At 45.5% G+C, this 67500-nt stretch overlaps 3 protein-coding genes across 6 annotated transcripts; all 3 read right to left on the bottom strand.

The window, feature by feature from the left end:
- Positions 1–23295: 23295 nt before the first annotated feature.
- Positions 23296–32304, bottom strand: eef1a2 (eukaryotic translation elongation factor 1 alpha 2). Of its 2 annotated transcripts, none has more exons than XM_042098645.1 (8): positions 32178–32304; positions 31189–31375; positions 29874–30053; positions 29202–29498; positions 28602–28752; positions 28059–28315; positions 27667–27901; positions 23296–25015 (listed from the first exon to the last, which is right to left on the bottom strand). In XM_042098645.1, exons 2-8 carry the CDS (start codon positions 31330–31332, stop codon positions 24888–24890), a joined length of 1392 nt encoding a protein of 463 aa, XP_041954579.1. In that variant the 5' UTR covers positions 31333–31375; positions 32178–32304; the 3' UTR covers positions 23296–24887. The 2 variants fall into 2 exon arrangements, with proteins under 2 accessions (XP_041954579.1, XP_041954580.1); XM_042098646.1 differs by having other exon boundaries at positions 31189–31372.
- Positions 32305–33112: 808 nt separating this feature from the next.
- On the bottom strand, positions 33113–37606 carry LOC121713816 (MRG/MORF4L binding protein). Of its 3 annotated transcripts, none has more exons than XM_042098779.1 (6): positions 37375–37593; positions 36626–36747; positions 36452–36533; positions 36242–36316; positions 35998–36034; positions 33113–34549 (listed from the first exon to the last, which is right to left on the bottom strand). In XM_042098779.1, the coding sequence occupies exons 1-6, from the start codon at positions 37508–37510 to the stop codon at positions 34453–34455; spliced, it is 549 nt and encodes a 182-aa protein (XP_041954713.1). In that variant the 5' UTR covers positions 37511–37593; the 3' UTR covers positions 33113–34452. The 3 variants fall into 3 exon arrangements, with proteins under 3 accessions (XP_041954713.1, XP_041954712.1, XP_041954711.1); XM_042098777.1 differs by lacking the exon at positions 33113–34549 and adding an exon at positions 34577–35354 and having other exon boundaries at positions 37375–37606; XM_042098778.1 differs by lacking the exon at positions 35998–36034 and having other exon boundaries at positions 37375–37586.
- A 3590-nt stretch (positions 37607–41196) lies between these two features.
- LOC121714031 (DNA-binding protein inhibitor ID-1-like) lies at positions 41197–42443 on the bottom strand. The gene is made up of 2 exons (XM_042099163.1): positions 41929–42443; positions 41197–41775 (listed from the first exon to the last, which is right to left on the bottom strand). Exons 1-2 carry the CDS (start codon positions 42286–42288, stop codon positions 41740–41742), a joined length of 396 nt encoding a protein of 131 aa, XP_041955097.1. The 5' UTR covers positions 42289–42443; the 3' UTR covers positions 41197–41739.
- Positions 42444–67500: the final 25057 nt, after the last annotated feature.

Below are 67500 nucleotides of genomic sequence, written 5' to 3'. Positions count from 1 at the left end.
AATGTTATCCCTACGGAGGGAGTCCCCACCCTGGCTAGCCCAGAGCAATCCCCTGCTGAGCCCAGTACCACTGAGCTAACGCCCTCACAGCTAACAGGCAAGTCTTTAAGTCTGTTAGCAGATTCTCAACATAGTTAGAGAATCTACAACTTTATGGATATTGACGTGATGATTAGTGATCATGTAATCTAATCTGATCTAATCCGAATAACATATGGACTCATAAAAACATATGATACCAGGAGACATGGATAAACACATGCAACGCAACCAGAGGTGTCCAGCTTCAGAAAGTAAAAGTCCTGCCACATTTTTTTCCCAACCATTCACTTAATCAGCTGATTCTAATTAGCACAACTCTTAAGCCAGGTAGATCAGCTAATTAGTGAAATCACCTGTGTCAAGTGCCCAGGTAGAACCAATACATGGCAGGACTTTTACCTTCTGAAGCCGGACTTTTACATCTCTGAACGCAACTACTGTGGAACTTTCTCAATGGAATGAATGAGATACATACACATGAATAAACCTACAAAAAATAACATACACAAACACACAGTTTGAGTGACCTAAACAGGATCTTTGTTGAAACAAAAAATATATATGTTCAACTGGAGTTGAACTCAAGTAAAAAAAAACTTTGAATCCAGTCTTGTAAATACATTATTGAGTTTTTCCTGTCAGTGCTTAACAGAGGCAAAGCTTTTCTTTCTGGGCACACTTTCTGAAGGAGATCACTGTTGGCTGACAGCCACACAGTCTCTCTTAATTATCCTGAAGCTAATTAGTTTTTTTTTTTGTATCTTCCCTTTTCGCTTTTTGTTCGTGGGCCACACAGCACACATTTTCTCTGTCTGTCATTTGGCTGATAGGCCTACCAGAACAGTGTGTAGCAGCCAAGCAATGAGCAGAACACACAAACACACATACACAAACACACACATACACATACACAAACAAACAAAGAGAGAGAGAGAGAGAGAGAGAGAGAGAGAGAGGGAAATAAGAGTGAGTAACATGTATGTTTTAGCCTGGAGGCATGAACGGAGCACCCATCAAGGATCGCCCAATTCTGTAATACATGCACTCAAAGATCACCCTATGTTAACCAGATGCATCCTATGTTAACTAGTACACCCTATATTAACCAGTGCACCCTATGTCAACCAGACGCATCCTATATTAACCAGTGAACCCCATGTTAATCAGATGCACCCTATGTTAACCAGTGCAGCTCTACCTGCTGTGTTGGACGCAGACAGAACAGGAACTATGGGAGAAATCTACCTGTTAAAGCTCACAAACTGACCTAGGCTATAATTATCAAGCCATAACAACTCTGCATTCCCAACCATTTATTTTCATCAGATGTGTTTTTGCTCAGGTGGACAGTGAGTGTTACTTTTTTAAATGTCCGTAATGATTTTTCACAGCCGTCCAGCACAGGGCTGCCACGTGAAGTGTGACGGACGGTGCGGCTATTTTGAGATGTAAACATGACTTCACTCGGCTGGAATCGTCTGCTCTGAGAGTGAACGAGTGCTGAAATAGTGTTCTCTCTCTTGCTCCAACACAGATGACCATTCTGCGTAGGATGAAAGAACACAGAAGGAGGGAGGGAAAGACGCAGAAAAAGACGAGGAGAGAAGAGGAGAAGAGAAGGGGAAAAAGAAAAAAGAAAAAACACATCACTCAACCCGGCAACCCGGCAACTGGGGTGTTGGTGGGAGATCATTTTCCATAAACCTGTCATGTCTGCACAAAGTAAATGGGAGTAAAGAGCCTTCTGGTGTTGTCAGACAGACCTAGGCCGAGTCCCGACAGCCCTTCATATCTCCTATTGGTGCACAGACAAAAGAGAGCAGGGACACGTTAATGATGGACATCTCTGCATATCTTCTCCATTCTCTCTTAACAACAAACCCTTCAGTAAGACCTGCCAAACACTGAGCAACGCATTGTGGTGCACATTTCCTTTTTAAAATAAATTCTTCCCCACCTGCTCTAGAAGACCACAGCATCGCTGTGAGACTGACGAGTGCTCTGTGCACCATGGTAACACATTGTCACTTTAATGAGGTGCCATCTTGTTGACAAAACTAAAGAGGTGCTCAAATGAGCAGCAGAGCCACTCAAAAGAAAAACACTTCACTTTGCTGCAGCGTATATTTAAAACGACAAATGAGCAGTATGAAAAAAAGAGTGCACTTCTATTTCTGAATGGACTGTTAATAAGCTTGGAAAAACAATGTCACCCAATTCAAGTTCATGCTAGGTCTGAAACCAATTTAAAAGCTGCCAACACAATCTTTTTTTGTAACGTGAACTATTGATACAGAAACTGGAAATTGTCCTTTTGCTCAGACCTTTGTGTTAAACAAGTAATTTTCCATCTCCATTACACCACTTTAAAACAGTCAAGTAGGAATCTTAATGTGGACTGGAGGGTGTGTCAGAGTTTTCTTGTACTTTCAAGATGCTTAATGCTATAAGTGTTGTTACAGCTACCAATAGCAGGGGCCGGTCACCCTGGAGCAACTCAGGGTTGAGTGCTCAAGGGCACGGTGGCAGCTGGGAATCGAACCCACGACTTTTGTCTGCACTGCATTTCGAACCCACTACTGTCTACTGCATGCTAGCCAAGCTCCTTAGCCACTACACTACACCCCCCCTTTTTTGTATTGTGTTGTGTGTTTTGACACTATGGTGATGTACTGCATGGTATACTTTGACAGTATGGTGATGAACAGGACAAGTACATTAATGAAGTTCTTTCTCTATATTCATTAATTCATTAATGACCAGGGTGACCACTCGTCAGTGTCACAGCGATGCTGTGGTATTCTAGGGTAGGTGGGGAAGAATTTAGTTTAAAAAGGAAACGCGCATCACAATGCATTGCTCAGTGTTTGGCAGGTCTTACTGAAGGGTTTGTTGTACCAGTGTGAGCTGTTGCAGGTTGGTGCCAAATGGACGATGAAGTCCGTTGAGGTCAGACAGTCCTTCATTTCTCTCATCAAAAGTGTTCCTTCACGTGGCCCAATCTTCATCTTTTTCCCCTTGTTTTTAAACACAAAGAAGTTCTAAAGAAGCACGTCCCTGCACCGGGGAAAAGAGATGGACACATATAGAAGGACAGCGCAGAGAGCAAATCATCCCACATCAAAGCTATGGTCACCATCAATATTCCCCTCCATATCTGCCTGCCAGAGAGAGGAGAGAGAGGGAGAATGTGTAATAATAGATAGATGTGAGTAATTCACCGCTGAGGAGGCAATTAGGGTGCTCAACTGTCTACTTCTATCACTCTCTCTCTTTCCTTCTCCACCCATTTTCCTTCTTTCCTTCTATCTCACATTTTTTACTCTCTCCTTCTCTCTCTCTTTTACTCACTTCACTACTCTCACGCTACTCTTTAGCACCACAGCCTCTGCTAATAGTGGCCCTCAAGACTTCACCATCAAGTATGGATAGTAGATAGGTGTAGCTTATGTGTGTGTGTGTGTGTGTGTGTCAGTGTTGTAGTACTCAAGTCCAGGACTCGGACTCAAGTCCAAGTCTCGTGACTTGACTTGGACTTGAGCACTGAATGACTCGAACTTGGACTCGGACTCGTACATTCAGACCATGCAGACTCGGAAATTGAGACGAGGACTTTTTTTTGTAATGTCATTAGGTTATAATTGTAATATGTCATTAGAATATTATTTGGTATAGGATTTTAATATCTAAATTATTTTTAGTATTAATATTAGTGCAATGGAGTGTTACTGCTTCATGTCATACACATGGTCATACATCACAAATAACAATTTAACAATTTAATGGTGCCAAATGCCTTGCCGAAGGTTGTCAGTTTTGCATTTAACGGTGACTCGACTCGGACTTGCCTTGGATGAGTAGTGGACTCGACTCGGACTTGACTTGAAATTTTTTGACCTGGACTTGACTCGGACTTGAACACTGGAGACTTGAACCTGGACTCGGACTCGAGGCATAGTGACTTAACTACAGCACTGGTGTGTGTGTGTGTGTGTGTGTGATCATCTCATAAGCTCCTTCTCCTCGCCTCACCATGCCAGCCTCCTCCTCCAGTAGATTTCCCACCTCGGCCGAGCCCCAGCACAACCTCTGCCTTTATGAGCTGCACCCCACTTATGAGGGGGCTAACCAGCAGCTGGCCGCAGACCTGGCTGCAGTACCCTGCTAGCTTGGCCGCTAACCCTCAGCCCCCACTTTCAAAATAAGGCTTTTTCCACCACTTTCATGAAATTAAATTTCAGAAAGTAAACACATCAGGAGTTGGCGAGAAGTTGGGCTGTGGCGCCTGTGTTTGGGTTGGCTGTGACGGGCGTCTTCGAGCGGCGTGGCGGGCCTGAGAGTCGCCACTGTTTTGACGTGTCAATAGCAATTAGTGTGTTTATCTCTCACCGAGAGGCAGATAAACATATGGGCACTGCAGAAAAGTCCCTCAGAAAGTAAGTGTGTGTGTGTGTGTGTGTCTGCTGCGGGGACACTGGTGTAACAATAAGCCCCTGCAACAGTTCTTTTTATCTCTGGAGTTGAATTCAGCAACATGTTTCTGGTGTTCACTGACTGTTGTGTCTAGACATTCACACACACACACACACACACACACACACACACACACACACACACACACACACACACACACACACACACACACACACACACACACACACACACACACACACACACACACACACACACACCTGTTTTCACAGAGGCGTGCAAATGTGACAGCATTGACTGGGATAAGCAACTAGTTCTGGCAATGTTGCCACTTAATGATAGCCCTGTGTTACATAACATGAAATAAAAGTTATGCATCCGTGTGTGTATGTGTTCATGTTTGTACGCGTATGTGTGTTTGATTCCCCAGTGTGTATGTGTCTCACTCCATGCGTCGCTGAAGGCTATAATGAATCGTGGCGTGATGGCTTTGGCCACCGGCATGGGTCAGGAGAGTGTCTGTGTGTCTGATGTGTTGTCTTAGCAGGCGCGCTCCTCATGCAGGCCTCATTACTTTTTTATACGGCCGCCATGCCTGACAGCTGGAGGAGCTCATAGACAAAGCCCAGACCTCGCCTTCCTTCCATTTTTTTTTTTATCGGATCAGCTCAGCTTTCAGCAGCCGGTCTGGGCTCCTCTCCCACTGCAACACACTCATTAAAATACTTCACCCTGAGCCATACCACCTACAGCACACGCAAGACATCTACAGTATACCACACTCACTGATAACACATTCACTCAAACACACACTCTCTCTCTCTCTCTCTCTCTCTCTTACACACACACACACTCACATGTACAGCACACATACACACGTACATACACACAGACATATACACACACACATATAATTCAGATGTACCACCAGTGTCTTTTTGGAGTGCGATGGAGAGCGCACTAGAAGATGGATTTCTTTGATTATCCTCCCCCTATATAGGCTGAGGCGTGAAAATGGACATTGGCTAAGACTCATGAATTCCTAATGTTACAGTAGGAGTGGAGGGAATGTAAATGAAGGCTGCAGTCCTTGCCGCGTCCTCCACCGAAAGCTGCACTTGCTTCAGCACATCAGCAGCCCAAACACCAACCAACAGGGATCAACATGCAAGTCTCCCAGGACTACCGGAGATCCTGTGAGATAGAGGAGAGCCAAACATGGCTGAATCATAGTGATTATGATTCCTTTATATCTCCTGCAAAATAGTTTAACAAATTCAATATATCTGTTACATGAAGATATAGATCAGGATAGAACGTAACTTTATATATAAACAAAAACACAAGTTCTCACTAAGATTATGGTGAGAGATCTATGTTTCTGTAACATTTAATCTAAATATACTTCACAGTAACATCACCCAGTATTGAAAGACTGTTGTTCCCTTTCGGTCGATTCACTCGATACAACAAATTGTATGGGATATCACGTTCTTGCTCGACAAACAATCTGTGTTGTACCTCTGTGTTACTCCTCTCCCTCAGGGAGCAGTGGTGGTTATATGCATAACCTTACATTTTTGAAGCCTGACAAACCTACCTAACTGTTTAAAACTCTAACCACTGACATCCAGTGTTCCTAGTTCACTCTAATCAAACTGATTAAAGCCATCTAAATTTTGTTCCGTTGAGGAAATGGAAAAACAATCCATAAACACTCACAATAAACACCACATAAACAAATCTTCACTGGGTAACATGGAAGGTTTTCTGGTACTGTAAAGGGGTGGAAAGGGACTCCTCTAACATGGCTCACCCACCAGATGTCAATAAACAAATGCATACTGAGAACCATACTCTTCCTTTCATCTTGGCCTAATAAACCAATCCTAATCTATAGTCTCCTTCCCCTTGGATCAATGTTAATGTAGCATGGATGCTAACGTCAGGCTCTGCTCCAAGGAGACTTGACCCTAAACTCTGGGATCGGGCCATCTGCTGTGGGGACAGGCGCTCCGCTTCACTGGAGAACCTTGTGGCAGACCGTACCAGCCAAAGGAACAGAGGAGAGACAAGAAGCACCTCACACACACACACACACACACACACACACACACACCTAGGCATACAGAGACAAAATCGTCACACACACTTACACACACACACATTACTGAGTAATACACAGACACACAAACACAAACTCATCACACATACACTCATCACACACATGCACATTATAGAGTAATACACATACAATAGACATACAGTACACACACACACACACACACACACACACACACACACACACTCTTCCTCTCCATTTATGAGCAAGTTGTGTTAAATTGATTTACTCAGTGAGGTAAGGTGAGCACTTTTTTCTGGAATGGAAAGTTTGTATTTGTCTATTTGTGTATTTCTAATGCTGTGTTTAGATAGAAGGTCAGAGAGGTCAAAAGAGAGAGAGAGAGAAGAGAGAAGAAAGCACGAACAGAAGGGCTTGCTCTGTCAGCAAACATGTGCTGCTGTTTGATTAAGGACAAGCCTGTCATGTCCTCCCATCTGGCCCACCCCGTCTGTCCTCGCAAAAATGCATACAGGAACACACACACACACACGCTGTACATGTTTAGCAATTCACTTCAGCAGATGCAGCATTACATTAGCATAAAAATTACACAGACTAAAATGGAGCCTTGTGGTTGTGTTGGATTAACATGAATGTCTATCTGACGGACCCCCACGTCGGAAAACAATGCAGAAGGTACACCTTTCTCGTTGGAATTTGACGCCAAGGACCCTTGACCATGCGTCAGACCTTTGACGAGTAGGGAGTGAGACTGGGTTGTGTAATTCCCTTTACTCCTTCACACATTCATTCACATGTACTGTACACATGAACACACACACACACATAAACCATCACATAAAGACCATTTAGCACCACCACGGAGGAGACACATTAATATCACAATAACGTGGCACATTAACACACATCCCAGAACTAATAGGCTTATTATACGGCTACGCTCATCGACTTCAAGGCACTGCTGTAGATCGTCGCGGCGGGCCCATTACCCAATCACATTTCTCTCCCAAAAACAATGCGGGGCTTTTACCCCATTTAAGATGCGGGTTTCTGGCCTGCAGTTAGAGCGTCGTTAGTCGCCGGGTGCATGTGTGAACACGCCTCAGCTCGCCTGGCTGCTTTACATAATCCCTTAATGAATAAACATTTCTTGGGCAACCACTCCGAACATGTCTTATTCAGGTGCTGATATAAATATTCATTTGTACCTACAGCAGCCTCTTTCTCTGTCGTTCTTTTTTAGTTAACTCATTCTTTCTTTCTCTCTCTCTCTCTCTCTCTCTCTTTCTCTGTCTGCCATGTTCTCTGAAGAGGGCCCATGGTGAAGCTGAAACTGATGAATGTGGGATGTGTTTGTGCCATTAGTGGGATGTAAACAGTCCTCGTTGTCTGGGGGCTGTTACGTAAATGACTGGAGATCATGTAAATCTGTCCCAATGCAGACTGACTGGAGGGAGAGAAGCGATCTCTTTGAAGACTGTGGCCAAAGGGTCGATAGATGTGGTGTTTGGGAAGGGATGCTTTATAACCAAGATCATAATTTAAAGAGCAAGTTGTGTTAAATTGATTTACTCAGTGAGGTAAGGTGAGTCCACTTTTTTCTGGAATGGAAAGTTTGTATTTGTCTATTTGTGTATTTCTAATGCTGTGTTTATTGTGTGTGGGTGGGTGTGTTTGTGAATGAGAACAACAGAGACAAAAGAGTTGGCCGACCTGAGCTGTTGCTATTTGCATAAGTTGTATAAAGCCTATTTTACTTGACACAAACAGATCTCAACGTGTCCTTGAGTTAAACATCCAATAATAAGATAACAAGAGTTTGAAAAACATATTCAGTAAAGTCAAGACAGACATATATGTAGTTGGAAAAAAACACTTCCATTGACACCTGCATTTCACAGACACATACATACATACATACATACATACATACATACAAACAAACATACAAACAAACAAACAAACAAACAGTGGCTACAATGAATGTGTGCTGCATTGCAGAGCGGCTTCCTCGACTGCATGAGGGCAGTGGAGCGGAGGGAGTGCTGGACCAAGGACAGGTGTGGCGGTAATTAACGCTTCACTAATTAATGTGCAAGCCTGTCTCGGAAAGAGTAGGGAGGCTTGAGGATTGTATGTGTGTGTGTGTGTGTGTGTGTGTGTGTGTGTGCTGTAATGGAAGGAGGGCCACAGATGGGGAGTAGGACATAACTTATTGCTGATGCCACCCCCACGCCCCCCCCCCCCCCCCCCCCCCCACACACACACACACACACACACACACACCACCACCACCATCCTCGCTGCTTTCTTTATCAGCCAACTGCAGTGTATTCATAGGTAGACATGCATTTACACATGCATGTCTTATGAAATGCATATAGACGCACACACTTACGTGTGTACATACACACAGGCAAGCTACAAGGAGATATGGGGTGTTGGTGGATGCTGTATGTATGTGTGTGCATGCATCTTATGTTCATGAGAATCTCTTGCATCTCTTGTCCTGTAAAGAAAATAGCTGCCTGAAATAACTGTCTAAAGCACATTAGCAAGATGTCCGCCGAGTGGGGGGACTTGCCTACTCTGCCTGGCCAAAAAAAAAGGTTACCACCTGGATTTAAGCACATAGGTAAGAGCCTCCCTGTGGGGGCAATGCTATGGTCTAGGGTTGCTTCAGTTGGTCAGGTCTAGGTTCAGCAACATTATGTGCCCGGTTCAACAAAATATTAGAGTGTTTGACCTTTTTTTGGCCGGGCAGTGAATAAGGACTTTGCTAACATGCCCTTGTCGCACTAGGCTACCTGGGTGGTTAGTATCAGCTCAATGACTAATGTATGTCAACCCACCCCATTCCCACATTCAGGCCATGCTTGCATAGTTACATGACTTGGCTAGCCTAGCTTAGCATTGCCAGAGTTCCTCTTATTAGACATTCACTGGCATTGCTTTGCTAAGCCCTATCACTACTCCACGTCCGGTGCTTTATTTTGATGTCATTCAAGGTTAATGTATTTCCGTGTGTCAGTATTTAAAGGAGGGCAACAGAGGCTAAAGTATTAAAGTGATTCGAAAGCCTTTTTGTATTGTATTTTTTGCTTCGTCAAGTAGAAAACACGTTAAGAGCTCTTTTCCCCCTCCCTTCTCTCTTAACTGTCTTCTTCTGTGGGTTCTGTTTTCCCTTGCCGGGGAGAAACTGGCAGTGCGGCAATGTAAACTTGACATTAAAGGGCGAGTTCACCAGATAATAAGTGAACGATCTTCATCTGTACATTGTGCACACTGAACCAAGACAGCCACGGTTAACGGCGCTGTCAGTAGATACAGCATGGAGGCTCCAGACTCCGTCTCCAGCGCTGTCCCTGCTGTGTGTGTGTGTGTGTCCTGGAGGATGCCCTCATACCCTGTGCAGCAGAAGTGGAGTGATTAGGAGGCACGGTCCTCAGAGCTGGGGAACTGGGGCTGTTATTTCGGATAGGGGTTGTCTCGTGTGATAGAAGGGTTTCTGGTTCACCGAGCAGCAAATGATTGGAGTGAACCAAGGCAAACAGAGATCCAAGGCCGCGGGATTGATTTCAGAGGAATACAGTTCTAAAACGGTCCACTGAGAATGTGCCGTATTTGTAGTTTAGTCTGTGTGCATTATTCCCCCGGGATGGGTATGGGTGAGATTAGCATATGGCTTCCCTTATAGACCATATAGAATTCCCGCTGTTTCTTTTCATCTTCCACAAAGTCGAACCACAACATACTGGAGTACATACTAAATTTAGCTAGCCAGCATTGGTACCAGTTCTCTCAGATGTACAAGCAAGCCCACTAAACTTGCAACGGTGAGATGGTCTGCCATTACCTACGTATTTAGCCCTACCTTGAGTGGAAATCAATCCATTATCTGCTTGAATCGTTCATGGTTAGGAAACTATAACCTAGGAATAAAGTCTGGGTAGGACTGGACTGAGATCAGTTATTATCACTTCTATTATTACTTCAAAGATACCCCTTTGTCATAGCTGTGGTTGGCTGAATATATCTCTATTGTGTTCATGCGAAAGACAAACAAACAAATACAGTACTTTTGATTGGATCTGGGTTGTATAAACAACCATGAAATACTATCACGACATACTAAGGCCTACGCTTAGCCACACAAATGACCACAAAACACAGTGGACCTGAAAATGACAATACCGACATTCATACGTGTGGTTATAAAATTGCTCTGGCACCATGACAGCTATATGTACTCAAACTGGGTTGGCCTCAGGACTCTGTGAGCTGGCATGGGGTTCAATGCCAAGTGCCTCTCAGGTAAACAAAGGCACACCACACGACTGCGCCATAATCACCCATCCTATTATTTGAAATAAAATATGCGGTAACTGCAGCTCTGAATGTGGCCATGTCTTGTCCCGGGAGATGGTGTATTCCTTGAGACGGCGTCTCAAATGGCCATTAACCTGTCAAAGAACAGCAGCATCAGCTCTATGGGTAATTGTACGATTCAATGCCCTGGCACGCACACACACATGCACACACAGACAGGTTCTGTTAATGTCTCAGAAGCCTTACAAGCCCAGCACCAAGTGCAAGAACTTTAGTCAGGGCATCAGACATTTGAGAGATGAGACATTTAGGGGGGGGGGGGGGTCTGGGTTGTTTGTGCAGTTTGAAGTAGAGGCGGAAAGAAGTGGGTGAATTAGATTGATGTCGTGAAGGGTATATGGGCGATTTAAATGGCTGGATTGTCACTGCTTTGACAGACACATCGCACTAGAGCTGACTGTCTGGCTCTGTGGTTAACATACTCTCACTCAATCCCCCTCCCACCTCCAACAAGCCGCTAACACACACACACACCTCCACTTACCTCATCAGTCATATCATTTTTCCAGAACGTCTCTGTTTTATCTTGTTATTCTTGTCATAAAAATTATCCTACCAGGAGCAAACATCCAAGCCAGAACTTGTGTGCCAACATTCCAACTGAGATAAACACTGCAGAAAAACAACTACTCCGTGTGAGTCTTTAAAAAAAAGGAAAAGAAAGCTGTGTTAATAAACCAGCTAATGTGGTACAGTCAGAGGCAAAGAGCCAGTATCACAAAGTGCAGCCTAATTTCTTTTCTTTTTTCTGTAATAGAGCCTATTTTCTGCTCGGGAGATAGAGATCATAATAGAATAGAAGTAAAATGGCGCTCAGCGTGGTTGAATGGGTTGGCGGGGTCAAAGCCATTTTCAAGGGGCGATGGAAGGCTATGTTTGAGGGGGGCATCAAGACACGTCGTGCCAAGCCGCGGCGCTTCATGCTTTTTCCAATTTGCCGATACAACGGCCAGTTCCACTGTTAAGACTTCGCTTAGACGCACCAGTCAGCCAGCCGGCAGGGTAATCTCTTTCATGTGCCAAGGAGAGACGTGAGGAGCAAAGTTATGAAGCAAAGGCAGCGACGGCAGCATCTGCTGAGCAGAACAGCAGGGGTGACAGAGGTCGGGGAGAGCAGTGGACTGCATCCCACACGGTTAATAGCTTTCCCCCACGATGGGCCTTCTTTTTTTCTTCCAGTGACTTTCTCCTCCCTCTGTCGCTCGCTTTTAATCTTCTCTGTGTTTCCCTTCCGTGTTCCTGAAATGATTTGAATTCATTTCGACTTCTCTTTTTATCTTTCTTTTCATCCTTTCCTCTTTTTCATTCATCCTTTAGCTCTGTCTCTCTATCACTCACTTACTCTCTGGTAGTTTTTTTTAGTCCCAGTCAAATATTATGGGGGCCTCACGCAGACAACAACTCATGACAAAACCCATGCAGGCTTTAATAATGCACCAACAAGCGCTCATGTCAAACTCAATACGCCACAGCAGTTGTGCGGGAGATTAGGTGAGCGTGGCTTTCTCCCGACAGCTCGGGTTGAACCCAAGATGCAAAACAACGACTCACAGAGTTCCTTACTCCCCCGCACAGCCGCACTTAGCAGTTTACAGATCGCATTAGCTTTGATTACCGAGAGCATGAGGAAGATGAGCGGAGCGGTGCGGAGAATGTCATGAATCACCTTCTGACTCAGGGGACCTCCAGGGGAAACCTCCATTCACAGAAATTGAGGTTTATTTGCACTCGAGGGAACAGCGTTTGCGTCTTTTAAAAAAAAAACAGTCAGCGCCAGCAAGGCGCTGAGGAGTGCATTTCAGGCCCCATCCCCAAGACTCCTGACTCCGTTTACCCTGAGAAATGTATGTGCTCTTCTAGTCATGCTGACCGGGCACCCCGAGAGGCACTTTTTTTTCTGAGCGCTAATCAATACCAAGAGGCGGCAGCTCATAACAGATGACTCTTTCCAGGAGAAACTTCCCCCACCCCAACTCAACCCATTCCCTGCTCCCTACCCAAAGGTATTGTAATGGATTTTTCTGCCCAGACTCCAGAAAGAATTCAGCTTCCATGAGAGAATGAGTTTTGCCTAAAGGCCCGGTTAGTGGAGAGATAAAGATAGGGGCGGATCGGGCAAGACAATAGCACACAGCTTCATGGCTCTCATGGGACACCCAGATTGCTAACTGTGGATAACAGTAGCAGATATGGCTAAGGTGTGCTGCCAGGGGCCTTGGCCTTCTTTCATATAGAGTCTGCAACGGTTGTCCTCAATGAGCTTACTGCTCTAGTGTCAGCTGTAATGACCTGTTATAAGCAGTGGTCTGCTTTCCCTATCATTTTTGCTAATCCCTATAATCTTTGAGACACTTTGACACAGGTTTCCTATTTTCGGGAACAATTGCTGATAGAGTCTTGTCAGATTTACAGTGGTAGCAATTGTTCATTGGACAGGGTGTCAGAAGTTTAAAGTTCCTGAGGTCTTGGATGAAGGTCTGCAGTTGATGTGTGATAAATGTGAAAGTGGTTTAATGCTAACTGGTCACTGTGCAGGAATTCAGTCTGGAAAACTGGCTCACTTTGTGTGATGGTGCCACTGACATGGAGCAATGGCTCTCTCTGTGGTGGCCTTGTTGTTTTGTTTACAAAGATGCTAAAAATGACTCTCTGGATGGTGATATTGTTTATATGAATAGCAGCCCTGCTTAGCCAACACGTTCACTCTGCAATACCTTTGAACTGGAACCTCAGGGGAGGAAAAGGAGCAGAGGCCATAGCTCAGCAGGCCTTTAAGAACTCTCCTGACAGTGTCATTGCTATGGGCCAGGAATGGCGGAAGAACCCATGGAGATTTCATTGGGGGAACATTCCTGTTCAAAGAAGCACTGGGAGAAAAAGGATACAGAAGAAAACAAAGGATGACTCTCAGAATCTCAGACACCCCATTCACTATTCTGTTTCCACATCAAAAGACTCAATGAGGTGAATCAAAGAGTGAATGACTCTCGTGTGGCTGAACCGTCTACCAAAACGACAACTGTAAGCGTTGTTCCTTCAAGAGCAAACATTGTGTGTTTTCACAGTAAGAAACAGAGGACCAGAAGTAGTTTGCCCGACCTCCCTCCGTGGGAGTGGAAAGTCTGGCGGTGTACTCCCCCTGCTAAATATGAACGATCATAAAACCTCAAAAGGAGATTTGAGCACAAAGTGAATCTAATTGGTCCAACCTCAGGTTCGAGGAGCTATGGGCTTCGAAGTAGTTCGCTTTTGGCAGGGAGGCAATTGGGCAGGGAGACATAAACGATGATAAATGGCCAATGTACTGCCAGCTCTCCTCTCCTCTGTCGTAAGTCCAGCGACGTAAAAAAAATTGAATTCCTTCATTTGCCTATAGGCACTGGCGCCTCGGACGGACGGAGGGAATACTGGGCAGTGAAAGATGAAGAGAATTGAGAAAAGTACAAAGCAAGAGAAAGTTTAGGCTGTGTATATTTTTTTTTTGTTTTCGGTCAGATGTGTTTAGTTTAAAGAACATTGGAGTTCAGCTCTTTGGCCTGGATTCCAATAGGTTTCTGTCGGAAAACGGTGTGTGTTTTTTCATCAAAGCGCTCGGCCCCATATGTGAGAGCAGATGACTCCCGCCAGCCCTCTGACATTCATCGTAATTGCTTTCCATCGATTCCCTGTGTGCCAGCCAGTCGCATTTCCGCACGCTGCCTTTCCGGCTTTCCCTGCCCTTCCCTGTACTGCTCTGCCAAAAGAATAAGCGACTTAAAAACCTAGCTCGGGGAAGGGGGATTGGTTTAGGGAGGGGGGGCAGTAGTGTGTGTGTGTGGGGTAGTGTGTGTGTGAGTGTTTGTGTGTGTGTTTGATTGGCTCCCCTAGACTTCCCACCACCTGCTAATCAGGAGTGAAAGCGCAGTGCTGGCAGCAGGGAGTCAGGCCACTGGGCATGGGTAGCGGGGCTCTGTTTTCGTTTACTCTCAACAGGGGCACCCACTCCAGCCTGGCCTGCTAATTGATTAGCGCACTTGATTATTGGTGTCTGAGAGAGCATGTTTAAGTGAATTTGACCCTGTGGTCCTGTTGACTTTGCTTGTGGTGCCTGCTGAGACAGCTGTGTGTGTGTGTGTGTGTGTGTGTGTGTGTGTGTGTGCATATGCATACTACTGTATGTGTGTGCGTTTGTGTATGTGTATGTTGTTAGGGTGGATGAAGGAGAGACGGTAAAATAAGGGAGGTGATAAAAATTAAAGCTAAACATTGTTATGCTGCTTCCCTGACTTGCGTATGTGAGTCTCGTACTGTAGCACTCAGATGCCGAGGATCTTGCAGAGCCAGAGAGCCTTTCGCCTTTCTGGTGGCACATAGAGAATATAGCTTTAGGCACTGACCAAGTGGCTGTAAGAATGAATTCCTGTGCATTTGTGAAAGAGTGAGAGAACTGATAGATGAAAATAAGGAGACGGTGCCCTTTTCTCTCTCTCACACTGACACAGACACTGACACAGACACTGATACACACACACACACACACACACACACACACACACACACACACACACACACACACACACACACACACACCATGAGTTATATCAGTATTCATGACATCTCCTGCCATTTCCCCTGCTCTCTCCAGATGCACTGTGCAGTCTCCCGCTGCTACTGCTGTGTGGATCAGCATTGGCGCTCATTATTTGGTGATATTTGCTTTGGAGTTAGGCTGCAGAGCCGTGCCAGGCTTTTGTCCCCAGTCCCACGCCGATCCGGACTACCACTGAGCCACAAGTTCTGCCCCACAGCCTCCGAGACAAAAGAGCAGCCCTGTCATCCGCAGCATCACGTTGCGTGTGTGTAAACGGACAAATACTTGAAAGGCTCGTAACAGATGGCCTTTCTCTCTGTCTCTCTCTTTCTCTCTCCTGCGCTCTCTCTATCTTTCTCTCTCTTGCTCTCTCTCTCTCTCTCTCTCTCTCTCTCTCTCTAATGGTGAGGAGAGGGTGGGGTGTTTCATTTCCTTCGTTAGGAATGCAAAAGGTTGAATATAAGTTATGACTGTGATGACTGCCAACTAAACATGACAAGTTCTGACTTCTTAGACAGAAGATGCGGTCCGGTGGCGACTTGCGTAGTAGATTGCATAGTGCCTTGCACAGCATGAGGTGGAAATCTGACTTCTGATACTGAATTGAACAGTGCGGCACAAACACACCATGCCCAGAGCTGTGCTATTTAGGCGAAGGGATGGTGAATGCTGTTAGTGTCTTGCCATGTTAGGCAAAGGGCGCTTCTTCTGCTTAGGCAGACTGGAGGGGACGATTCGTTCCCAGTTTATGTGCATACCAAAACTCTCATTCTTTTAATCAGTCAAATCATCCACCCATGTTGACATTTCAAATCATTTTAGTGGCTTGGTTTTACAGTTCAAACACTAGTTCCATTCTGCCCACCAAATCATTAGTGGTTAGGTCTGAGTGTATGTATGCATGCACTTGTACATGTGTGTGTGTGTTACGTGCAATACATCACATGTATCCAGTAAATTAGGGAATTATACTAATTGAGCCAGTGGGGAATTGCCTGATTGGGTTTAAGGAAAACACTCCGAGACCTTCTGCATGTTAAAGCTTTACATAACCAACCTAAAATGCATAACATACTTTCCGGAGATTTCCAAACGGTTCGGAATATACATTTGTCTCAGCATGATGCTAAATCCTTGACCAAAGATTCCAAAGTCTCGAGCTTTATTATCTTTAGCCTTAACTTAGACTAAAATACTGAATTAGATAGTAGTTAGTTGTTGACATATGAGTATGGGTTGATATGACAATTTAGAAATCCATCTATTTTAAAGGTGTTTTTTTCTGCAATGTAATCTCCACTGCATCCATTTCAAATCTATAAAATTATTTTATTGTATCAGAACGTTTTCCTTTTACTTCTCCGTCTCATGATTAAGCCGTGGATACCATCTGCCTTCAAAATAGACTTTTGCTCTGGTCACTCTGATAATGAATAGAAGTTGGCCTGTTATCTGGCCTTAGGCTTTGACAGCGTACCAGTGCTGAGTACCATCCAGGGACCCTGTGACCGATCGCTGTGGCTTCCTCTGCCCCAAACCTCCACAGCGCGACAACTATTCTTAGCCTACTGAGTGATGACCGGTGTGCTGCTCTATAACTGGGCTGAAAACTAGGCTAGCTTCAAGACAATGCTGTACACCTCCCCTCTCTGCTCCTCCTCTCTCTGTTTCTCCTCTTTCCCCTCCTGCGCCTCCACTGACGTAGACGCATGCACCCCGGGAGGAGACGCACAAAGAAAGTTCAGCCGAGATGACACAAACACAGAGAACTATTACATCAGCTGGGGAGGCAGTGGAGGTCAAATGTGCCTGCACCAAAGACTAATATTAAATGAGAAGTTCAATTGCGGCTTTGTTTGTTTGGACAATCAGTGGATGCAAATGGGATGTATTTGTTTTGTCAGCTTGATAAGGAGTGAACGAGGCCACCTATGTGTGTGTCTGTGTGTGAGAGGGAGAGAGTTTGTGTGTGTGTGTGTGTGTGTGTGTGTCTCTCTCTCTGTGTGTGTTTTCTTCTTGCTCTCCACTCTGGAAAAATCAAGGGTTTATTTTCCCAGCATGTTTGTACCGTAAGTAATTTGTTTATGCTAATGTGCAAAATCTATGGCTGGATCAGACTCGGCAAACCTGTCTCGCCAAAAAAAAGAGAGTGAGGAAAAAAGAAGAGAGGGAAAAAAGTGTGTCTGCTCTGCTCATGTGTGGACAAACCCCGGTGCTGTGCTCCGCTCTGAGAGCATTTGTCTCCCTTACACGCACCGGCCAAAACGCTCGCAGCCACCAGACTTTAATACGTGCCCTGAATTATTCAATGCTCGTGCTAAATTATTTATCAGTCTCTGTTATATTTGGATCGTTTGCAAAAAGCTGCCATCTCTCCAAAAGAGGAGAGCTATCCAAAGGAGGAGAGAGGAGGACAAGCTGGTCCTCCTGGTCTCGGCGATACAAAATACGCTGGTTTTTCGTGACAGCAGACGAGCTACTGATGGCCTCATGTCTGAAATGCTGGTGATTTGTTTGGTGGATGGCAAGTGCAACAGAGCATCTGCAAACAAAGACATGCACACACAATTACTCATGTACTACGTTATTCAGGCCGGCTTTACATGACAACGCTCCCGGGTGAAACCGACAAAATATTTTATCAGATGTGCCTTTCATTTAGACGGCGACAGCGTTTTTGGGGCTTTCCCTCCAGAGTGGAAATCTTAAAGACGCTCCACCGTTCCCGTCTAAAGGGTTGAAAACGCAACAGTGTGCTCTGAGCTGCTCACGCTGGCTATCCTTGCATACGCGTTGACGTCATATCCATGTGCAGTACAGCCAACAACAACAAACATGTCGAATTATTTCCACCAGTCGGACATTCAAGTTGCCTTAGCTGCTTTGATAGCTATTCAGGAGTCCTTCTTCGCCATGTTTTGGTTTTCGACTTTGGTTTCAACGCATGCGCGCACTCTTGGTGTTGTTGTATGGCAGTGCTTTACAGTACCACCTAGCCACCTGGCATGCATACTACATCAAATTTCACACACTTTTGCGTCACCGTGTGCATGCAGATTTCCACCCATAGACGCTTGTCTAAACGCAAAATAAAAAGTGGGAACACAACGCCACTTTTGAGCTAGCCTCAGTGAATGGCTTCCATTTTAAGTATAAGAACAATCTGAAATATCACACTGAATATAATATATATATATATATATATATATATATAAAATATGCCATATATGGTCCCACCAAGCATACAGGGCTCTCATGCCTCATGGTTGACCGTGAGACACAGACAGATGTCACACGATCTCACACATGCCTTTTCTCCCACTAACATTTCGTCTGTACCTCCTCATATGATTTGATTAGACCTATTGAATAAGGGTTGAGCTGACATCGGGATCTGTAGATTTTCAACATGCACAGGCTACATACGCACGCAACCTATGTATCCAAACGACCCCCAAGAAATCTTACTCCAAGCAAAGCTCAAAAACTTGAGGGCCCTACCATAGAATTTTGTAACATTCACACCCAAAACCTCAGAAATATCCATGCACATACACACACACATACACAACACACACCCACGCACACACACACAGTTTTAAACGATCAGTGCCTTCTGAAACCTGCGTGACTGCTTTCTCTGAGTAAGAGCAGTTGCAGTGTCCATGCCCATTAAATCAGTCTGCTGGTAGTGTTACGGTCATACACACATTCAGAGGTACACAGTGTGTGTTTATGGACGTTGACACAGTGGCCCTTTATGGCTGGCAGAGGGCTCCTCGGTCCCCCACACAGTCCCCCATCAGGCCCAATAACTCAGCCTGACTGGTTCACAAGGCACAGGAGCTGGACCTGCTTTGGCTCGGCTGTCCACAGAGCTGATAGGTGATGACCGAGCAGGAAGAGGACAGACAGGCCTTGCAGGAGTCCAGAGGCGCTGCCTCTAATCCGGTCTAAACACCTGTCCTCTCTCACTGTCCCTCAGCGTACTCCCCAGAGGCGTCACCTTGAAAGACTGCAGAAGTCAAGGTCAACCACACTAGCCTGTCTACTCTCCTTGGGCAATTACTTCTTGTAAATGTCACAAAGTTGAGAGTGGTGTGTGTCTGTGCTAATTGAGTCCTACAGCACACCCTACACACACACACACACACACACACACACACACAGAGGCACACACAGAGGCACACACACACACACACACACACACACGCACAGACACACACACACAGTAGATCTGCTTTGGAGACAGGCACTGCATACATCCACTGCTCATTGGATTTGGAAAAAGTTCACATTTCAGGTAAGATTGAGTTTAAATCAGTATATTCCAGACAGGCCTGCTTCCCGCACTGGCCAGACGTGCAGATCTTAGTCATTTTTGTGTCAATGCTGTGTGATGCAACAGTTGCGTTCACACACCACCCCCATATCAACATCGTTCTCTCCACAAATAGCCTTTTTTTTTGGCAGGAAGACCATGAATCATGGTCAACAACTGAAGGCACTGACAATGGACCTGACCGCTTAATTTAACACACACACACACACACACACACACAATACATTGCTGCCATTGCTGGCTGGCTTTGCCGTGTTTCGCATCCTAAGTCGGCCATGGTAATTATTCACTTATCATTTAAAACAGAGCTCCAGGCGCCCGCGCCTCCTTTCACGCGTGCAGCGGATGGGAAAGAACAAATGCATGCCATTAACAAATGTGTGATTCTGCCTGAAAATTCATTTAAAAGCTCGTTTGCCTGCCACCTTGTGAGACTCCCTGGGTGCGATAACGACGACTATGAAGAAAACTGCGACATTTCTCTCCACACGAATCAACACTGCATTTTATTCCCACTGTTGTTAAGGAGCTGGGAATGAAATTGCCTCGGAGCTGAGTTGGTGTGACGTATACGTGGCCTTCACTGGTGTTTGCGTCAGCGTTTCATTTGTTTCAATGGAAGACAATGTCTGGATACTGAATCATGCTATGGAGATGTGAAGGAGGTGAATGATTCATTCCTTACGGTAGAATCATTGCCCGTCTCAGCCATGACTCACTGAAGATGACCACTGACCGTACTCCTCTAAAATCCACTTCCCCTGTGCCCCCACCTCATCTGCAGGAAGCTTTGGGTGAATATTCTCTGACAAATGTGTAAATGTAAATGTTGGGGTACGTTTCAACTCCCAGCAGTGCTCCAGAGCTCTCTCTCTCTCTCTCTGTCCCCCAGGCCTGAGGCCTTATCAGCAGATCGTAAACAGTTACAAGCTCAGGTGGAGAAGCAGCCAGTGGGAAACCACAGGCAATCTGTTCAGGTGAGAACTCCTGCACGCTAGAGCTAGACTATCGTGCTGTGTGTGAGTGTGTGTGTGTGTCAGACAGAGAGAGAAAGTGAATTGCTGTATGTGTGTATGGGTCTCTGTGTGTGTGTGTCCGTGTGAACATGTGTGTGTGTGCATTTGGAAGTTTCATTACAAAGGGCTTATCAGGCAATACATTTCATCAGCAAGCTTGTAAAATAGCTATGTGAATTCTATTGGCCAAATCGGCAGTGGAAATGCAGTGTCACAGCGCCATCTGCTGTCAGAAGATTGTGATTTGTTGTCTGGGCATATCAATGAATGACCTTTAAAACAAACTACTTTCTATATATATATATAATAGCTATTGAGTCATATTTATAGTTCATAGCAGGATTCTGCTTAGTTTTTGACCTTTGTACATTGATGTTTCTCCAAAATTGTGGTTTGAAATCTCTCTGTCTTCTGTTTGTGATCACTGTACATGGCATACTGATTAGTTTACAAGTACACCCAACAAACATGTTTATGCATGCTTGTGTGTTTGACATGCATTCCCTGATGTGCTGTGAATCCAGATGGTGTGTATTTCTGCTCTCATGCGAGACGACAGTTGATTACTGATTCTTCTGAGAGCATCTCGGCAGCCATCTTTAAACAGCCTCGTGAAAGAGACAGCTGAGTTCAACCAGTTTAACTCCTCTGATCAGCTCTACCCCACAGCTGCATCTCTTAAAGGACATAAACAAGAGAGGTTCTTCAGCCGCCTTATACAGAGCCAGTGACCATAAGTTTTTTGTGACTCAAGACCCACTTCTGAGAATGAGAACGAATGAAGGAATATACCTAACTGCTGAGCTCTTTGAAACGGTCAAAAATAATTGAACTGAGTATGTTGTTTACCTTGAGTCATGTGCCTGGGATTACTTCAGGCTAATAAAAGGATGACCCATGGCCTGTGAATTGAGAAGGTTAGGGGAGATCCTGTCAGTACATTCCACGTCAGAATGGAAATCCCTGACTCGTTCAAATTAAAAAGCCTGATCCGTATTAAATATGAGAGGTGAAAAGGCAAAGGGAATTTGGCTGACCATTGTGACCGAGAGGGTGTGTATTGGATAGCGTATTAGGGTGAGGTTTTGGGTAACCACTGCCTTTCCAAGTTACTTTTGATACATCCCCAGTGTTTGCACTAGACAAGGCCCTCTGTGGTTGTAAACAGTCCTTTGCCAACATAAAGCTCTTTGTGTATTAAAAGTTGCTCTACACATATTCATTTAATGAGCACTCATGCAAAACATTTTGTTAGTGCATGGAGAGTATCCTTAGGCTCTCCATACAAAAGCTTACTTTGAAACAAACTTCTGAAAGAACCTGAAAAGAGCTTTTTTTTCCATGAGTGCTTCCCTCATTCCTCCTCCTGGCCGGTCTTTTGATGAGTAAGTCCCCAGCTCCAGATACCCTCACACGCTCCAGGTGCTCCAGCTGCAGCTTCCATCACCAACCTCCCGCCTCTGGCAGTGTCTCAGTACTGTCTCTCAGAAACATTACTGGCTCCCCATCAAAGGACACGTCCACCTCATCCTGTCTGCGTCCAGTCTGTCTGGCGGTCCTCTCCCACCTGCTTGGGTTCTCATCCACTGCCCTCAGCCTCCAAGGCATCATTCAACCTTCCAGGCAATGACATCCTTATTACAATTCACATTTATATTAAATTGTAATTACATATAAGACCTCAATCAGTGAACGTAAAAAAAGTAATTTCATAGGTTGGCATGAGTTACCTCATATTGCAGGCATGATGGAGCAGTGGGAACATCAATGCCTGACAATTGATCAGCATGGGTTTGATTTCCCAAAGCCACTGTTGTGAGCTGGTGTTTCTGGTGTGATAAAAGTGTCTGCTACATACCAGTCAACTTGAACATTTCTACTACAGGATTTTTAAGGTTTTATGTAAAGTTATCTGTAACATGAAATAAGGAATTCTACTGTGTTTCAGTTGTGTTTTCATTTCATTTTCCATTACTAGTTTTCAACACTTTTCACAATTGTGCAAATGCTTAATCACACACTGGTCATATTTATACACGTTTACGGTATATTTCAGAATTGCCAAGGGTTAAAAATATACATTTTATTGTCTTTCCTGCAAAGAGTCAAAATGAACTGAATATGATCATTGATCTCCTTGTGATTGCATCAGGAGTGAATAATGTCCAAGTTGACACACCCAGAGTGCATCTCTTCCAAATAAATTATTCTTTCTTTGATGCCATTTAATCTGAAAGGACAGCATGTCATGAACTAATCTCCAACATCTAAGTTATACTTCTGAACTCTATGAGCAATTGATTGGACACAAGAAACAATACATCTTAGATGGAAGCAATTTCATTTCGATCATCTGTGAATTCGAATTGTGCACGTCCATATAATCATAAAAGAATTGAACTCAGAAGGATGCGTGAACTGTGTGTGCAATATATTGTTTTAATCATCGCTTTGTCATTCTCAAAGTCACAAACTAACGGCTCCAAGGCAAACAATGACTAACAAATACACAACAAAACAAACCCCTGCTGAGGGGCTAACTAGCCCGTCAATAAACAAATATAAATAACCACACAGGAATAAACCATAATAAATAAGCACAAGGCGCACATGAAATCAATATGCAATCTGTACTGTGTGTGGAATGACGATTACCCACAGAGAGGAACGCTAGAGGAAGTGATTTGGTACAGCTTCTATTTTTCAGGTCTCGCTTCACAGTGTGACATCACAAACACCCCGTTGATCTCTTACAGCAGACAGTTCTTGTTTCCAATGATTCAGGTATCATAAAAGAACACAAAGGATAAAATCACACAGTCCAGAACCAACACAGAATCTCTGCAGAGCCCGTATACAATCACTGTTCATAAAGGTTAATAATAATATGTTTCCTAATAATTATAGTATCATTTCAGATGTGTCTTTGCTATCTGTTTTGTGAGGTAAAATGGCATCTCTTGGTTTACTTGATTTACAGGGAGCTGCTGGACCCGACCCAGAAAACACTCTATTTTAGTACCACATATAAAACATTTATACTCAAACTCACGCAGGACTATGGTTCACATTGCCATACAGACAAGTCAAAACAGGACACAAGCCTCTAGAAATGAATAAAGGAGGACAATAATCTTTTATCAATCTTCAATAAAAAGCTATACATAATACAGAGAAACATTTTCTTTCTTTTTCTCTTTAGATCTAACTCACTGCATAGATGGCAGCAATGTTGCTGCTGGATTTTAAACACTCTAACTTAAGACATTCACATAATCTTCCCTTGTTGAAATTCCTACTGTGCTCTGAATAGAGGATGCCAGTGTGTAGCCTACAGCAAACAAAGATAGACTGTAAAGATGAATGCTATAGTAGGACTCTATAATAGAATACCTTTAAAACATACAGTTTCATTTTCATAGACAAAATATTATTCAACCATAGTCAGTCATTTCCCACTATGTTTCTTTCTGATGAATTTCACTCATAACAGCACCTGCTTTTGTTTATACAAGTGGTTATGCAACATATTTTGCTCCTCTTGAAAACTTTCCCTTCTGACTTGGACAGTTGACACTTGTCTGGTCTCCTCCTCATCTCTAGCTTTCACCTCATTCATTTGATACTTCAGACACCTCTGTTAGATCAGTCTCAGTGGCTAAATCCCCTCTTCCATAGCGTAATGGTCTCAGCTGAAGGGGGGGGGGGGGGGGGGGGGGGGGTGCAAAAGCAGAGTGGCAGGGCCAGTTAAACGACAGACACTCGCAGACAGCTCAGATAAAATATTGGGCATGCTCATTGCTCTCTGTCTGGTTAAGACCCATCCACCCATCCAGGTGCTGCAAGCACGTAAGCAGAAGAGGGGGGAGGGATTTGGGACACACCCAGTGGAGAGGGTGATCGGAAGGCAGAAGTAGAGGGACTGTGGCTAGGCTAATGGTTAGCATGGTGGCACGTCTGCTTGTTGTCTTGGTTGGCGTTTGCCTTGGTGGTGTGCTCGTTTCCAGGTGCTCATTTGGTGACCTTCTGAGCTTTCTGGGCGGACTTAGTCACCCGGCCCGAGCCACCGACCTTCTTCTCCACACTTTTGATGACGCCCACTGCAACAGTCTGACGCATGTCTCTGACAGCGAAGCGCCCTGCGATGTGCCGACACACACACACACACACACACAATCATACAGAGAGAGATAAACAAGAGCATACAACCACACACAAAGATATTATGTACTCAAATTAATTCACATTAATACACACAAATACACACACACAAATACACACATACACACACACACAGACATCTGTCTTTCTGCCTTTATGCACACCCTAAACATAAACACATAATCTAAGGCATATGGACAACACACATACGCACACACACACACACACACACACACACGAGGGGGAAATCAAGGTGCTCGACACGCTGTGAATTACGGCCGGAGCCATAAGTCCGTCATCATGTGGAAGAGGGGCTGGAAATCATGGCCGAGCGCCCTTTACGAGCACATCAATACGGCCTGGAAAGAGAAAGACATGCCATCTTTTCCAGTGTTTGCACACAAAACTGCTGTCACTCAGCCTTTTAATGGCCCTCCGGGATGCTGAGTTACAGCCTCTCTCGGCACTCAGTGTGCGAATGTTGCACCGTTCCAGGGATGATAGTGCAAGCTTGAAATGTCTGTGTTTGACATGAACCCGATTACAGAGTCTCAGGACATGGACTCCGTTATTGTTGAGTTTTAAAACTTTAAAAAAAAGAAAGGAAAAAAAAAACATTAAAGCTCTGAAATATGTAAACACTGGGGGAACAAGTACAAGATGTTGGCTGATATGGCAAGCCAGAGGACAACGAAAGGGTTTCTAAGAGGCAACATCAGTGTGTGAAATCTGATTGAGCAACTAAATTGATGACATGTGCCGTGTGATGCAGCACAGGGAACATCAGATCCAGACAAGGCTAGAACTGAGGGGAAATGGCCCTCACCACCAACACCAAGCACAGACTGAACACATAAAGGGGAGGAGAATGGCCCACACCACCAACACCAAGTACAGACTGAACACATTATTTATCATACACTTCATTATCAGACAATTATATTCTTACAAATAGATCTTCTCGCATGCTTTCAGTTCTACATATTCACCTACCAAGAAACATTTGCTCAAAATCACGTCCATCCATTTTGGACATGAAATTGTTGCCTTCTCTACAGGGGAAAGTGAAGAACTCTTCTGAAATTGGACTGACCTGTGAAAGCAACTACATGTGTGCTTTGCTTTCCCACTAAAGGCCATACTGCCCAGGCCAGGCTTGTTAAGTGGAAGTGGGATTAGCAGACAGTGAGAGACACAGGGGACTGTGATGGGAGACACATGCTTCCATGCACTTATCTAAACTTTACATGCGGCATGAGGGAGCTTGAGCAAAAGCCTGTGTGAGCACCAGATTGACCTGTTAATGGATGACATGTGCTCTGTGCTTCTTTACACAGTTAGAGTATGTGTTCCAGGCCAGGCCAGTCATGGGCAGATCAGTGAGGAAGATGAAAAGTCACAGAGGAAGGTCAGACAGTGAGGTACATACAGGCTTATCAGTGTCCTGCTTCGCCTCAGTGTTCAGCATGTGACCTTTTCACCTCTATGGCCATAATCCTCACTAGGCCAAAATAATGCGTTTCTTACTGACAGAAACAAGCAGATAAGCTCATACAATATAATGGGGTTCTGTGCATGTGGGAATGAGGGAAGAATTAAAGGAAGAATGTTCTCATGTCAGCATGTCAGTAGGCTAAGTCCCACAGAGCATCACAATGTGTGCTTTAATATCAGCTAATTTAGCTAAATGCTACCCTGGGACACAAGGCACCAGGCAATGATTAATTAGTAATTAATAATTAAAGATATATGATATGCATCCTATGCATCATCAATCATCATCTTATGGCTGCAGTCTGGGTCAGCAGGGTGTTATCAAATATCAGCCAACAACCTTAGAGTGTTCGGGCAGACTTTCTAATGAGGAGACACAGCACTCAAAAAATCCTCCATAGAAATGCATGGGGTTAGTTTGTAACGCCAATATGGCAGTTGTCTACACATATCATACCCCTTCCGTGGCAAAACGTTGACATGTGAAAACATTGAGCCAATAAAGTGGTGTGTTGTGAAGACATCGTGCCAATCATGTGTTGTGATCTCGCCGCTGGAGCGAGATTGGTGAAGCCTTGCGCACGCGCATTTCTGCCGAAATAGAAGCCCGATAAGTGCCCAAAAAGGGTTGCAATATGGCCGCCGAATGGAGGGACTTGCCTAAAAGGACTTTGGTTCAGGATCCAAGAAAAGTCTACATTGAAACTGATTTCTGTAGCTCTGTGGTATCCAGGCCAGAAAAGGTTTTCCATTCTAATGATATGTGAAGCAATAACCATGACTTCCATAATGCCTTGCTTTTCTAATTCTGCTAGTCACACTCTTTCAGTGCTTGAATGTTGAGATTCTTTGACTTGACTAGATTCTATACCACCTCCATTATAAGCCACTTTGAATCAAGTTCAGTCTGTCAAATGAACAAATGTAAGTCTAAGGTGAGTAGGCAAGTCTAAGGTGCCATGGAACTCTTCCGTTTGCCTACAAAAATGACCCAAAAGCTGCCATCTTTGCCCATATAAGGAGATCTAGGCACTTTCTTTGGAAAGATGGCAGCTTTGGGTCCTTTTTGTAAGCAAACTTCAGAGGTTTATTGCGAAGAGGGGCAGATAAAATATGAGACTCTATAACAACTCACCCAGAGGAGGGTACTGGGAGAAGCTTTCCACACACATGGGCTTGCCAGGTAGCATCTCCACGATGGCGGCATCCCCGGACTTGAGGGTCTTGGGGTTGTCCTCCAGCTTCTTGCCTGAGCGCCGGTCGATCTTCTCCCTGAGCTCGGCAAACTTGCACGCGATGTGAGCTGTGTGGCAGTCGATGACCGGAGAGTAGCCAGCGCTGATCTGGCCAGGGTGGTTCAGGATGATGACCTGTGGATGGGGAAGGGAGGTTGAAGAGGGATAGTGAGGGGAGGGGGGGGTGACCAAAGGGTTAAATTGCTATACATTGCTGTACAAGAGCATGCCAGTGTAGTGACTGTGTACGTCTGTTCATATGTGTGTGTGTGTGTGTGTTTGTGTGTCCTACCTGGGCAATGAAGCCTGAGGCTTCCTGAGGGGGGTCAACCTTGCTGTCCCCACAGACGTTGCCACGGCGAATATCCTTCACGGACACGTTCTTCACGTTGAAGCCCACATTATCGCCGGGCAGCGCTTCACTCAGAGTCTCGTGGTGCATCTCCACGGACTTGACCTCAGTGGTGATGTTCACCGGGGCAAAGGTCACCACCATGCCTGGCTTCAGGACTCCAGTCTCCACTCGGCCCACCGGCACAGTGCCAATACCTGGAGACAGAGAGACAGAGAGACAGACAGACAGACAGACACACACACACACACACACACACACACACACACACACACACACACACACACACACCTTGAGTCAACAAAACAATGAAACTACCACATATTCTAAGCACTTCTAGTTAAAATGTATCTAATACAATGATAATCTGCCGAAATCAAATAAAAAGATCACAACATGGAAAGCAAATCCTTGAAATATGTTACAGAGGAGTACATACAGTATATCTGATTAATTAGTATGATGCTCATAGCTGGACCATACCCCCTATCTTATAGACGTCCTGCAGGGGCAGACGCAGGGGTTTGTCAGTGGGGCGAGACGGGGGCATGATGGTGTCCAGAGCCTCCAGTAGGGTCACCCCACTCGCATGGTGCTCCTTCCGGTCCAGCTTCCAGCCTTTGAACCAGGGCATCTACAGAGCACACAGTGCATCCTACTGATATCCTAATGGGAATGGTAAACATCCTAATGGTACACAGTGAGGTTAGTACCTCTTATTTCATGCATGGCAGTGCCTCTGGGCTGTGCAGTCTGGAATCCACACCATATTGTGCGACATTTTATTTCTTCTGATCATTTCAACTGACGTTAGGCTTGGTGTAGTTTGTTTATAGAACTATCAGAAAGATAGGCTTCACATTTAAAAGTCAAGCACTTTTGCACTGATAAATACTGGCCAACACAAAGCTCTGGATAAAAAAAAACTCTTTTAAATCGTTTAAATCTTTTAAATCGTTTAAATCTTTGTGAACATTATAGAGCTCGAGAGCATCTTGAAGTGTGTCGAGACAGAGAAGGGAGGAAGAAGAAAGAAAGGGAACGTGAATGGCAGAACTGAGAGAAGGTTTATTTAGAACTCACATTGGAGGAAGGTTCCAGCATGTTGTCCCCATGCCAACCAGAGATGGGCACAAAGGGCACTCCGGCGGGGCTGTAGCCGATCTTCTTGATGTAGGCGCTGACCTCTTTGACGATCTCCTCGTAGCGCTTCTCGCTGTAGGGCGGCTCGGTGGAGTCCATCTTGTTGACCGCCACGATCAGCTGCTTGACGCCCAGCGTGTAGGCCAGCAGGGCGTGTTCGCGGGTCTGGCCGTTCTTGGAGATACCCGCCTCAAACTCGCCCACCCCAGCTGCCACGATCAGCACTGCACAGTCAGCCTGCTCAGGAGAAAAACAGGGTGCATTAATGAAGATTCAGTGAGAACTTCTATTAACAGTTAAGCAGTAGTTAAGTGATTCAATGTGATAGAATATTAACATTGCATTCAACACACACATAATCCTCATGCTACTTAGTAGTTCATATAGCAATTCAAAACTGAAAGTGAAAGTTATGGGTTGAGATTAGATAGATATGGTAGCCTAATGTCATTTATATGTAAAAAGCATGCAAAACGCTTCGCTTTATAAGTCCAAGAAAAGATTACAACATAACCCCTAGCTTGAGGTCAAATAAATAGGACAATCAAAAACACTGATTCAAATGTATGATACAAAGGCAATCCAGAATTCAGCATGGGAGCCTGGCCAGACCTGTGAGGTTCCAGTGATCATATTCTTGATGAAATCCCTGTGTCCAGGGGCATCGATGATGGTGATGTAGTATTTGTTGGTCTCAAACTTCCAGAGCGAGATATCAATGGTGATGCCCCTCTCCCTCTCGGCCTTCAGTTTGTCCAGGACCCAAGCATACTTGAAGGATCCCTTTCCCATCTGTAGCAACACACAGCAGACCAGCTGAACACTGCATTGTGTCGCAGCTCCATCTTGTGTCCATAACAAGAAGGACACTCTTATATTTTCCCTCGATACCACCTGAATGGTTTACAATTGTCTACGCTGTTAGGACAAGAGATATGTAATTGATTCAAACACTGTAATCAGATCATCATAATTACGTAGAAAATGGCTGTTGTTGCTTACAAACCACCAAATATGGATGGGTCTACCTTCAAAGCATTGGCATAGCAATATTTCAATGACAACATGTTATAAATAAAAAAAAATCAGATAAGCAATCACTGCATTTGTGATAATGTGTCAACAGTCTCTGCTTGAAGACACATCGACACCTTCAAACACATCTACAACAACTTGCATGTGTATGGTGTTTTATCAAGGTATCCATAGTGTGTAGTGCTTTATCAAGGTATCCATAGTGAATAGTACTTTATCAAGGGCGAACCTCACTAACCACTACCAATGTGTAGCACACACCTGGGTGATGCACGGCAGCCATTATGCACCAAAACGCTCACCACACACCAGTTTGGGGCACAGAGTGAGGGAATGAATGAATGAATGAGCCAATTACACTAGAGGATAATTAGGAGGCCAGATTGAATTAGCCAGGACACCGGGGAACCCCTTACTCTTTCTGCAACAAGTGCCATGCGATATTTAATGACCACAGTGAGTCAGGACCTCGGTTTAACATTTCATCCAAAAGGCAGCATCTCCTACTGCATAGTGTCCCCTTCAGTCCACTGGAGCATTTGGATTGATTTTTTTTGGCCAGAGGTAAGAGTGCTACTTGCCACCCTGCAATACCACTTGCAGCAGCAACCTTTCCAAGGATGTCTCCCATCCAAGTACTAACCAAGTCCACACCTGCTTAGCTGCTGGCCATCAGTCATCCATCATCATTTACAAATTTGATGTTTTCACCTATCCACTCATTTCATCAGCATACGCTTGTCCTCCATGTTGCCATTGTATTGAGGATGCCCCCCCCCCCCCCCCCAGGCAATGTCTGATGAGCTCATTTGTGAAGGCACAGCATTAATATATCCATACAATCTGAGCATGAGCAGACTGGCCCTGATGTCACCTGCAAAGGTCTTCTCACCTCAGCTGCCTCCTTCTCAAATTTCTCAATGGTCCGCTTGTCGATGCCTCCGCACTTGTAGATGAGGTGGCCAGTGGTGGTGGACTTGCCTGAGTCCACATGGCCGATGACTACGATATTGATGTGGATCTTCTCCTTCCCCATGCTGAATCGTCACAGAGGGCAGGGGCCCTCGCACAGTGCACTGCTGATAGGAACAGGGTGTGGCAATAATCACATTTAGATTCTGAATTATGATTTGATTTCTTCTTATATATTATATTTTACACTTAAAGAAAGCATCATGTAGATAGAGAAATGCTATATTCTAGCTTGATTTACCATTCTTTTCCTATTTCCAAATATATATACTTTATTATGCATGAAACAGCCAGCAAAAATAAAAATGGAGTCAAGAGCTTGTATTTCTGACATGATGCAATGATCAAGTACATTTACACTATAACACTGATGATCAGACCATGACATCGTAAGAAGCAGCTGAAAGGTACCGCATCAAATAATCACAATCTGGATTAACACCATCACTGCCTCAAAACTGTAAGACACAAACTACACTGTTTACAATGATTCAGGTTTCGTTTCACACGAGCAGAAGCAGTGGGGCTGTTTACTCTCAGCTCAGACAATTAGGCCAAAGCAGTGTGGGTCAGAGACTGCTTCATTCCCAAAGCCCTGTCTCAGTGTTCGTCTGAGATTTGAAATCCCCCTTGTGAAAATAAGATTTGTCCTGTGGGTGGATCTCCCCTAAATGAACACTGATACAAGGTCCTGACCCTCTGCTTCTCCAAAAATCTGTGTATATTCCATAATACCAAAACATTTGCATGATTAAAATTTGTAGCACTTGCCCTTTTACTTCTTGAAGCCTTAGGGCTACTGTCCAACCCAGTTAGCGTATCAACATAGGCTACATTTTGTTTGGGATGATACAAGTCTGATAAAACATTGATCATTTTCAGTATAATTTGGTAAGTTCGGCCCCTTACCTGCAGCTGTTACCTCGAGCAGCACAGACTGCCTTCTCTGGCCCAGGCTCCTCTGTGCACCTACGAGGGGGTGGCAGACTCAAATTTTGCCTGCGCAGTGAATACACCCCAAACTCTCTCACACACACACACACACACACACACACACACACACACACACACCCTCCCCTCTCTGAGACAGCAATGCGGTAGTGGTGGGAAGAGACTGCAGTGAAACTCAACTGCATCACAGCATCCTGCACTGAGGGGGGAGATTAAAGAGGATCGGGACGGACTGAAAATGAAAGTAAGTACAGAACCGAGGGGTGAGACACAAACATGATTCAGCAAACGTCTAGCCTGGGGAATTGATGAATTATAGAGGCCACCTAGATCCAGTTATGACGTCAGAGAGAGGTACTGTACGTTTCAGATATACAGTAAATAACTCTGGTGCTATAACACTAACAATCTGCATGAATTAGGTCATAATGTACTATTTTGTTTCAAAGCATGAAGTCACCATCACCAAGCACCTTTTTTTGTGGTGAGAAAATGAGGCCAAACATTTGTACGGTTATTGATGATGAGCTTTTTATAACATCAGGATAATAGTATAAACATAGATCTGATGTACTTTCCATTTACATCAGTGCCATGTGCATGTTAAAATGAGAAATTCATGGGAAATGATACTTATTTCCAAATGAGAATTAAGAAATGCAAAACTGCAAATTAAATGCCCTGACGTTTGAGATCATGTCTTAGTGACCATACAGCAGGGGCAGAAGTTGTATTGGCAGCACAAAGACTACTTTCGATCTTAAAGATGCTATTTTAATGTGAATAAACCAACAGACGACTGGCTGTTCTAACTACCTTCACCAGTTTGTCATAATATAATGAACGGTATACAACATTATTCCATTGTTCATAACTGAGGCAACACCCAAAGAGCCATTCCAAAGTGAAATTTAATAAAGGCATAAACCTTTAACAAAATGGGCAGGCAGAATAAATTAAAAAGGCAAATCATACTTAAAAACAGTAAACAGAGCTGCAATAAAAGAAATAAAAAAACATCACAATTCTACATTTTAACACACCGCTAGGCCCTCTTTCTGGCAGGTGAATATGCAGACATACTTAATATACATTTAAAAACATATTTCTTTGTACTACATTGACTCACAAGCTGTGTTGGCAATCTGTATCTAGCTCTCTGTAGTCAATCACGCTCAAATTTAGCGCAAACTGAAGAGTGTTTTGAGAAATCATACATTTCACTTTCCAATGGTATTAGAAAAACACAAAATGGTTAGAATGTGATGAGCAGAGGAACAGTTAGCTGCTTGAGTGTGTTCTCACTCTGCATAGCAATAGTTCTCAAAAATCACAGAAATGATAACTGAAAAAAAAAAGTATCAATGTACACAACCAACAGCACCACACTTTATTCTGATTATATGTGCGCTTCTTGACTCTCCTCATGATGGATGCTGCTAGCAAGTGTAATGGCCCAAGCCCAAATAAAAACATGCTTGATTTAATCTCATGAGCCCAGAAATGTTTGCGCTCATCCAACTGCACACATTGGTGCCGGTTGAGGTCCAAAAGTCCCTTTGTGGTGTCGTTCTGTTCTACATTGAGCGAGGAGAGTTAGCCTACACATTTCACCACCCTGTTCCCTTCAAGTTCTTGCAGCTTTCGTACAGCATAAAGGCGACACACAGCAAAACAAAACAACTAATCGTCTCCTGACTAGTAGGCATGACTGGAAACTACATGATGCCCTACATGAACCAATAGTTTTTTTTGTTTTCAAGACAAAACACAGACTGAAGTGTTTCCAGCAGAGACCAACACAGTGAGGTTCAACACCATGTTGCTCTGCACCAGTGTGTCTTTCTACAGGTGTCACCGGTGTGCCACCTTTGTGACCTCAAGAACATTTTTTAGAATGTAAGTTCTCCGTGAACCTCAACACACATGTTCAGGCCACACATCATTTCCAATTCTCCGGTCCTTCTTTCACAGCCGACAGATCAATCTTGTTGCTCCAGCAAGCCAACCCCCCCGCCCCCCTACCCCCAAATAACTGTGTCAGGACACCTGCCATTTGTCTGTGGCTTCAGGGCTACGTCCATCTCGGGGCACCGTTCCTTTTTTGAGGGGACTCTACGTCCGCCGCCGCTTGGCCCCGCCGGGGCTGGAGGGGTTGCTGGAGCTGAGCACCTTCTCGGTGGCCCGGTTCCTCTTCCTCTTCTCCCCCACCACCTCCTTGGGCTGGGCGGCCTCACCCTGGGCCCTCTCGGACCGCTCCCGTTCCCGCTCCCTCTCCTTGTCCCGCACGCTTGGCTTCTCCACGGCCATCTTCACCGAGGAGTTGCTGCCTGGCAGGTGGGAAGATGAGGGGAGAGGAAAGGGAGGAGGGAGAGAGAGAGAGAGAGAGAGAGAGAGAGAGAGAGAGAGAGAGAGAGAGAGAGAGAGAGAAGGGAGATGACAGTTGAGAATGATTGAGAGCTTGACAAAAACCTTCTCTATTCTTAAAACTCAGGTGGCTAGTCTGAGATTCAGAGTTTATTCGCGGGGCAATTGCATCCGTACATTTGCCATGTCAATCCCAAAATATCACAAAAACAGTAGGATTGACATGCCAAAGTGTACACCTTATGAAATGTAGACATTCTATAAAAAATGACCAACACAATACACGGTCTCAATGAGTAAAAAAAGGCAATTTGGTCAACGGTCAAAAGAGCAGTGCTTCTGTGTGTTGGAACACAAATAAACGTCCAGTTACATCTTAAAAGAACGACGATCTTCTCCAAATTAATGGCCCGAAACAAGAGGTGACAGACAACACTGCATGTCTACACTCATTGTTTGTGGGATCCCAACTGCTTGAGCACCCGTTTAATGGGGGCTAAGGAATTAACTCCGCCACCATGTCTCAATGCATGCAGGAAAACTGCTATGACCTCAAATGCCGGTGGGATTGAGATTTTGTCCTGCATAACATCCAAATACTCTAATTGCCAATACTTGGAGGGAGAAAAATCAAAATAGCATAACTGTTGCATAAAACCAAAAGAAGACACATTCAGAAATACAGACCCATGGTCATCCTGGACTCCATGGACTATCGTCAAGGTGTCAAGAGGAAAATTCAACAGACGATTTGAAATAACCCCACTGCTGCGGAAGTGTTAGCCATGGGAGGAAAGGTTAGAAAAGTTCCACATCATTCGACTGGCTTTCAATGCACACTCCACCTCAACTAGCCACCACCATGAAACATGCCACGACACACCTTAGCCCCCTGAATCTCATCCCTCTCAAAGACAAATACGAAACTTAGCTCATGAAAATTAAGCATGCCATGCTTTTTATAGAGATATGTACACAAATGACAGGACATTATTGCTTTTTACTAGCCAAACTGCAGGTACAGAAAAAGGGTGGTGAGAGGGAGGGAAATAGAGACAAGGAGAGAGAAGATGATGGAGGAGGAGAGTGAGAGAGAGAGATAGAAATAGATATATAGAGAGAGAGAAAGAGAGAGAGAGAGAGAGAGAGAGATAGATAGATATAGAGAGAAAGAGAGATAGATAGATAGAGAAATAGATAGATAGATAGAGAAATAGATAGATAGATAGATAGATAGATATAGAGAGAAATAGAGAGAGATAGATAGATAGATATATATAGAGAGAAAGAGAGAGAGAGAGAGACGCACATGGTGTGTGTGCTCTCTGATGTTGCCCTACAGCGGTCTCTGGTCTTTAACAAGGTCAAGTAGGAGTTTTGGAACAGAGCAGAAGTGTTCTTCTGTCCATACCTCTCAATATCCTGGCCAGCCATACTGGGACCCAGACCTTTGAAAACGAGACACAAATGACCAATGTGAGGGGCGCCAACGTTGCGTGCCAAAAGGGGAGAACGTTCCAGAAAAAGAGAGATGCAACGACGCTTGCGGGCTTTTTTTTAAAGTGTCCGCGTCAGAAGGAATGAAAGAGAATAGGATAGAAAAGGAAAAACACATTAAATGATCAATTACAAGTGTGAATAAACAAGAAAAGGACCTTCTTCATGCGTTGCAGGAGGATCACGTTCCTCTTTAAACTCTTCCTTCACATCATCTTCAGAGCCCAGTTTACCTGTTCGAATGACAAGCACATGCCTGTTAAAAGCAACCATCAGTTCATACACCTACAACTCCTACAATCAATGCAAACAAAAAATGACAACCTTGGACAACTGCAAAAGTGAATGTAATGTAGTATAATGTTTACCTTCTTTCACCTCTTGAATGATTTCTTCTGGTAGTACAAAGGTCTTTTCAGAATTAGGAAAAGGCAAAATTTCGGATTCATGCTGTAATGAACAGATTGGGATTATAAAGAGTTTGTGTCGAGACAATTGTGTGCTGGGCTGAAATAAAAGCATTTCCATACTGGAACACTCACCAAAGCTTGCATATCATACATGGTACTAAGGTGGTCCCAGATGACTTTCGACGACACCTGTCTTCCAATATTTTGACTGAACTTGTCCCGAATACATATCATGTGAAAGTGACGGTTTACACCTGCGTTACAGACATTATTTAAATCAGTTCAGCAAAACACAGTGATTTTAAATAGCCTGAAGAATATAGGCCGGTATTGTAACACCATCATGTTATAGGAAAACTAACTTAACTATAAGTTGCTCACCTGTCGTAACGTCAGTCAACGTTAGCTACTGTTAGGATAACCTTAGTTAGCGCACTGCTTAGCCTAAGTTATGGGCTGAATAGTTAACATTAACATTGCCTGTATATTAAGTTACTACAGAACATAAAACCACTGTGGTGCATATTAACACTGAATACAATTGATTTGGTAGCGTTAGCCCCATGCATTTTCTATCGTTAATGTTGTCATGCTAACGTTAACGTAACGTACTAGCCTTGCTGTTATCGACAGATGCATAACGATACTAACGTTATACTAAAGTTAACGTTATACTAAACTCGAACAGCAAACATTTATGTTTATGGTCATATAAAAATCTTCTCGGCTTCTCTTAGCTATGTTCATTCCAGTTATTTCACGTATCCTTGCATGATCCTGCTCATCTGTCTGTTAGCCAGTTAGCAAAGGCTAGCTAAAGGCTGGGGCCTAGCCAATGTTACTTGGTTTTTAGGTGAGGAATCTTTACATAACTCGCTTACCAACAGGTTTATGACCCAGCATGGCGTGAAAGAGACACACTTCCACCTCTTGGCTCCATATTACCGACTCATCCGTAGAACTTAACCCAGAGTCGGCCTGTTTCTCGTCCGCAGGAACGGGCTCGGCTTCCCCCATGTTTCTGACACAAACAATGGACCTCGTCGCTTCAACACAACACACTGCAAATCTACGCTGCAAAAGAACAGGGGAAACAGCGCCCCCAAGGACCATAACAATGTCCTGTAATGTAACATTTGGCGACAGTGTAACGCCTGCAGCTTCCAAGTAATTAGTTTGCAACTTCTAGCGTAATGTGTGACACGTTTAATGTTACTTGTTACAGTCATTTACATCCACCGATATGAGTCATTTGGCTGCAGATGCTGCCCAGCTTCAGCATTTTTATCACACTTGAACATAATGTTTCTCATTCGTTTGTTAATATAGATAGATAGATAGATAGATAGATGGATAGATAGATAGATAGATAGATAGATAGATAGATAGATAGATAGATAGTTCTCCCTATACGCACACAACGCAAGTTGCGTAGGGCCCCACAAGTTAATGAAGGCCCCCTCCCCCGTCTCCCAAATAACATACAGTTATCGACAGTGCCTCATACGTTAAGAAGATGAACATGAAATCGAATTACCATTCAGGGCATGAAAAACGGAAGAAACGTCACAAGAATGAACAGCGGGAACAGCAGTCGGGTAAACTTGCGTTCGTTCCATGGTTTGATGTCAACATGCATCTCTCCAGCGCTTGTTGCTGGCCTAGCCAATAGGCCTACCTAACAGGGAAGTGAATCCCCTGATCTGTCTGCGGCTTGCTTGCCAGCCTTTCCCATTCACAGTACTTCGCAAAGTTGTGAAATATAATCGCATATTCTGTTTTTTTTTTATGCGGGCGACTGGCTGCATTTTTGAAAAAAAATTAAAAAAAATAACCGCATCTTTAAATGCGTTCATAATAACGTGCAGCTCGGGATGAAATTAGCAGTTTTTCAGCAGAAACATGCGAGGTACCATCTAAACTAATAGGTGATTTCACTCTTCGCATACATTTAAAAAAAAAAACTAAATTGTTCTACAATATTTCAGTCAAGCTTTAGTTATAGATAGCCACCGGAACGTATGCAAAATGGAAAGTAGCCTGTATTAACTTTGATTCGCTGTGCTGCATGGACAGTAGATGCACATCGTATAAATTAGGCCTGTATGAAGTATTAAAATGATTGTTTAAAATAGTTTGAAAAAAATATTGAAGAGAATCAGGGGAGCCAGTTCTTCCAAGTAATTACTTCAAGTGTCAAACTGCAGATTTCTGAGTATGAAAACCGCAGTTTTGGAGAAAATATTTGCAGCTCTTATGCAGGGAATTCAGTATTTTAGACGGGAAAAAACGGCATTGTACTGCATAGTACTGTACTTTACTACAGATATGCAGTATTTTGGACATGAAAATACTATACTGCACTGTAGCCTACTGTAGTATAACTGAACTGGCTACTTTGAAAAAAACTGCAGTTATTTTTTGCAAGGGGATATGTACAGCAAGCATCAAAAGCAAACAGCCCAGACCCTTTATTGGGAAAAGCACTATATTTGGTAACTTCCATAGACATCCAAAATGGGGTGGGATGATTGTATTGGGAGCACTGAGGTGTCAGACGGTACTATAAAATGGTTACATTTTGGCGCTCAGAGTTCAGGTAGGAGGGCCCCTTAGCAGGATTTTGCCTAGGGCCTCATGGAGGTCTGAACGGGCACTGAGATAGATAGATAGATTATGATGGCTGTCGTAGGTAAGTGTGTGTGGCATTTGAGTAGCATCTGAGATGATATTATGACAGTTGATGATCCTATTATGATATTATGACAGTTGATGATCCTAGACTGAAACTGAAAAGTTGTAACTGTAACAACTTTGCTGTCATTTAGCAATTACACAATATACAAACAAATAAACAGATATAGACAGAACACACACACACACACACACACACACACACACACAGACAGAGACGTTTCTTCTGAATCTGGGTCTTGTCAATCAGGATTCCTCTTCTTTTAAGTGCCCATTCCATTCAAATGTTCTTCACCCTATGGCCTATTCATTTGAAATCTATAAAGTATTGCCTTGCCTGTGTGCTTAAAATAAGAGGTTTTCTTTGGAGGTTTGGTTTGTCATGTAAAGCAAGGCCTCCAGTGGAGTACCCACTAACCTTAGCACAAACATAATGAAGCACATTTTTAAAAAAATCTCTTTTCATAGCCTTCATGTTTGAATCCATCAAACTAGAGATCAGAACCCTACTATGACCAATATGCCATCATGACTCTTTACATTCTGGCATTGATGTGCATCTACATCATGCTGCCACCAACAAGCTGGTCAAATACTTGATATAAGTGGCTCGTGATGCGTATTTACTGCCATTGGCACAATTCAGAATCAAACACAATAGCTGCGCTGGATCTTTCCACCTCATTCGACTAACAAAGGGATCAGATGTGGCCCATTAGTTTGCACATACACTCAGTGGAATGTGCAATCGTGACAATATGCAAACAAAGCCTCTATGAGTCAAAGGAACCACAAGATGGCGATAGACGACAAAATATGACCAATCTTAGTTGTACCCCAGCAACTGTCCTGAGTTTGGTTTAATTTGCGATTTGATAAAGTTGGTCGTCTAATGCAGTTCTTTGGCCTATCTTAAAATAAAGCAATCATTCTATAACCCAATTATATTTCTTGCATGGCCTATTAGAATTTCGGAAGCTGTGTTGTTGGATAATCACTTTTGATTATTTCGACTGGGGTTTAATTTTTTTATTTAATTTTATTTTATTAAGTGATATACAATTTACCAACGTATAGGCGATGTCTTGCATGAACAAATTAATTCATGGCCAGGGTTAAATTAATTGTATTAAATATAGTTTAAAAAATACTTTGATAGAAAACTCTCAACCAAGAAAGCCTGAGGTGTCACATGGCACTGAAGAGGTTAAAAGCAGCGCGCTTTAAATTACGCCAAATCGTTTCTTCTTCTCTGATGCAATGTTGTTCCAATTTCCTACAGTGTGATGCACACAGCTGCAGCCGCTGCCGCTCAGAGGGCGAGTCAGTGTGGGATTGTGTTTGTGTGATAGCATTGTGCCAAGGGCAGGGAAGGGCAGGCGGGCCCAGACTGAGCGGCGCCGCGGCACACCTGGGGAAGTTCAGGTTAAATAGCTCCACATTCCTCGGCGCACAGCTGATTGAAACATTAACAAACAGTAATCCGCGAGCCAAGCTGCAGATGGGCCGGGAGCGCAGCCAAGGAAAGAGGCTCACTGTGCTGTGCTCCCCCCCCCCCCCCCCCCCCCATTGTACCCCCCACTATTACACACAGTGTGTGTGTGCGTAGGCGCACGGGAGCGCAAGTGTTGTTGCTTTTTTATTATGTATCTGACATTTCATCATTGTGTTATTATTTTGTTTGACACATGGTCTTTCAAAATCCAGTAATAAGACAACTAAAGTAAAACTTTCTGAAGCATAAAATATTGTGGTTGAGATTACGTATAGGCTATAGCCTTTGCCTTGTCACCATATCTGTTAAATGACGAGTGTTCTCAAAGATTCTGGCAAGCTTTAATGTATTTAATTCATATGATTCTTGCTGATGAGTCATCTCTAGTGGGATGAAGTTTTCTGTGATATCAGTTACAGGCATTCTAGTAGGAAACACTGTTAAATGTGTAATCCTTGCGGGGATGCCATGTCATTCATGTCAATGTATAATGATACAACATGTGAACCAAACGTTTTCCAAAATACTATTTGTTTTAATATAAACATCATTTAGGTACATTGTAATAAAACAATATTGACATTTCACATAGAATGCATTGTAATATACAATACAGATATAACTCAGCAATCTGAGAAGTTGGCATTTTTTGCAAAATATAAAATTCTTCTCTAAGTGTACGTTCAGAATTCAAAAATACAAAAAGTACAGGAACAATGGAATTGACACTGTCTCTTGGAGGAATCCAAAAAGGCAATATTATAAGAGTGATTGTTGATGCTATGTCGGCAACTGTCCATACAGCTAAACCTAAGTCACATCAGGGACCTCCACTCCTGGCCGGTCACCTCTGGCTACACCAGTCTCTCCTTGCGCACGTCTACTTGGGGAGTAGGCTATCAGTTCGGCGCCACAATAATGCTTCGTCTCGTCACTTCTTGATGCAAGGTTTGGGGCGAGACGAAACATCGCCGGTGACAGCATCCCGTGTTCTGGCTGCTGCTACTGATTCTGCTGCTGCTGCTGCTGCTGCTGCTTCTGATGTCTCGCAGAGAAATCAGCGACACAGGATTCTGTCATCTGAACACCCATTCTAAAGGAGAAAAGATGAGGAGAGTCGATTAGTTTACACATCATATGTCAGAGAACTTTGGAATGACCAAACATTGCATCTGTTATTAGCGCAGCCAGAGGTGACATAAGTCTGTGACTTGCACCATAATGACAACAATTTCAGCATTCTTACCTCGACAGAGATGCTGCTCAGCTCTGCGTTGAGGGTAGTCAGAGGCGTGCGAGAGCCGGAGGACGCCTGCTGACGGTTCATGCCCGGTGAGTCGAGCTCGATTTGGAGGTCCCAGATGTAGTCGATGACGTGCTGGAGGATCTCCATTTTGCTGGCCTTCTTGTTGGGTGGCAGAGTCGGCACCAGCTCCTTGAGCTTGCTGTAGCAACTGTTCATGTCATGGAGAAACGCGCTCATCTGCTCGTCCAGCAAGGGGATCTTGCACTTGGAGATGGTCAAGCTCTGATCAGAGAGACAGCGAACCATGTCCTCGCTTCCAACCTTGCTCTTCAGCGCGCAGGTAGATCCAACAACCTTCATCTTGACTTGCGAATTGGAAAAAGAGACGCTGTCAAAAAATGAATCAGAAAATGATAGTCTTGATGACAGCTAAGTGAGTTGGTTTGCTGCCAATAATTCCCTTGGTAGAGTGTATGCAACACGTCGAACCCTTTCTGACAGTTGTGATTCTGGTGAAAGCGGCCGCTGTACTTATCTTTCTTGAGAACCTGGGGGAGTGTCCTAAACGGGGTATGTTAGAGCATACGAACCAATGGCAGACATTAGCTCGCAGGCGCGTCCATCCCTCTCGTTTGATTCCACCAATTGTGACTCTGAAGTAGTTATCAACCTGCACAATCTGTTAGAGGATGGTGTTACAAATGGAAACAAATGTGTGTGTTTTTTTCGAAGGGTGCAATGTGGGAACCCAGCTGTCCGTCGCCTGGGGATTTTGCAGGTGTAGTGATCGCCTAGAGGCGTGGGTGGGAGCATATCATAAAGAATGCAGCAATTACTTTCGATGAATAGGCTTTTAATTGGTGCCTTAACCACAGCTGAAATAGCCATGCATGCCTTTCTTTGCCAGTGCAATGAGAGAAAAAATCCTTGAGGCAAAAGTGAATGGACCAAGCTATTATTATTTTTATTGATCAGAGAAGACAAGGTAGCCTAAGGTGAGACATCTCACCAGGTTTCTGTTTGCAGAGTAGCCTTACCAATAATATTAAATCTGACTGTGATTTTTAATATAAAAGGGCATGAAATATTTTTTTTGCAAGCTTGAAACGGCTACACAAACGATCAGAATATAATTAAACAACTTTTTGTCTCATGCATGTAAATGGTCTTTAATAGTATAGCCTATTTTTTTACAAACACCGAACATAACGTTCTATGTTATGCATAATGAAAACATAACATATAAAGTTTTAGGATAGCGGCGAAATCCATGATGAAAACAGCCACCATTGCAAGTAAATAAACTTTGCAGATTCCCTCAAAAGAGTAATCTTCACACGTAGCCCCCCACACTTGTGTTGAAGTTCCCAGAGAATACATTTACAGAGCCTTTCATATGTTCCCACTGAGTGTGCAGGCATGTGTGTGCGTCCATGTGTGTGTGTGCTGAAATAGCATTGCTCTGCTCTGAATCTTCCCCAGATTGTCCAAACAAGCCGAAGCAGACTGGCAGGCGCCAGTGCCGTGACGTCACCCATTCATCCAATCCCTGACGGCTGTCAGCCTGGCGCCGAGCGGGCGGTGGCCATGGAAACCGCAAACAACAGGCTCGCACTCCCCCCCATTCACCTGCACAGTGCAAACTCTGAGAACAAACTAGCTGCCGGGGATCGTCATTCATTTATCACGTTAAACCAGTCTGTGAAGAGATTACCACCCCGCACACCTGCAAACTGCCATTGTCGCTAGCTTGCTCGATCAACTTCCAAAGGCAAGAGAGAGAAAAGGAAAAGAGGGCTTTGAATCGCTGTGATAGTTCCTGGATGCCTTCAGATAGGGTTTTCCCTCCTCTTTCAAGCAAATTCCTTTAGTCATTCATTCCTTCGCAGAAACACTTTATTTAGGTGCGTAAGCACACATTTCGACCATAGCTGGCTATTTGATTTGATTCATTTCAGCCTATTTACTATGCTCAGTTTCATAGACATTTATTATGGCTAGTGAGAAATGCATTTAGTAGAAAAAACATTAGGATGTCTGTCTTATAAAACTGAAAAAAAAATGTCGTTTCTGCAGGATACATTAAAATGGCATACCTTGTTTTGTATTTATTTTGTGGGGGAAAAAAAGGTTTTTGACCAATTATGCTAGTATGCATGCAAATTATGGATGTTATGCTATTCTGTACTATGCATGTTTTTATCAAATTAATTGTGAATCATGCAATTCTGCAGGCATGAGAAAATAAGTGCATGGTAACCTATATTTTATTTCTGTGTTGTATTCACATTTTAGAGTAACCAAATGCTAATGCACAAATTATGCATAGCCTAGGCTACTGCAATTTATGCTTTCTGCAGCCAAAATATTTGCTTTGAGGGACTTATTTAGGTAATGTTTTTCTTATTTGTTTTTATTATAATTTTCAATGTATTCATATGACCAATATATATGAATAGTAGCTAAACTACTGTCCCCTGTTCCCTCTCTCTCACCTTGGGCATCTTGCTCCCTATTTTTTTTTATTTTAGAGAGAAGATGCCTCTCACTCTTTGTCATTCTCTCTCTCCATTTTTTGTCACATCCTGTTGTCCTCTCTGTGTCCACTGTCTCAGGTCATGGCAGTGAGGGGGCGGGTGTGTGTGTGTGTGTGTGTGTGAAGGGGGGTGAGCTAGAGGGGCGCAGAGCTGAAAACAATGGGAGCGCAGAGCAAGGATTGTGGGAGAAAATCTCGGCTGGAGCCAGTGAGTCTGGAGCTGCCCTCTCCTCTCCCATCCAGCTTTTGTTCTGCTGCAGAGGCTATCAGCACTTCCTACCGACTGCAACAATAACTCCACACAGCTGGGCCCTTTAATCTTGTTTACAGCACATCAAGGCGAGAGAGGGGAGGGGCGGAGAGGGTGGTGTCAAAAAAGAAAAGTGAAACATATTAGCTCCTGATTTTAACTGACAGAAGGGGAGAGGACACCCCACTAATTCCCTGATAATACCCTGCCATGCATTTAATGGCATTTTTGTAAAGGGTGGTGGGGTGTATTTAGTGAGGTGCTAAATGTTTTTCTATGTGTGTGACAATTGTGTTGTAGTTCCCCCGGGCTAAGAGAGTCACCAGGGAGAAAGAAACCTAAAATTGGTTGTGGTGTTTGTGTGGTTCCTGTGTTGCACTCTCAAGCACCAAACGGTCCTTTTGTGGGGTGTGTGGCTACTGTGTTGTACTCCCAAATGTACTGCTGTTGTTTTTTTAAGCAGCTTTTTTATGCACTTTCATTTTCAGCAGGGAAATGTACTAGTGGCAGTAACGCCCTTCATCACCATGGAAATGAACCTTGGAAGGCTGGACACAGGAAGTGGCTTGTGAGAGAAGTTGGGCAGCGAGCCGGCAACTTGATGATAAGGAGGAACGACATTCCAGGAATATTTTGCCACCTTCTAACTACCGCTGCTATTATATTTTTAAGACCGTTACCACAAATTATGTTGTATAGTACTTACTCTGCTGCAATAACAGAGAGTACTGTTTTGTTTAGTGGCTGTCTCCCTCAATCACTGTAAAGCACAAGATATCTGTTTGGAAAAATGAGGAGTTATTTAACAAATAAAGAGGAGTGATTTATTTAATCATCTTCAGCTCTAAATATGCTTTGTATGAAAAATGCACAGCCATGTTTTCCCAATTACATCTCTATTCAGCCAAGACAAATAACTTCAATCACACATGCAAACACACACACACACACGCCCACCCACTACTAGCAGGCTTGCTGCTGTTGTGTGGTATGTTTGATTACACTGTCTCACTGTATTTTTAATGGCTGTTTGCAGTGTTGTGAAATGAATCATGCAGCAACACATATCTGTCCACACACACACACACACACACATGGGACACGGGGGAAAAACAGAGACCTTCTGTACACAATTCTGCTTCCCTGTTGTTTTTCCCAGGTCCGCTGCACCAGCTCCTCTGATAAGCAGCACCTGTGAACAGGTGTGCAGAGCTGAGAACAGTATTAAGAGTCAAAGCAAGGAAGAGAAGAGGGAGGGGGCAAAGTGCAGGACAGAGCTGCATCCATGCAGAAACGTGGGAACCTGGGATCCTGGCCTGACTCGCAGAAGGTAAAATATTAACCAGAGCTATCAGCCCCAACACCACAGCCTGTGAAGTTAAAAACAAGTGCCTCTGTGCAAAGCTGCATGGTTATATGATGTCCGAATGATTTTAAGGGCGCGCTCTATCACTTTCTCACGTTCCCACGCAGTGTCAGGATGCAGGTGCAACTCTGAGGAGGTAGCGAATGAAAGCAACAGAAGAAGAAGAAAAGACGAGGGGATTGATGAGGGCAGTACATGAAAGGAAACTGAGTTCCTTTTAAGTTGCACACAAGGTGCATTGGCAGAGGTTGCTATCAAATATAGAATCAAGCATCAGTGAGCAATGTTACAGTGAAATGTAGCCAAACAATGAGTCACATTCATTTTAATGTGGTGTTGATTGGGAAGTATTTTTGAAAAGATGATCAAACCTGTTCCAAAACTACAGAATAAATTGTATGAATATACTGAATATCAGTATAGATGGAAAATTGTATGTTTAATATGGCCCATTGACATGTAACGTCACATATGTTGACAGTATTAAGACATTCAAAAGAAAAACTAAATTGCCCTGTAATGGTTGAGTGTGGTATCATTTTCGGTCACTTCTTTCAGTCTCAGATACCTCATAATAGCCTTTGTGTGCACAGCTGAGGATGTGCCAAGCTGGCTTGCTTTTTAGGAAACCATGGACATTTCCTTCCCTTTGAAATGTCTTACCACAATTTCATGGTTGTGGTAAAAATATTTTTTACACTCTAGTTGTTTCTGACACAGTAGTTACAAGAGTGGATGACAAAAAGTAAAACTCAAAGAATCGTGTTTTTATTTTTATGATTTCAGTTGATATTTAATTTGTCTATTTGTCATTGGTTATTTGCTTGGTTACTTTCCATGGTTAATTGAAAAAAAAAAAAAAACTTAATTGACCGACTAATGTCATACACTCTAAACATAACAGTGTCTCTCTCCTGACAAACCCCAGGCTCCAACTGGAACTGCACAAATGAGTCTTGTGAAGTGAAGGCATTTCCATCAGGTCAGCAGCTCTGAGTGACTGACGGGCAGCTAATGAGCATCCCCCCGTGGCTTCGCGTTAACCCCTGCGACCTCCGCCACCATCTCACTGACGTGTCATTAGCGGGTCAAGCCTAGTTCAGATGCCCCGGCCGCAGCACTCATGTTCTACTACGATCAACTGGCCCTGTCGTGCTAACACCATTGGGTTCTGTCCCAATGCGGCCAGTCGAACTCCAGGGTGCGTAGAGAAGCCAGACCTAAGAGAGAGAGGGGGCCTGTTGGTGAAAGTGGGGTGGATTCAAATGGGGAAAGGGGGGTATTGGGTGTTGAGTGGCCTGGGTGGGTGAGTGGAGGGGGGGTTGGGGGATGGCTGGGGGGTATCTGAGGGCACCCGGGCACTTTACTGGCACTCCAGTGTGTGAAAGCATCTAAACCCTTCTCTCGCTACTCGCCCCCCCACCACTGGTACTTGCCCCCCCCCCCCCTTTTTTTTTTGGATAAAGGGAGCCCTCCATGGTATTTTTGCCAAAACTAGGCCATGAGAGTCCTCATTTACTATATGAAAGGACGCTGGGGGAAAAAAAACCCCATAAAGGACAGTAGATACAGCAAGCCTTCCCAGCATGTCTCAGCATTTCATTCTCCATTCACATACACATACACACACACACACACACACACACACACACACACACACACATTCACTCACACTCCCTTTCTCTTACATGCCCCACTTCTCTCTCACCCTCTCCTGTCCCGTCCTCCATCGCATTCTCTCGCTCCGCGGTCCAGGCTCCAGGGGGGCCCTGACTGCTCTCGCTCTCTAACCCAGCAGGGTGGGGTTTGGGTGGGCTTGCGGGTGCAGCGTGTCTGCCCCATTGAGGAGGCCAAGCACCGGAGGCCTGGGACTAGCCTGGTTCCCACACAGGCTCTCAAAGCGCTTAATGGTGTCTAATTAGCTCGCCATCTGCTAGTGACAGTGTTGCAATGGTATACAGAGATCTTTTGAGAGCATGGACATTGTGCTGTGGGATACTTTCCACTTCAGTGGCAATTGCTTGGAGAAGCTAAGGACTTGGGGGGGGGGGGGTCGGTGGGGGTCTGGGTGGGGTGTGGTGGGTGTATACGTAGCCAGAGGCTTCCTTTTTTTGGGAAAAGGGGGGGATTGTGGGGTGGTGGAACACAATAGGAGACACTGTTAAAGCTTGTAGCAAATCTAATAATGCTGGAGGTCTTTCTGTGAAGACTGCCCTCACATGCATTCTCTCAGTCACTCACACACACACACACACACACACACACACACACACAGACTTCTTGATCATTCTGTTGGAACCATGGCTCATGTTTTCCCCCATCTTCATCAGAGCCTCCTCACTAGCTGTGTTTTTCTGTCCTCTGTGTGCGTCTGTGGAAAACTTTATTAATCAAAAACCCACACGTTTGACGTTTGGCTTACTCTTTCCCTCGCAGCTCATATTTATTTTCATTTTAAAAAAAGAGAATAGTTTCATTCCGTTTCAAAATTGTTGCTGAATTTCATCCAAAATTCCACAGCATTAAAAAAAAAGGCCTGGAGAGATTCAGATGTAATCAATAATATATCAATGATAGATCTGATAATCCGACACAAAAAGGGGGACAGGAGAAGGAATGTGACCCAAGCTGATGCAAGTGGCTCCAATTTGTTTGTCTTGCGCACCATCTGTTACCGATGCCTCCACAACACCCTGCACTGCTGCTACTTTGGTTTGCTGAAAAATGACACAAGGAGCCCAGCGTGTAAAAAACACATTGACAAAAACTGCCCGTCATGGCATTACCATACGTCAGGCCCGGGAGATATTTCATCTCGGAAACAAGGAAGCAGATTTATTGTGTCCTCGCCTTTTGTGGCACCCCTTCGAGGTCAAGCAGAGCGTCGGAATGCGCTGAAAAGGACCTGCCCTTGTGTGTGTGTGTGTGTTTTTGAAGGAACAAGGCGCAGTCATTCCATGCACGTCACTCTGCCCACCAGCAATGGCTATAGCCTGGATGCCATCGGAAGAATGACACCAATGAGAGGAGCAGACTGGGACAGGGGTGGGAAAGGCCTGATTGAGGGTCTTCGGTCTCCACAATCAAACATGAATACCAGTGCATGGATGAGGCACTGTGAACTTTACACTCCACCATCCTCCACATCCATCCCTTACAAAATGCTTAATGCATCATCATGAAAGAGCCTGGTTGTCTGTTACTCAACAAATGGCTTAAAAAATGCCCTTCTTCAGCACTTAATGACTGGGACGTGGACTTAAGAGCATTTTCAACTGTTGTATTTTCAACTAATGAGACGCTTAATCTGAATATTTCCAGTCAATTCGGTGTCACGGGGGAAAAACAAAGGGTGGGTCAAAAGTAAACACAAACAGTTCTTTTCAGGACTTCTTTGAGCTGAAGCACGGAGGGCGACAATCAAAACAAAAGTGCGTACAAGCGTGATTGCTCCCCAGTGATGCGCCAACAGGTTTGTTTCTGCTAAGTGACTCAAGGGACATGTTAACTAATTTATGGCGAGACAATGACTCCGAGCCTAACGAGCCTTCTCTTTAACACCCTGTAAACCCCCCCCCCACTCCCTCACACACACTGCACCCCCAGATTAGTCACACACAATGAGCCTGTGTTCTTTCTTCTGCGTCTTTAGAAACTTCCGGGGGGTGTGGGGGGGGTGATGCGGAGAGACACTTTGGAAAGAGCAGCTGGTCACAGCTGGGGAACGGCAGCATGGCTTCTCCACTCGACAGCCCCAGTCAGGCAGAGATTTACTGCCACCCTCACCCAGCATCTGCTACAGACACCCCCACCTCACACACACACACACACACACACACAGTGGGCGAGAGATCATCGATGGATGGATCAATAGATGGATGAATGATGCATATGTACATAGACACACACACACACACACACGCATACACACATTCATACTTAAATACTGTACATGCATTCATCCAGTGTAAACAGAAACATAGATGTGACATACGGAGATCTGTCACAGAGGTGTCATTATATCACATTTGTAGATAAGGAGAACTGGATTCTAACACCCGCAACTCCTCTAGTGCCATTAAACTCACTCAGGAATGTTTTCCTCTCAGTCCCCAGCTGCCTGCCGGCTCAGACCTTCCTCATTCACTTACGCGATTGATGGGACAGTCATACCTCTTTCTGCACAGAGAGATCATGAAACAGAACCGCAACTATGCAAAACCCATGACCACACAGCCCCCCCCCCCCCCCCCCCCCCCCCATTAACCCCACCTCCTCCCCAACACACATGCACACACAATCACACACATTCACATGCATATACGTATGCTCACATACTCCCACTCTCATGCTTTGAGCAAACACCTTTATCCAGTCTGACCTACATAGCTTACATATTTTACCACATCATGCATTCATTTGCACAGCTGGGCACAGGCTGGAGCAGGCATGGTGACCTTGTGCAACCTCCCAGCAGTGTACAGCATCGCTGCCTGCCCCGGGGATCTGACAGCGTGCCTGGTGACAATGTCCTCACGGCACATAGGCTACATAATCATGACTCTATCTGGTATGCACATCAGAGGCTTACTAGCAGCTATGCCAGAGGCGAGAGCTTACCAGAGATTTTGCAATTGTTTTTTTTGTTTTTTTCTGGGTGTTTTAAATCAGATTAGCACCTGGTGATCTATAGCATATTTGCAAATTTCCCATCTCCTCAGGACACACACATGTAATCAGGACTCAACTGGTGTGCATATCAGAAGCTTAACACTGGAGCCTACTAACTGCTTCAACAGCAAAGAGACGATACATTCTTTAATGTTTCAGTTTTTTACGATCAAGTATGGAAAAAGTTTTCAAATATCTGTAATAGTTCTTGGATGAACTACTATAATTGTTCTATGAGTGTATCTAATCAGATTTGCACCTGTTGATCCTTAAAACAGCCTTCTTCAGATCTTTCATGACCTCAGCGCACATCATTTGGACCATGCACACAGATATGTAACATAAATGTCAACCCCTTGATAAATGTGTGTGTTCAGTTAAACCAGAAGAGGATGACGTAAGATATGCTGTGCTGGTGCACTTCTGAAGAGGAGATGTGGGTTTGTGGAGGTGTGTGCACAACTGTGCATGTTTTTCTACCTCGGTGGTGCTCAGCGCAGCAAAACATCTCCAGGTGATTAGAGAGCGGCCTTCAAAGCCAAGACAGACAGCTGCCAACGCAGCACAGTGCAGTGCAGGGCAGCCCGGTGCAGGGCAGGGCAAGGCCGACCACCTTTATGATTCATCTGCTCCCACCAGTTACGCCACGCCCTCATTCTTCAGTTTAGTTCGCTTACCCTCAGGGGTCAAACACAGTGGTATGTCAGCTAGAGATAAACACACAAGTCAAGAACGGCAGGCAGGATGGCAGTTTTATACAGTGACAAGTGGTTGGAATTTATTATTTTTTTGTCTAAACCGCAACTTGTCTCTGCATCTTCAAACCTGCTCTGTACCAACCTCCTATTACAACAATACAGTGCAAACACCCACACCAACGCTCTGACACACCCATATGAGAATACACACCCCTACAAATATACATACACACACAAACACACATACACACACCTGTGTCTCACTAGCAGTGCCAAATCAAACACTGAAATACACATATTAACATTACTACACTGACATACACACACACACACACCCTCCCTCTCCCGCAGGTAGGGCTCCTGAGCCCTGGCTGAGGCCGCAGGTGCAGGCACAGGTGTGAGGGGGTGGCGCCCGCAGCGGCACTGTGACAATAGGCCCTCATTGTGCTTGTTTGTCACAGCCGCCCTCCTGTGCTGCCACTCTTGTTTTTTTGTTATTCTTTTTTTTCTGTGTCCCCTTTTTTTCATTCTCTCTCTCTCTTTCTCTCTCTCCCCCTCACCTCCCTCTCTCTCTCTCTCTCTCTCTCTCTCTCTCTACATGACCTGAACACGATGTGAAAAAGTGCCACCGAAACAACAGGAAAAACAAAGCGGCACATACGGCCACTGGCGGGCCCATAAAGAGGCCATGTGAATGAGGGGGAGTGCTGCTTTTGTGGCACTGTGCACCGCACCGCCACCTGCCCCGCACTGCGGCTCCACTCGCCACTATGGCCGGCTTTGTGAGGTGGCTGGGCCAAAAAACAATGCCCACTGAGAGAGAGAGAGAGAGAGAGAGAGAGAGAGAGAGAGAGAGAGAAAGAAAAAAAGAAAACATTAAAAAACCCCACCCTCAATACACAGCCTGGGAACAGTGAACAGGTGTTCAGGACTGGCCTGCAGCCTGCCCGGGCACTCAACAGAACACAACAGGGGGAGAAAGAGAGAGAGAGAGAGAGATGAGAGAGAGAGAGAGAGAGAGAGAGAGAGAGAGAGAGAGAGAGAGAGAGAGAGAGAGAAAAGGCACAGGGGGGAGAAGCATCTGGTACATTTCATGGCTGATATGTGAGGGGAAGTAACACTGAAGTGAGAGTGAATAGGCAAACAGTTCATGATGTATTTGTACTGTCAAACAAACAAGTTCACAAACACAGAAGTGCTGCTGAAGAAAATGCTATCGCTTGCATTAAGTACTACTATGACTTAAAAAAAATAACCAAATCACCAGTCAGTGTTTTCCATACTCACGCTCACATTCAGTGAAATAATAGGCCTATGAATAGATATTACAGAGGCTCACATCACTGGAATCTTGCTGGATTACCTCACTGGCCTAATAATAGCCCCCACTAGGATCCCATGTAAATAGCAGGACACACACATAGGCCCCTGGTGTCCTGTCAATGCACACTGACAACAAGAAAAGAGCCATCTGTTCCCCTGTCCCCCCTCCTTCAGCCACTCATAATGAAGGAATTACTACCCTTGGTCAATACCCCCCCCCTTTCCCCCTAAGCACACACACACACACACAGAGCAGCACACACATGCACACATTGCATTGCTTTACTCTACACTCCATTGTTGTTTGTGAAGTGATAACATGGCCAGAGTACCAAATAATTTCATTCTGTCTGTAGTGTATAACAGAACAAAAACAGTGCAGAGCCTTTTAGCGCTTATAGAATATTGGGGATGATGGAACACTTCACGCATGGAACAGCAAAGTTGTCACAGGACCAGGTGGCACCTGTTTTTATCACCAAGGTGAATATGTATATTTACTTACAAGCAAACCCACCTCCCCCCCACCCAAACACACACAAGAAAAGAGCGGCAAATATACCAAAGCTAGCAGAGATGAGGGCAAGATGCCTGTTCCAAGAAAAGAAAGAATTCGGCATCCTAGCAAGGCGTTCCCGCCCCTTTGGCCCTGGGAAAATCAAACAGGTGGTTGCGGCCATGCGTCCAGGCTGCTGTGGCCAGAGGTGGGCTGTCCCCAAGGCTGGCGGCGCTATCAAAAGCAGCCGGGCCCAGCTGCGAGCCCGCCAGGGGAGCGTCACAGTGAAAGAGGAATGGCTTCATTATCATCTGAATTCTGGGAACTGGCCACAGAGCGAGAGAGAGAGAGAGAGAGAAAGAGCGGGAGAGGGACAAATTCCACACTCAACTGCCCCCCCCCCACCAAAAGAAGAAAAAAACTCCCACCTCCTCTATCTAGTGGTGGCCCATATGGCACTCCCTCTGTCTTTCTCAATCAATCTCTACCACACACTCTCTCTCTCTCTCTCTCTCCTTCTCCCTCTCTGTCTGTGTCCCCCCCCCCCCCCCGCCCGCCCCACACCCCACCACCCTCCACTTTCCCCGCTCCTCTTCTGTGCAAAGGAGAGTGGCTCATGGACACTTCCAGTGAAGAGAGGTCATCTCGCCTGCCACTGATATCAAAGACAGGACTGCTAGCGCTGCTAGCGCTAGTGTGCCTGCTAATTCCCAGGGTCTTAGCGACTCCCCCCGCGTCTCCCTCTCCACGCGTGTGGTCAAGGAGACCACACAGCGGGGAGGGAAGAAAGGAGACGCCGAATGTCCGGCAGCACCCACCACTATCACCATCAAACCGGAGGAGACGCAGATGCACTCCTACGCACAGGAGGCCTTCTAGTGTTAATGTTTGGTGGTGGTACACTGTATCACTGGAGTTTCAAAGCTATGCTACAGGTCAAGAACATGAACAGCGCATAGAGTAGCCTACAAGTGTTGTTGTTGTTGTTGAATATCATTCCAGTCCATCTATCTATCTATCTATCTATCTAATTTGTTTGCTGGCAAAATGTGAATTTCAGTTTAGTAAGTAATTAAATAAAAAAGTTTACTTTTATATGAGTATTATTATTAATATATATATACCGGTATACAGTACTGTGCAGGTACCTTACATGTTTTGTTTTAGCAATGCTATAAGGACCATATTGTTTATTTCTTACTTTCTTAATTAGAGTATGACCAGAGAGAACACAGGAAATATGTACACAGTAGGCCATTTAAATACACATAAAATGTAGTTTTTGTTCTGCTACTAGTCCAATTTCAGTCTCAAGCTACCATTTTTGTTTGTTGTTTTAGCAGTGTTATAATGACCAATCACCCAAGGGGGAAGCTCTTGATGGAGCTGTTGTTCCCCACCCAGGCCACTGACGGGCATGCCTGGCCTGTGGGGGTCTCGAGATCAGCTGCTGACTGACTTGACTGTGGCTCACTTTAAAACCGATGCTGCCGTGTCAAGAGCAGGGCAGGGCGCCAAGTGGAGGAGCCACCTGAAAAGTACTGTACATCTCCGGTAACCCTCTTCATTGTATGCCCAGGTGGTAATACAGTGTCGGCTTGCCTCATCAAGGTTCTTTGAATAGAATCCTTTGGCCACACATTTTCCACTTTAGGTGAGCCTATGACTAGCCTCTTCTGGCTGTAGCAAAACATGCTCATAACCAAAATCTGGGAAGAATGTGACATGCTAATTAACATGTTGGAATGACAAAGGTAAACTTACAGACCGAGGTGACTGTTTTTTGGTGACTTGGATATTGGTCAGTGTTGTGTACACACATGACCGCACACACACAACGCGCCCACGCCACCAACACCTGCACACACAATGCATGCACACAAAACACACACACACTCATACGAACGCCACCTGCTTTTAAACACAGCCTGTAAACCCGGTTCCACACCAGTAACAATTGTTGCCCTGTTAAAAGGGCAAACAGAGTGTGTGTGTGTGTTTGAGTGTGTGTGTCATATTTGTGTGAGACCCGTAATATGGGCCTCACTATGGAGTCCAGCCAGTCAGACAACACAGTGTGTGACCAATAGCTCTCCTGTATACAGTAAGCACAGTATACAGTAAGTGGACAAGTTTATTTGTTTACACATACAGTCTGGGAGTTCTGGCAAATTAAAGAAAAACTGTGTGTGTGTGTGTGTGTGTGTGTGTGTGTGTGTGTGTGTGTAGTGGGGGGAGCAGTGCTCTAGCAGGGCAGTGCTCTAGCAGGGTGTTGTTTGTGTGTGTGTGTGTGTGTAACTGTATGTCTATGTGAGTTTGTGTTTGTATGTCTACATGAGGATGTATATTCATGGGTTTGTGTGTGTGTTTGGCTGTATCACTGTGTGTGGGCATGAATATGTGCTCTTGTGTACTTCTGAATGTCCATTTGCGTGTGTGTGTGTGTGTGTGTGTGTGTGTATTTGCTCGAGAGTGGTAGGCTGCTAAAGACCTCCGTTGTGTGTCTGTGATCACCCACAGTCCCCTAGCCCAGCTGCCCACAAGATGTGCCCTGAGAGGGGGCATTGAGCGCAGCAGGGGCTGGGCAGAGGCTGCATGGACCACTGGGCTTTTCAACCACCAGCTGGCAGCTGCTCCTGCGATGCTCTGAAACACACACACACACACACAGACACACACAAAAACAGCTTTGTTGGTTATGTACACATGCAAACACGCACATGTACACACTTACTCTCTCTCTCTCTCTCTCTCTCTCTTCGACACACACGCACACACACACACACACACACACACACACACACACACACACACACACACACACACACACACACACACACACACACACACACACAGACACTCACAAACACACACTACAGAGAAAGAGGGAGAGAGAGTACTCACTTATGGATGTATGCAAAGATGCACACATACACAGATACAAACATACACAGAAATGAACAAATACACAAGCACACATAGATATCACATACACACAAACTTTAAACTGTCACTGAAGTCTGCATAAATAAATATACACACACTCCCAAATAGGTACACACACACACACACACACAAACACACACACACACACACACACACACACACACACAATCACTTACTACTCACACTCACATGCACACACACACACACACACACACACACAATCACTTACTACTCACAATCACATGCCAGTGGTCCCCTGACAATTATTCCCACAAACACCCCCCCCCCCCCCCCCCACACACACACACACAGAATTATTTGTAAACATAAACACACACACATGCACACACAGAGACATTATCACACACCCCCACACAGCAAAGAATTTCTGTTTAAGCAGTTATTCACAGACATCCCAGAATAAGCCCAAATAAAACAGGAGTGAAATAGTGAAGTGTCTATTATGGGAAGCCATTGTCTGCGGGCCGAGTGAGAATAGGTCTGCTGGCCGACATTAGCCCTTATTTGGCTGGGTCCTTCTCTGGAATGAGAGACGCATGGAGCCTACACAGGATGTCCAAGGCACTTCAAGAATAAGAGCAAAGTTCAGCTGTGACATGATCTGCCCAAAATAGCCGAATAATGGGTTCTGAGTCTCACTATCTCTCTCACATGTGTGCACACATACACACACACGCACGCACGCATGCACGCGCACACGCACACACGCACGCGCACACACACACACGCACACACGCACAAACACACACACATGCACACACGCACGCACACACACACACACACACACACACACACACACACACACACACATTCTATTAATACAGAGTCCAGATGGACACAGCTGTCCGTGATGACTGAGTATGACACACAAGAACTGCAGCCAAACTCCCAGACGTACGAGATTTGAGAAGAAGAGGAGAGGAGCGGAGAGGAGAGGAGAGGATAGAAGAGGAGAGGAGAGGAGAGGAGGGGAGAGGATAGAAGAGGAGAGGAGAGGAGAGGAGAGGATAGAAGAGGAGAGGAGAGGAGAGGATAGAAGAGGAGAGGAGAGGAGAGGGGCCTTAACACAGAGTGTGGAGGAGAGAAGGGGGTGGCCACCAGAGGACTCACATAACTTCCAACTTACTGGAGATCAGCTGCTCGCAGAAAACACACACGCACGCACACACAAAGTCACATAAACACACGCATGCACACACACACACACGTGCACACACAGCTAAGCACATGTGCACACACATACACACAAGCACTCACTAAATTGTGGACATGCACCAATATAACCAGAAACACACAGGCATGTGCATGTGTTTGTGCATAATTATGCATAAACACAACAAATCCAGATTGATAGATAGACACACACACACACACACACACACACACACACACACATACATACATACACTTTGTATATATGCCCATGTGGAAAACACACATACACACAAACAAACAATCTCATCAACTGTATACTGCTAAAATGCAAGCATGCAGACACACACGCACACACACACACACACACACACACACACACACACACACACACACACACACACATTCAGAGGCAGACAGCAAGACAGGACACACACAGACGCACTGAGACAAAACAGTCCCCTGCTATCATACCAAACACCCAGTAAGCCAAGGGAAGGGCCTCACGGGTGGTGGTGGTGCTGGTGGTGGGAGAGAGGTGGAGAGATAACACGTCTGCCCAGTCAGGTGAGGGCCTTCTGGGGCCTGCGCAGTCAGGCAGACCCCGTCCGAGGCGTTATCAGCCGCAGAGACCGCACACATCTCCAGACCCACACCATTCCTTATCTCCCGCTCAAGCTCCTTGGCCATCCACCGTGATGTCACACGTGCCCTTGCAGGTGGGAGGGGGAGGAGAGGGGGGTGGGGGTGGGCGTGAAGGGTTTCGCAGAAAGCCGCCATGGCAACGCCTGGCTGTCTATAGACAGCAACTCGAGCCGCATGAAACTCGGGGTCTGAGGGATGACCGCCGGACTGTCTCCAAAGCAAGAGCCAGAGAGGGTCAGACAGAGTCTGCACACAATGAAGGTAGTCTTTGGATGGGTCACGGCACTTCTGTGAGATTGAATGACACAGTGAAAGAGAGAGAGAGAGAGATGGACAGAGAGAGAAGGAGAGAAAGAGAGAAATTAGACTTCAAAAACATGTGTATGATTGTCAGATGCCAGCGGCATTAGCTATGATTAGGGCCACCTGTGTCTGTGTGTGTGTGTGTGCGTGTGTTGAGCAGGCCTGTCTGGCACCAGAGACCTCTGGCCAGCAGCTCCTGTCAGACTCAGCACAGAGTGGTGTAATTTCAGAACCACAGATGGCCAAATATGAATCAACTGTCCTCAGTAAAGTGTGTCTATGTTGCTTGGCTCGAGTTTTAAGAGGCTGCAGAAGTGTATGACTCTGTGTGTGTGTGTGTGTGTGCGTGTGTGTTCACATCAGTTAATTGTTTCAGGACAGTGTGTATATGTATGAGGGGAGAGTATGAACGTATGATGTATTTATTTTTTTACATTCCATTTATCACGACTTTGTATCAATATACTGGTGTATGTGCGGGCCTGTGTGTGTGTGTGTGTGTGTGCGTATGTGAGTTCACACATTTGTGTGCATCACAGGACTCTCCCAAACACACACACAGCTGTGGGTCCACATGTTCAGGCGCCACTGCTGTCATTGTTTTTGCTACATCTTTCCGTCCCCTCATCCGTCCTTGGACTCCCCCTCGCTGCTCTCCACTCTCCCCTCCCTCGTCCTTCCTCTGCGGGGCAGCCTCCAGCCCTCCAGCCCTCCAGCCCTCCAGCCCTCTAGTCCACCAGCCCTCCAGCCTGCGGCAGGTGTCTGCATTAGTCATCACATCTCAGTGCAGAGACGCTGTTAGTCATTATGCCGTTTAAAGGATTCGCCTCAGTGCACACACACACACTCGCACACACACACACACACACACACACACACACACACACACACACACAGCAGAGCACAGCACAGGCCCTCCTTACCTCATCGCCAATGGGCGCACAGGAACCACACGTGTTCGCACTGTGTGTGTGTGTGTGTGCGTGTGTGTGAGTAAGTGACTTACAATTAGCTCCTTGCGTAATCATATGCTGTCACCTGTATCGCAGACAAACACACACCCACACAAACACACACAAACACATGCACACACACACACATCGTGAATCACCCAGCTGTCTTCTGAATGGACGTTCCAGCTAATGCAGAAATGCTGAAACAAGCATAGCCTGCACAATGCTCAACAGCTGACACATGACAGATAGAAAAAATACACCGACCAGACCAGAGCAAAGGCACACACATGACGCCCAGACCGAAACGCTTCCACAGTGTCAGCTCAACACCGGAACACTGGACATGGCTGACAGGAAACAGTCAAACAGGGTTCTCGGAGAAGAACGGAAGAGCAAGTTAATGGTGTTACTTTCCAGTCAAGTTAGTGTCGTAGAGTGGTGTTACTTTCCAGTCAAGTTAGTGTCGTAGAGTGGTGTTACTTTACAGTCAAGTTAGTATCGTAGAGTGGTGTGTGTGTGTGCTGTTGGATGGGTGGGTGCACACAGTTGGTGTAAGGATGCGTGTGCGAGCCAGTAAAGGAAAGAACGAATGAAAGAAAGAATAAGAAAAAGAGTGAAAGAATGATCACAAACCTATATAATTATGTGTGTGTGTGTGTGTGTGTGTGTGTGTGTGTGTGTGTGTGCGCGTGTGAGAGACCATAAAAGTGGTGAAAGGGGTAGGAGTGGGGAGCTCACAGGTCACTGATGACCCTAATGATGCACGTTAGGGGTGCAGTAAAGCTGCTTATTGCCCCACTAATAACAGCAGAGAGTTCCGCTGCGCTCCCCTCCATGTCCCGAGGGGTGAAAGTGACAAGAGTCGGGCCTCTCAGTACTCATACAAAAATTACACAGCCTCAATATCCAACACACAGACACACACGCACACACGAGCACAAGCATAAGCATACACGCACACAAAAATACACACATACACACGCACACACACACACACGCACACACACACACACACACACACACACACACTTTCACATGATTATTGCATTTCACAAGTCAAGATGGACCTGAATGTCCACTCTACCTTGAGGGAGAGTGCTTTTAAGAGGACGGAATAAGAGTTTAAGTAGTAAATTGCATCTTTAAGTGCGCGGCCTTTCAACTTCAAATGGACCTGAAGCCCAGCGGTGGAGTTGGATGGCGGCTGTGGCACGTTTCACAGGGATTGGCTGCCGATGGCTGTTGGGAGAATGGATTTCAGAGGCCCTGGCCACACGTCCACTCTCCTCTCCTCCTCTCTTCATTTCACCATCTCTGGCCAAGACAAACGACACAGATCTAGGGAATGCAGTCCCTGGACAATATTCACTATGCATGGTTATTGTTTTACTTGGGCAGGGCAAACAGAGTTCGCGCGGACCAACTCGGGGGCCCAGCTGCGCTGCTCGCAGACAAACAGGCTGTCGTCTAAGTTTGTCCATCCTGCGGGCCGCCGAAAAGAGCTGGTCACAAGATAGTCTGGCTGCGCCGTCGCCGTTTGGCAGCGAAAGAGCGAAAAACAACCAGAGTGAAATAGAAAAACATTGCCCTTGTTTTTCACTACAGAGTTTGATTCATTTCTGAAAAGTTGAGAGATTTTACTGATGTATTATTGAAGATTAATGTTGTAAGGTCTCTGGGGGAGGAAAAAGGTTCTCTAAAATCAAGTTTTCGACCATCCTCTTGAAGTCGTCTTTTCTCTGCGGAGAAAAGCACTTTCCTCAAAAGCTCTCCACTCTTTTATAAGTCTGCTGGTTAATTTCACATAAAAAAAACAGATGCAGACCCTTGAACAAATGGTAGAGATTCCTGAACAACACAAAACAGACAAGAGGCCGAAAGAGAGGGAGAGAGAGGGAGCGAGTGAGAGAAGGAGGTAGAGAATGAGGGTGAATGAGTGAATGAATGGCCTAACAACTGTGAGAGAAAGAGGGAGAGGGAAAGTGACAGAGAAGAGACAGAGGACAGAGAGAGAGAAAAGAGGGGAGGGAGGAAGTGAGAGCCCAGTTTTCTTCTGCTCTTCATTGTATGTGTGGCTCTTGCCTCTGAACTCCTCTCTCTCCCTCTCTCTCTGTCCCTTTCTCTCTCTCTCTCTCTCTCTCTGTGTCTCTCTCAGATGTTGGGGTCTCCTTCAAATGCTAATAGGCGTGTTTTTTCTCTCTTTCTCTCTCTCTTTCTCTTCAGCCTCTCTCTCTCTCTCCCTCCTGACCACTCTTAGCATGACAATGCTGGGAAAGCTGTGGAGCTAAACTCCCATTCTTTGTGCCTGGGAGCCAGTGAAAGGCATTCCCAAGGCATTCCGCAGTCCTTGGAGGAGCCTGGAAGCTCCTGGAACGACGGCCCTTTTCATTACGGAAGATTAGCCCTGGAGATCCAGTTACTATGGAGCAGAGCGAGAGGGGCTGGGGCGGACGCGCCCCACCGCCGGGCCTCCGATCGGCCGTGCAGCTGTGTGTGGGGGGGGGGGGGGGGAAAGGTGAGGGGCCACGGCAGAGAGGAAGGCGCGCTGGTTCCCCCTTAACCTCCCCGCGGCTCGTGTTTGTCCGGTGTCGCTGTCCAAATGAATGCCAGCCGGCCGGGGTGCTTCAGAAGCGGCCGGTGGGTACAACATAGCCGGCGTGCCAGTGGTGCCAGGTCGTGGCTCTCACACAGCAGGGGCGCCGGTGGGAGACTTGGGATCTGGGGATAATCTGTCGGGGGGGTGGGGGGCGTTGACAGGGCAGAGAAAAACAACATCCTCAAAGTCTGTAGGTGTGCGCAGAAAAAAAGCCAAACAGGCTGATAAATAGGTAGAGATAGATGGCGAGTGTGAGTGGCAGGGCAGAGCAGGAAAGGGAAAATCTGCCAGGCGTCCCCATGTTGTGTCTCCTTCAGACGTGCTCATCACGTTTACACAAAACAAGCGACACCCCTCGGGGGGAGGGGGGGGGGGGCGGCTGATCCTGCCTCTCTGTGTTAATAACCTCTTAATGGCCTGACAGTTATCGGCCGGCGTACCATTTACGCCTCCTCAACACCACCCCTCCCCTCCCTCTAACACCCTCACACACACTCTCCCTCTTCCTCCCTCGTACCACTCCCCCCCATCATTCACACAGAGAGCGAGCGAGGGAGGGAGTGAATGAGAGAGGAGATGGCTGAGGAAATCACACCCCTGGCTTTGTGAAGACTCAGGAATAGAGGGATGGTAAATAGGATCTGCTTTGTGAATGAAGACACCTGGCGCTGCTGTCGTTATTCAATAGCGTGTAGGCCTGGCCTACCATATAAAACTCCAACACGATCAGAGGTTTAGAAGAAATGGCTTTGGCAGCGATAAAGGAAGTGAAAGTGTGCTTCCCATGACACCACAGTGATAGCAATAATGAGTTACCTAAGTATGAGGAATAGTCTCAAGAAGTTGACTCTATCAGAAAACTCTAAAACTTAAAACTCTTACTTACAATGTACCTCAGATGTATAAAAGATGCAATGCAGTGACTGTATATTTCAGCTTTTCCACATACAATTGAAATTTATCAGCCAAAACAACTTGGCCAAAACCAACGACTACAAGCACTGAAGGGTAAAATTCCTCCATAGAAGTCAACAACAAATGCAACAAAAAACACACCCGACTTGTGCTCTAAGAAGAAAGGCTATTTATTCAATGTATTCTTCGTGGTTGTGAGTGAAGTTCCAAGTTCTGGTTTTTAAAACACGTTTTCATGGCGACGGGCTGTAGAGGGGCCAGCTGTGCTGAGCGAGCGCGAGGCCTGTGTGTGTGGGAACGGCGCGGGCCACATGTGGCAGCAGCGCTGCTCGGCGCTGGCCAGCCTGGAGCCTGTGGTGTGTCACAGACACACGCGAGCCAGCTGAGGAGACGCCCCGCGCCAGCCAGGAGCCGTGGCGACCAGCGGCGACGGCAGCAGAGGCCGCAGCGGCGGCGGGCAGCAGCCAGAGCCCACGATACGCCTGAGTGCCAGCTTGCTGGAGGGAGGCACCAGCCACACACTCTGTGTGTGTATGTGAGAGAGAGAGACAGAGAGAGAGAGAGAGAGAGTGTCACAAAGTGTGTGTGAGAGAGAAATGAGAGGAGGAATCTGTGTGTGTGTGTGTGTGTGTGTGTGTGTGTGTGTGTGTGTGTGTGTGTGTGTGTGTGTATGTGTGTGTGTGTGTGCGTATGTGAAAGAGATGCATATGAATGAATACTTCAGAGTAAATTTAAATGAATGCATTCGCAGAGTGGGTGTGGCAGCGATGCGGGGGGTTGTAGACCTCACCCATGTAGGTTATGTCCATGATGGGAACTCTCTCTCTCTATCTCACGTCCCCCCACACACACACACACATACACACACACACACTCACCACCACCATTTATGCCTCGGCCCTAGACCTGCTGGAGCCTGCATTCACTTCCTCCCATTTTGTGTGACATCCTGCCGCACCCTGCTGATTGGCCCTTCAAGAGCCTACTTCCTGTGGGGCCAGATTCCACTTCCCGTGGGCAGCCGCTGCCGCCCGCACTGCGGACAGCTGTGGGGAGATAATATCTATCCACCTCGTTTGTCAGTTCTTTTCCTCTTTTTTCCCCCCACTGCATTCTTTCTTCTCACTTCTCCCAGCTTTTTTTTTTCTCTCTCATCATTTTTTTCTCGACAAAAAAAAAACAAAAAACAAAAAAAACTTCTGAGTAAATTACATGTTTAACTTTTGTTCCTTTTTAGTAGCTGGTGTCGTTTTAAAATAAGAAAGGATTACAGACAAGTGATGGGAACTGAGGCGTCTGGGAGAGGAGGCTGCCTTACGGGCACTCGGGTCACTGCGGTCAGCTCGCTGGGCCACATGAGAAACGACTCGCTGCCCGTACAGCACCAACGCTTAGATCAGCAGCATTCGGTTTAAATGCTGTGTGCTCACTGTGTGGAGTGGGTAGGAGATGCTAGTGTGGAGGAAGAGTATGGTGAGGGTATGATATGCTAAGATGGGAAGGAGGGAGGGAGGGAGGAAAGGAGAGAGAGAGGGAGGAAGGGAGGGAGAGAGACAGACAGACAGACAGACAGAGACAGACAGTTAGACAGAGAGAAAGAGAGAGAGATAGATAGATAGATAGATAGATAGAGAGATAGATAGATTTTGCTTATGTAAAACAGATGATATGCACCATGTGACAACGCTACAGTATGATATACATATGGTCCACACAATTCAAAGCCCTCTGTTATCCCCCATGGCGAACCTGGACAGTTAGCAGCTTGTCTGGTGCTCAGGTGGCCTGTGTTAGGCTGCATGGAGGGAGAGAGGAGGAGAGAGGGAGTGGGAGGAGAGGGGAGACCCAGCACAGAGGGGTAAGGTGTGGGGTTGCTGCTGGGGACAGAGGCCTGCTGTCAGGCCCCTGGTGTTAACAAGATCCAGACCAAGAGCCAGGTCACCGCTGGGGTAACAGGCAGGTCTCACTAGAGACACACTAGACACACAAGGAGGTAGGCCATTAACCTCAACCTTAAGACACTGAGCAGATTCTCTGTCATATCAAATGGATTACATTGTCTGTATGCTGTGCACTGTCTATATGGCCTTGTATGGTATGGTATTGCATATTGCATATACATTTTTCTGTACTGCTAAAGAGTCACCAATTGCCTAATCCTTGTATGTGTAAACATATTTGGCAATCAGAGCAAGATTCTGATACTGAATACTCATGTCCAAGGTTATCATAATGTTGAGATAAGTGGCATAAATGTCCACATTAAAGGCTCCAGTGGTGTAGCAAACACTCCAACTCATGCTGAGTTATCGGACGCTTTGATTCAAGATGACTTATCAGTGCAGACGAGATGCCTACTACTTTATCAGTATTTGGTCTGTCCACTGTGTGCTGGTGTTGAAGGTTGGGCCTTGATATGACTGGCGCCATGCTTCACCAGCTGTGGCTCAGGATAAGGGGAGAGGAGACTGAGCAGGGTAGACTGACTCTGGGTCAGGGCTTGGCCTCTCACTTCAGGCCACCATATTAAAAAGATCTGTGGCTGTAGATCTGTGTCCCCCCGTTCCCCCCATCCGCATACATCAAGACTCCCAAAGACAACAACTTCACAACATCATCAGAATCATCATTTGAAAAGTGACATAGTGGTTAGCTGGACTACAACTGTAATGTGAAGACTCTCAGTGTGAGTTTATGAACTGACTGAGGGTCCATCAAAGGAAAGTACCCGCAAGCCTATTATTGTATACACAATGCAGACAGGCAGGCGGTCACACACACACACACACACACACACACACACACACACACACACACACACATACACCTGGTCAGAATGGGGCCGTTTTAAGTGTCTACCACCTGCGTGTGGAGCGGATGACTGTGTGGGCTGTGCTATTGCACCTCACACAAGGCCATGGAGGTCACCTGAAGGAGGTGAAAAGCCAACCTCAGAGATGAGAAGATGCTGCATCAGGAAACCCTTTCAACTTCAGGAAACAGACGTCAGTCTCAAGGTGTTGCTTCCTCTCATCTCTCTTTGGTTCATCAAAGACACAGGTGGCCTGAAGTTAAGGTGTGTGTATGTATGTGTATGTGTGTGTGTTGGGGGCAGGTGGGACGGAACACAATAAGGGACAGGTGTTTTGTGGTCTCTCAAAAGGCCAAATCACAGCGTAGATCAGCCATTAAGTGTCCATGTCTCTGTAAAGGAACAGGAAACCGTCCCTATATGGGCGGCTGAAGCTCTGGGCTGATAACCGCTCAGTGTGGATTATTAAAGGGTGGAGATGCGAGACAACATCAAGAGGTATCAAGTAGAAGCCATGCTACGCTAGCCTTTGAAAACAGTACCACCGCCAACCACCACTGCAGCCACTGCAGCAGCAGAGAGAGCTGAGCAGACCAACAGAAAACCACCACATAAAGCCCATGATGAAAAGAGAGGTGACCGCACAGGCCAAATGTTTAAGGAGGATTCCACGAATCAGGCGCCAGTTCTGCTGTTGGAACCGAGGCCAGTGTAAAAGTTACTGGGTCAAACGTTGATCGGGTCACTCTAGGTGTCCCCGCGGTACGTCCGGCGCCATTGCGGTGACGTCAGAACGTGCCCCCGCCCCACACACATTTGCCCCCGCTACGCTGTCAGCACCTCTTGGGTCAGAGCGGTGAGTGACAGAGGGGACAAACAGGCTGCTGGAAGGACAGCAGATGGGTTCCCGAAACAGACGACACTTCCTGTGCCACTGGGCTGCCCTGCCTGACGACAGGAAGTGCCCACATTCCAGCGGCAGCAGCAGGACAGGAAGTCAACAAGCAGCGACATGCTGTGTGTGTGTGTGTGTGTGTGTATGCGCACACTCTTCTCCACCTCTATTCTTTCTTTCTCTTTCTTTCTCTCTCTCTCTGTCCTCTGATTCCCAGGCTTTTATGATCACACGCTTGATTTGTCCCAGATGAGGTGTTGAGGGGGAAGGTGTTGCTCGGGGTTAGCGGGTGAAGCCGATTTGGCGCCGCACCACCGGGTTACGGGAACAACACGCGATCGCCCGAGAGAGCAGCCCCGCTGTCCAAAAAAACAGGCCGACTGCTTTCTGCTCCATCCAAACAACCTGCTTCATTACAGGGATTATGCGCTTTAGGGCCGTCTTTCTCCCTCTCCAACCACCACCAGCACCACCACCACCAGCACCACCAGCAGCACCACCACCAGCAGCACCACCACCACCACCACCACCAGCACCACCACCACCGGGTTTGAGTTCTGTTCTGCCCAGGCTTTTGTTCTATTATATTTGGCTGGCCCGCACTTGCTTAGAGCAGATCCATAAAGAGCAATTAAGATGATGATGATGTAATGATTCTCCAGGGAATGCCACATTCCGCCTACAGGGATGGAGAACTCCCAAATAAGGAGTGAGAGAGACAGAGAGAAACAAATGATGAAGAGATGATTCCAAGGATGAAAAAAGGACTGAAAGGAAAGTGGAAAGGATAAATGAAGGGGAAAAGAATGTGGATGGGAAGAGATGGGATGGCGAATAGCTGGGCCCAAAGCTGATTCGGAGCGAAATGGCAAAGTTCAGTCTGTAATGATCCTGTGAAAGAGAGAAGGCCTTGGAAAACTGGGAACGCAGCTTTCCATAGATGTAAAGCCCTGATAAATAAAATCTAATTGACCTATGAAAATGACAACTG

Source organism: Alosa sapidissima, chromosome 7, assembly GCF_018492685.1.
Source record: "Alosa sapidissima isolate fAloSap1 chromosome 7, fAloSap1.pri, whole genome shotgun sequence".
In the NCBI taxonomy this organism is placed as follows: domain Eukaryota; kingdom Metazoa; phylum Chordata; class Actinopteri; order Clupeiformes; family Clupeidae; genus Alosa; species Alosa sapidissima.
The sequence above is the reverse complement of the archived record's forward strand: the minus strand, read 5'-3'. Positions and strand labels throughout refer to the sequence as shown.

What these genes read in the sequence shown, in the direction of transcription:
- LOC121713816 (XM_042098777.1), bottom strand. Translation starts at nt 37,606, where the DNA reads ATGGTCCTTGGGGGCGCTGTTTCCCCTGTTCTTTTGCAGCGTAGATTT. An exon ending in TGTATGATATGCAAGCTTTG is followed by an intron (nt 36,534 to 36,625) that starts GTGAGTGTTCCA and finishes TGTTCATTACAG; the next exon opens with CATGAATCCGAAATTTTGCC. An exon ending in CATTCAAGAGGTGAAAGAAG is followed by an intron (nt 36,317 to 36,451) that starts GTAAACATTATA and finishes TCATTCGAACAG; the next exon opens with GTAAACTGGGCTCTGAAGAT.
- eef1a2 (XM_042098645.1), bottom strand. Translation starts at nt 31,332, where the DNA reads ATGGGGAAGGAGAAGATCCACATCAATATCGTAGTCATCGGCCATGTG. An exon ending in TTGAGAAGGAGGCAGCTGAG is followed by an intron (nt 30,054 to 31,188) that starts GTGAGAAGACCT and finishes GTGTTGCTACAG; the next exon opens with ATGGGAAAGGGATCCTTCAA. An exon ending in TGATCACTGGAACCTCACAG is followed by an intron (nt 29,499 to 29,873) that starts GTCTGGCCAGGC and finishes TCTCCTGAGCAG; the next exon opens with GCTGACTGTGCAGTGCTGAT.
- LOC121714031 (XM_042099163.1), bottom strand. Translation starts at nt 42,288, where the DNA reads ATGAAGGTTGTTGGATCTACCTGCGCGCTGAAGAGCAAGGTTGGAAGC. An exon ending in TGAGCAGCATCTCTGTCGAG is followed by an intron (nt 41,776 to 41,928) that starts GTAAGAATGCTG and finishes TTTCTCCTTTAG; the next exon opens with AATGGGTGTTCAGATGACAG.